A 56,821-nucleotide genomic window follows, 5' to 3' on the forward strand; every position below is an offset into this window, starting at 1 on the left:
TTGAGGTTAGGAGTTCGAGATCAGTCTGGCCAACAAGGTGAAACCCCATCTCTACTAAAAATACAAAAATTAGCCAGGTGTGGTGGCGCTCGCCTTTAATCCCAGCTACTTGGGAGGCTGAGGCAGGAGAATTGCTTGAACCCCGGAGGCGGAAGTTGCAGTGAGCCGAGATTGTGCCACTGCACTCCAGCCTGGGCAACAGAGCAAGATTCCATCTCAAAAAACAAAACAAAACCCAAAACCCACCGTTTTATAAAAACAGAATCTAGACCCCACGTCCCCACAGCAGGGGGATAGCATTTAAAGATTGAGCCAGAATTACCAGCTCTGCTTCTAAGTTGGGAAGTTGGCTTTAAAAGGAAAAATCTAAACAGAAACAAAACTATGTCTCTATTATGAATGACATATTTGGGGGAATATCAGAATTCTTAGGGTGCAAATTTTCTCAAGTGTTTAACAGATGTAGTAAGGCTTATTTAATTTCAAATTGAGTTCCATTTTCTCAACTATTTTCCATCATTCCCTAGAACCTGAAACCAACTCCTGACTTTACTACCTGTTTCTCAAAAAATTGTCTTTCCTCTCCCTCCCTGCCACTACCCTTCCCCCTCTCATCTATGCTGTCCCCAGAAAAATCCACTGGAAACACTTCTCAACATGTCCTCGACTGGCTTATAAGCCTTTCCAAGCCCCACCTTAATTAAGAGATGCTTAGCAGCAGGTATCACACAAACCAGACATAAAGTGAGGAACATGAGATCCCTGGCCTCACACTTGTACTACTTAGCTAGATCTGTCCTATCTGCCATCTCTCCTTTGGCCATTTTGCCCCTCACATTTTACTCTATTCACTTGGAGTAGCATTCAGTTCCCTCGGAACATGACTTTGTGTTCCTTCTTCCCTTTGAAAGGTTCTTCCCCACCCTTCTTTAACCAGGCTAACTCGACCCACTCTACATGATTCAACTTTGGATGTTGTCTCCTCCAAGAAACATCCCCCAAAGTCCTGCGCTGAGCTAATTGTTCTTCCTACAGTTTACCCACAGCACCCAGCAAAAACCCTTGTCATAGCACTTAGCAAACTCTAAGGAGATTAATGTGCATTTGTCTTACTCCCCAACTACGCTGTAAAGCTCCTCTAGGGCATGGACCATCTTAGCTACTTCACAGCCCCAGAACCTTGTATGGTTTTGGCTCAGGAAGCATTTAATTACACATAATTTGTTACATTCATTTAGAGAAAATGATCCTCTATGAAAATATAACTATATATTGAACATAATATACATTTTAATACCTATTTATAAATATTTATTAAAGTGTTTTAACTTAATGCTTTAAGGAATATCAAAACTTGTGAACAGCCAACCAGTCTAAAATGAAAAGGGCTGGTAACAGTGTTATGAATGGTGAACAACTAAAACTCTCATACATTGCTGAGGAGTGTAAACTGGCAGAATTTACTAAAGCTAAACAGAAATATACCCCGTGACTCAGCAATTCCATTCCTGTATATATACCCGACAGAAAAGATAAGAATGTTCTTAGCAGCATTATGCTTAACAGCCCCAAACTGGAAATAATTCAAATGCCCGTTAACATTAGAATGGATGAATAAATTCTAGTATATTCATACAAATGCAAGAGCAATGAAAATGAACTCCTGCTACACATAGGAACAAAGATACTACATTATAAAATTCAAAAATAATCTGCGATGATGGGGTGAAAACAGTGGGGACCTCTGGAGGTGGCGAGGGTCATGGGTATCAACTGGGAACAGACACCTATAGGAAGCCTTCTGTGGCAATGGAAGTGTTCTCTAACTTGATCCGGGTAGTAGTTACACAGGCGAACACTGTAGAAGTTTACCCAGCTGTGCACTTAAGATTTGTGCACCTGTATTACAACAAAGTGAAGGAAAATTGCAACAAGAAAAAAGAAAACTTGTGAACAACTGTTAGGGCTGTGCCAACAGCATGTACAGCCACAAGACAAAAAGCAAACTGATAAAAGTCTCTTTGTCCTTTCCCTATAACATGGAAAATATTTTTTTTTTAAAAAGATTACTTTAAATGCACAAATGGTATTCCTTTTATTATAATGGTTTAAACTTGGCTTAAAGTTCAAAATACTATTTCCAGATAACTTTCCACTGTTACATCAACTAGGCAACTTTGTTATGTTTATGTTATACGTATCAGTTACTTATTAGCACAGAATTTTAACCACTCTGCTAAATTTTGAGAAAACAGCTAAACTCAATATAAAATCTGGCCTACAGAATTATAGTGGCTATTTGTTACTAAAAATATTCCAAAAGAAATTTACTTATTTTACTATATTCCATATTCTTTAACTTAAAATCTGCTGCCACCGTTTAGTAAAAGTGGGACAAATAAAATTCTTTAAAATATAGAAAATACAGTGCCTGTTAAGATTTTGCAAACAAAAAAAATTAATAAATAATACAATTTGAGTACTCTAAAACAATATACTTTGTAGTCTAGATTGTGGTTTTGGTCAGTATGTCTGACACTATGAAGATTTACATCAATTCAGGGAATGAGTTCTAATACTATTAATAAAGAAATAGTCAATATAATCAAATACCTGACAGGATTCCCCATATGAGTATTTTCAGGAAAATATATAAATAAAAAGATTAACAGATTTTTAAAATCCTTAAGAGCAAGAAAGAACAAAAGTATCTAAAAATTATACATGACAGGCAGAACCTGGGTTACAGTATACCTAAGGCAAGAGTGAATGTAGCACCCTGAGACACAAAACATCTTAAAATTACAATCTTATATGTATATATATAAAATAGGACATTTTGTATTGGTTACGTGAACTGGATTATAACCTACAAATCTTAGTATTAACCAGAACTTCCTGACTGGCTGACATAGCACATTAGTGAGGTAATACAGGTGGTACTTGAGACTTTGAAAGCTTTTTCAAAGACTTCTTCAGCCTTTGACTTTGATGCTGTCACCTTCAAGGCACCAGTCCAAGTGCTCATTAATCTGAGACTCCAAAACTTCATTCTGACAAACTGGGCAATTAACCATTTTGCTCTGGCTGGATGAACTGCTGGAATTCTGAGCTGTGGTTGTACTATACTTTGGATCATTACCACTGCTTTTTATTTGCTCTTTCTTGATAAAAAAATTGTCAAAAACAGTCTTATCTTCTAGCCTAGGTCGTTTATTTTGGAATGTATCTTCAGACCCACTCACATCCTGGGATGGCATCACAGATGCTGATTCCATTACTTTTGAAGAATTTCTTAGGGATATCTTAGAAGATGAAACCCTTCTTTGAGAACTAGAAGAGACTGAGTTTTTAGGGATGTTGCCAACTGTTACACTTATCCTTGGAGATCCATTCCCACCTCTGAAAGCCTTTTGGCTGGCAACTGATACTCTAGGAAAGTAGTTGCTTAGAACACTTTGGTGACTGTTACTAACAGCAGGGGAGACCAGATGAGAATTTTTACTTGAATCATTCTGTTCAAATTTCACCTTGATTTTAGAATTAGGTCTTACAGCATTTGCTGAATGGTTTTGATTTAAAAGATCTTGGGTTTTATTAATGGCGTGTGAAGTGATCAGTTTCCCAGGTGAAGGTAAATTGCTTGTTTCTCCCAGAACATATCCTTTCCCACTAAAAGGGATTACTAGCTGGGCCTCACCTTTGTTGGGTTTATCTGCAAAAAAAGCAAAGAAGATTTTTATGTAAGTGCCTCAACTCAAAAGAAATACTGTAACAAACATTAAACTAATGTACAGTTTTCTCAAAATGAAGAAATAATATTTTATTCTATCTTACATCCATGCAATCCTATTAATGGGAGAAAGGCAATCTTCAGAATTCAGGAGTTCTGATATTGAGAGAATATAAAGGATAAAAAAAATTCTCTCATATTTAAATAAAGAATCTTATCATGCCAAAGACCAATTCACAAGGCAACATTTACCTTGAAAATTGCTTAGTGTCCTTTATGTGTAATTCCAGGAGGGAAAATCTGCTGCCTCATTCTTATCTTTCCTTCTACTTATGAAAATGAAGATATGGTCTTTCCATATCAATTCATCTATAGCTCCTTCACTCAATAATTAAAGATTTGGGAAATATAACCTATGTTCTTGAGTTCTACCACATCAAATCAACAACTTCCCAAGGGAAGAAGCATCTTCAGTAACTCTGAACTTCACAGGAAAAGGGTAAATCTTGAAGATGAAGTACTGGCAAATATATGTCATATCCTTTTCCCATTCTTTGAATGAACATACATACATCAATAGAAGTCACTTGGATAGAATCCAACTGATAGGAAGGGGTGTAGTTAGGACGTATATTCCGGGCATTGTTACTTGAATTATTGTTTTTATTTTGACAATCTTTTTGCCTTCTGTTTCCTAATAACTCAGTGAGTCAAGATAGGGAAAGGAACTTTACCTCAAATATTATCAGAGATTGAGTTTTGTTTCTTTGAATAAAAAGAAACTGAAAAAAGTTAATAAAAATAAAAATATCCGTGGAGACTATTCCTACTTTTACTTACTTCTGTACAGAGCAGTCTATTTTCCTATCATCATTTCATGGACAATAGGATTTTTTCCTTAAGTCTACACTTGAAGACTTCTACACCAGAAACGACCCTTGAGTTTATTTTAATACCAGTTCTCTGAAGGACAGTATTGTCTTTACATCGTAGCTTTGGTCACATAAAAATCAGAAGAATATACACGAAGGTACCTTTATTCTCTGCGGCCGATACTGGTTCCTTTCCTAGTTTTGTCTTTCCTTTGCCTTTTTTTGAGTAATTCTGTGGTTCCTTGATTTTTATGTAAGTGCCTCCACAGGCTTTCTGGTGCTCAGCCCACCAATAGTCATGAGCAGAGGGTTCCCTGTTAGTAGCTCGTTTGACATAGCCGTAATACGGTGGCCTGTGCTGGCACGGCCCATTGCAGCGCCACCAGTGTCGCCGATACTCATCCACCTCATCATGAAAAGTATGGTATACCTGAGTGGAGAGAGAATTTTTAGTATTCAATAAGCAAGTTAACAACTGCAAGAAAACAATGTACATAAGCAGTCCTTTTTTTTTTTTTTTTTTTTTTTTAATTTTTGAAACTTTCTGTTTCCCAGAGCTTTCTGAAAAGTTATATTTTGGGAGAGAAAGCAACTATATTTAGTTTCTGTTCTAAAGTTGATTTTAATGGGAAACAGAAGCAGTTAATACTTCATAAAACTGTGTAAAGATAGATGCACACGGGATTAGAGGACAAAAAAATCTTTTAAAAACAAAACCACAGAAAATCTTCATGAACACTAAAAGTTTCAGAAATCAAATTCGTAAATGATCAAAAATTAGGATAAAGATAAGATTTTATGTAATACCATACTAAAATAAGAATCATTCCCACCGCTAAATTGAAGTTTTCCCTATAACTAAGCAAAGGGTTCTAAAGGGTTCTAAAGGACTAAACTACTCCCTATAAATGCCTGACTCTAACAACACAAGTATCTTACCCAATGAAGCTTCTGCTAAGCTCGCTCTCCACATTCTCCAAGTTCTGTGCTTATGTCTCTGTAATAAGCCTTATGAGGTACCATTTTATCTGTTTAGAAATATTTTTATTACCAGACTGAAAAGTTCTCCAGGATCTGAATGTTTTAATTTTTGTGTCTCTAGTGGTTAATACAGTGCTTTTGGCACCAAGAAGGTGCTCAGTCAGAAAAGCATTATTCACTGAGTCAAATAAAATTCTCTCAAGTGTGCTTTTCAGGCCTTTAGTAGGATGCCTTCTTTTTCACCCTCTAGACAAAAATCCTATTTAGAACCCAAGCAGAAAACAGGTAAGGGAAAAGATCTGACTGAAAAGAGGGTCGGCCCTCCCAGCATGGTGGCACTGAGGACTATAAAGCACCATTTGAAATGACTCCTAAATGACTATGGGCACCTTATTTTCCTGCCTTCTCAGTGGAACTCTCTGTGTAAGAGTGAGAAGCATCTGTATGTAAGATTTCGGTGTTTTACCAAAGATATTTAGCTTTCTAATAAATTCCCCTTGTGGGAAAGAATGCTAAGCTTTCTATAACTCTATAGATAGTTTTAAACTCACTATCGCTCCATCCTAAGCAAAAAATTTCTACTTGGTAAGCATGCAAAGAATGCACATTATATTAAATGCAGAAGGGACTGAAGGACATAGGTTTTAAGGCAAAGAAGCATGGGAAACCACGCACTCTATTATGTTCAGAACTCTTAATTCATTACCAAAAAAGACAGGCAAATGGATCTGTTTTGTTTGTTTGTTTTGTGACATGGACTTGCTCTGTTTGCCCAGGCTGGAGTGAGGTGGCATGATCTTGGCTCACTGCAACCTCCGCCTCCCAGGCTCAAGTGATCCTTCCACCTCTGCCTCTCGAGTAACCGCGACTACAGGCGTGAGCTACCGCGCTTGGCTAATTTTTGAATTTTTTTGTGGAAACAAGGTCTCACTATATTGCCCAGGCTGATCTCAAACTCCTGGGCTCAAGTGATCCTCCCACTTCGGCCTCCCAAAGTGCTGGGATTACAGGCGTGAGCCACCACACCCGGCCTGGATCTGTTTTGCTTCCAATTCCTGTAACTCCTAAAGCTTGGGAATGTGACTTAACAATGTAGTCACTAAAATAAAATTACTCTACAACGTAGATACCCTGCAGAGTTCCTTATAACAGGATGTAACCTGTAAAAGCAAGGAGTGTTCACTCCTTACAACCTCTCCTAAATAAAAACACACAGATACCTAAGATAAAAGAACAGATACTCTTCCAGCTGAACAATGGGACGTATACAAGGGCTTTGCTTAAAGCATAAGTTCTGGTTAAGAAACTTAATATATTTTATACAAGCAACTCTATAATTCTCTTGCTAACCTGGATTTTATGTCTGATTTTTTAAAAAACTGCAAGACACTTTCCTAATGCTGAAGTAACTGTGTCTAATAATGAAATGAGGTCTTTAGAAAATTAAAACTGATGGCTAGAAAACAGTAATACATGGAGAGGCTAGGCATGGTAGCTCATGTCTATAATTCCACCACTTTGGGAGGCTGAGATGGGAGGATCACTTGAACCCACGAATTCAAGACCAGCCTGGGCAACATGGTGAGACCCTGTCTCTAAAAAAAAAATTTTTTTTTAATTAGCTTGCCATGGTGGCACATTATCTGTAGCCCCAGCTACTCAGGAGGCTGAGGTGGGAGGATCACTTAAGCCCAGGAGGTTGAATCTGCAGTGGGCTATGAATGTAGCACTGCATCCAGCCTGGGCAACAGAGCAAGACCCTATCTTAAATAAATAAACAAAACATGGCAGTTGAGCACTGTTCATTTTCTATCACACTGGATTTTGCTGCCTTTTAAAGGAAGGAAATACCCAAACATAAGAAAGAATTTAATGTATCCTATTAACATTCAATTCAGTATTTGTCAAGTCCATGTAAGGACAGTACATTATACACCATATACAGATGTATTATAAACATGGGCAAGACCTACCCTGTGTTCAAAAGTATGAAAGTAGCATAAAAAACTGTAATAGCTTAAATATCTGCTGAGGATTCAAAAGAGGGAGAAATGAGATGCCACTGGAACGATGAAAAGCATTCGGACACAAAACAGAGCAGTGGCACGCCTTAGGGAAGCTACATCTGAGGAAAGGCAGGGAGGTCAAAAGTGCAGTTAAAGAAACAGGACACAGGTAGCAGAGTTGGAGGCAGTAAAAAAGGAACAAGGTTATTTAATAAAATGAATACGATAAAACTAATATTTAATTAGTGTCAGATTGGGCTAAAATGTTTTGATGTGCTTTCTCCTTTAATCCTTTCTCCTCACAAGGATCCAGTAGATAGGTATTGTTACTACTCTCATTTGCCGTGGGTATAAAATGAGGCATAGAAAAGTTAGTAATTGGTGGAGCCAGGATTTGAATCCAAGCAGCCTGACGCCTCCAGCTTTTTGAACCTGAGGCTTTGCCATCTCCTACAATGCCATACAGAGATATGAATCAAAGAAGAATTCTGATGAGGGAATGACATCTGCAATAGTAGCAGGATATAGGATGGACTAAAGAAGACAATAATAAGGAAACAAAGTTAAGAGATCATTATGATTCCAGAAGAGAGGCACTGCAGGCCTGAATTACCTATGTGTATAATGTTGACTCAGAAGAGGTCAGAGGCCTCGGGGATATCACTGGCTCTGCTGCCATTCTGCCATGTAGTCCCAGACAAGCCAATTCGCTTCTCTAGGCCCCTCGTTCGCTGTGGAAAATCCTCAAACATATTTGTTTCTACCTATTTCTCTACTTTTAATTAAATCTCAGGAGTTATTGAATAAACAACTACTAAATATCATAAATATATATGGCTTTCTATACCGTTATATTGGCTCCAGTCAGGCTGTTGATGCGATGCATATGTTTACAAAATTCTGGACCATGCCCTTCTCGGTCTTTGTCATTATTAGTGACAAATAAATAGGCATGTATCATTTCATGAAGGAGGGTCTGGAACATAAAATAATCAAATTATTTTTAGAGTCTGTATGACACTTTGGAAAATATACATTTTCTTATTCTATCTGGAGTCTTACCTTTTCTGTATCACAGGCTTCCTTCAGAACTGATAAAACTCATTCTAGGCCTGGTGCAGTGGCTCACACCTGTAATTCCAACATTTTGGGAGGCAAAGGTGGGAGGATCGCTTGAGCCCAGGGGTTCGAGACCAACCTGGGCAACATGGCAAAACCCTGTCTCTACAAAAAAATACAAAAATTAGCCAGGTGTGGTGGTGCATGCCTGTAATCCCAGCTACACTCAGGAGGCTGAGGTGGGAGGATCCTCTGAGCCTGGGGAGGTTGAGGCTGCAGTGAGCTGTGATTGTGCCACTGCACTCCAGCCTGGGTGACAGAATGAGACACTGTCTCACAAAAACAAAACAACAACAAAAAACCCACCTCATTCTATAAAAATTATATAAGCGCACATGCACAAAACATTGCATATGAGTTGACCATCCCAACTCTGAAAATCCAAAATGCTCCAAAATCAGAAACTTTTGAGCAATGACATGACACTCAAAAGGAAATGCTCATTGGAGCATTGTGGATTTTCAGATTTGGGATGCTCCACCTGTAAGAAAAACACAAATATTCCAAAATCCAAATAAATCTGAAATCCAAGACACTTCTAGTCCCAGGCATTTCAGAGAAGGGGTACTCAAATTTGTGTAACATCTGAAGCTCTGAAAATCACCGGTTAAGAACTCCCTGTTCTAGGAAGACCTTTTTAACTATAAATCAAAATCCAGAAAAATCAATGAATTCAACTACAGAAAAACTTTAAAATTTTTTTTTTTTTTTTTTTGAGACAGGGTCTTACTCTGTCGCCCAGGCTGGAGTGCAGAGTGGCTCAATCTCTGCTCACTGCAACCTCTGCCTCCTGGGTCCAAGTGATTCTCGTGCCTCAGCCTCCTGAGTAGCTGGCACTACAGGCGCGCACCACCATGCCTGGCTGATTTTTGTATTTTAGTACAGATGGGGTTTGGCCATATTGGCCAGGATGGTCTTAAACTCCTGACCTCAAGCAATCTGCCCGCCTCAGCCTCCCGAAGTGCTGGGATTATAGGCGTCAGCCACTGCACCCAGACAAAACTTTAAAATTCTATAGGAAAAAAACACCAAGTAAAAAGATAAACTCAGAAAAATATATGTATAACTCTTATCACAGGCTATTCCTAATATACAAGGAGCTCCTAATGTCAACGGGGAAATGACAACCCAGTTTCAAAATGGGCAAAGACCATGGAGTTCACAGAAGAAGTATAAATGACCCACAAACAAATGAAAAAATGCCCAACTTCTGGATCACGAGGTCAGGAGATTGAGACCATCCTGCTCAACATGGTGAAACCGTCTCTACTAAAATACAAAAAAAAGAAAAAATGCCCAATTTATTTATAAAAAGAGAAATGCGAATTAATACTACACAAGGACGGTCAGGCGTGGTGGCTCATGCCTGTAATCCCAGCACTTTGGGAGGCTGAGGTGGGAGGATTGCTTGAGGCCAGGAGTTCAAAACCAGCCTGGTCAACATAGTGAGACCTTGTCTCTACAAAAACATAAAAATAAAAATAAAACAATTAGCTGTGCATCTGTAGTCCTAGCTACTCAGGAGGCGGAGATGGGAGGATCACTTAAGGCCACGAATTCAAGGTTGCAGTGAGCTATGGTTACCTCCAGCCTGGACAACCCAGCAAGACCCTGTCTCAAAAAACAAAAAACCCCCACAAAAACCCAACACTACACTAGGATGTTATTTATTGCTTATCAAGACTGGTAAAACTCCTAAAGTTTGACACCATTAGTAAAGCTAAGGGAAAATAAACATTCCTACATACTGCCGGTGGGAGTGCAATTCTCCTATGGAAAATTTGGTAGCATCTAACAAAATTACAAATGCATTTGTCTTCTGAGAGAGCAGTACCTAGACTAGCATGCAAGGCCATATGTACAAGGTGTATTCACTGTGACACTGCTTATAATAGCAAAAGATTAGAAATAACTCCAGTGTTTTATACATCCATATAATGGAATTCTATGCAGCCATAAAAAAGAATGAGAAGGATCTATATGAAATGGTTTGGAGAAAGCTATAGAGCGTATTAATGAAAAAGACAGGGGGCCGGGCACGGTGGCTCACGCCTGTAATCCCACACTTTGGGAGGCCGAGGCAGGTGGATCACCTGAGGTCAGGAGTTCAAGACCAGCCTGGTCAACATGGTAAAACCCCGTCTCTACTAAATACACAAAAATTAGCCAGGCATGGTGGCAGGCGCCTGTAATCCCAGCTACTTGGGAGGCTGAGGAAGAGGCAGGAAAATCACCTGAACCTGGGAGGCAGAGGTTGCAGTGAACTGAGATCATGCCATTGTAATCCAGCCTGGGCAACAAAAAAAAAAAAAAAGAAAGAAAAAGAAAAAGACAAAGTACAGAAGAGTGTACATAGTATTTTGTGTAAGAAAAATTTTGTGTGGTGGGGAGGAGGAATAAAAATGAATAGAAATATTTGCAAAACAGAAAAATGAAAAGGTAAAAAGAAACTAACAGCTCCTACAGCAAGTAAGGAGTCCAAGATAGAGGAGTACATTGAACAAGACATCTTTGTGTATAGCTTTGTACAGTTTTTGGGTTTTGATTCAGAAATCATGAAAACTTTAAAACAAACACTAAAACCTACTGCTCATTCCACACCAAAGATGCACAAGTTTCTGTGCAAAATTAACAAAAGCATTTAAGATTGCTGGGGTTTTTGCTCTAAAAAATACAAATAATTTTTTTAAGCAAAAATCATAAAGATCTTCAAAGACATACCTTTTTCATGATCCTCCATAATTTTTTTAAAAAAGAATTTCCATCAGAAGAACTAGACTGTCATTAATGAATTTTAGTCTTATAAAATTATGCTGAACAGAAAAATGAGAGAATCAAACATTTTAACTTGGTCATTCATATAGCCCTCTAAAAATTATCAACTGTATCTCTTAAAAGGAACTTTATTTATTTATCTTATTATTTCTCAGAGACAGGATCTCACTTTTTCACCCAGACTGGAGTGCAGTGGCACAATTATATTTCACTGCAGCCTCAAATTCTTGATATCAAGTGATCCCTCTATCTCAGCTTCCTGAGCAGCTGGGATTACAGGTGCATGCCACCACACCTGGCTAAGTTTTTTCAATTTTTTGTAGAGACAAGGTCTCACCATCTTACCCAGACAGGTCAACTCCTGGGCTCAAGCAATCCATCTATCTGATTACATGCATGAGCCACTGTACCCAGCCAGAACTTTATTTTTCAAGTAAATGCCACTCAACGAAAAAGCCTCAAATTCAAGAAAGGTACTGCAAAAGTTTCTCAACATTCTAAATTAGAGTAATGATAAAGAACTATTCTCATAAAGGAGAAACAAATTTAGGTTCCTGATTTTTGATTCAATTTAATTAAACATTAAAAACATCTTGAAAATGGTACTGAACATTTTTTTATATCTATCATTTTCCACATTTAGTCTTAATTCAAGGATCTATACAACACAGTCCCAAAATACCTCTGTTTTCCATGACTGTTCTATCCGGTCAAAATGAACTATCTCTAGTTCTAAATATGCCCCCAGTTGTCTGAACTCACTTTTGTTCACATTATTCCCACTCTTTCTGCCAAGAGTAGCCTCCTGTCCTATCTCTGCTTGTCAAAAGTACAATTCGTCCTTTAATGCTCACCTCTCCATGTTTTAATCAGCAGGAGTGATGAGCTGAATGGTAAAGGGGACAGAACAAGAGCCTCAGAGTCAGGGAAACTGGAACCTAAACCCACGATCATATGCATGAGACCTGGGACAGGTTCCAAGTGGCTCCTCATCCCTAAAATGGGATATCCTCATTTTGCATGGCTGTGGTAAAGACTATGTTTAGTCCAAAGTCTGACACACAATAGGTGCTCAACAGTGAGCAGAAGGAGTGGTGATGGTAGTAACAAAATGTACAGTTATAAAGCTTTTCTTGACCTCCTCAACCACATAAAGTCTGTTCCTTTTCTGAACCCCCTTCATTATGATTTAGTTAACTACAGTTGTGCCTCACTTGACAGGGGTATGTTCTGAAAAATCTATTGTTAGGCAATTTTGTCATTGTGCAAACATCTTAAGAGTGTACTTACACAAACCTAAATGGTATAGCCTATGCAATATATATATATGTGTGTATATATATACACACATACCTAGGCTATAGAGTATATATACCTAGGCTATAGAGTATAGCCTGCTGCTTATAGGCAACGAACCTGTACAGGACGTTACTGTACTGAATGCTGTAGGCAAGTGCAACACAATGGTAAGTATCTGTGCAACTAAATATAAAGAAGAAAAAAGGTACAATAAAAATATGGTCTTGGCCAGGCGTGGTGGCTCACGCCTGTAATCCTAGCACTTTGGGAGGCCGAGGTGGGCGGATCACAAGGTCAGGAGATCGAAACCATCCTGGCTAACATGATGAAACCCCGTCTCTACTAAAAAAATACAAAAAATTGGCCTGGCATGGTGGCGGGTGCCTGTAGTCCCAGCTATGAGGGAGGCTGACGCAGGAGAATGGCCTGAACCCAGGAGGCAGCGCTTTCAGTGAGTGGAGATGCGCCACTGCACTCCAGCCTGGGCACTAGAGCGAGACTCTGTCTCAAAAAAAAAAAAAATGGTCTTAGCCGGGCACGGTGGCTCATACCTGTAATCCCATTCACTTTGGGAGGCTGAGGCAGAAGGATCACCTGGGGTCAGGAGTTTGAGACCAGCCTGGCCAACATGGTGAAACTCCGCCTCTACTAAAAATACAAAAATTAGCCCGGCGTGGTGGCGCACACCTTTAATCGAAGCTACTTGGGAGGCTGAGGTAGGAGGATCCCTTGAACCAGGGAGGCGGAGGCTGCAGTGAGCCGAGATCATGTCACTGCACTCCAGCCTGGGCAACAAGAGCAAAACTCCATCTCAAAAAACAAAAAATAAAAATAAATAAAAATATGGTCTTATAATCTTATGGGACCACTGTTATATATGGGGCCTGTCATTGACGAAAATGTCATTTTGTAACTTTCTGCCAACAGGAAACGCTCACTTGATACCATTATACATTCCCCATTCTCTTCTCACCCACTACTTAAAAACATTTTTTTTCTCATGTGTTTATGTAATCATTTACCCAATACATATTCATTAAGCAACTCTACCAGTTAGGGCTCCTTGTAAGGCTGATTTGGTTAATCATGCTGTTCAACTTTTTAAAATGTGTATTTTTTTTTCTGCTTATTCATTGGGTCACTAAGAAGTCTGTGTTAACATTCTGCAAGTATGAGGCTGGGCGTCGTGGCTGACACCTGTAATCCCAGCACTTTGGGAGGCTGAGGCGGGAGGATTGCTTGGGCCCGGGAGGTTGAGGCTGTAGTGAGACAAGGTCTTGCTCTGTCACCCCAGGCTGTAGTGCCCTGGTGTTATCTCAGCTCACTGTAACCTCCGCCTCCCGAGTTCATGCGATTCTTGTGCGTCAGCCTCCTGAGTAGCTGGGACTATGGGTGTGTGTCACCACACCCAGCTAATTTTTGTATTTTTAGTAGAGATGGGGTTTCACCATGTTGGTCAGGCTGGTCTTGAACTCCTGGCCTCAAGTGATCCGCCTATCTCAGCTTCCCAAAGTGCTGGGATTATGGGCGTGAGCCACCACGCCCAGCCTGATTGTACATTCTTTTTGCTTCTGCTAATTTATGCCTCATAAAATTTAAAGTTATGTTATTACTTTTAGGGACATTATGTATTGTTGTTTAATAGATTATTTTATTATTATAAAATATCCCACTTTTCCTCTAGTAAAACTTCTTTCCTTGAAGTCTTTAGTCTGATACTAATACTGGTTGAAAATCCCTAATTTGACAATCCAAAATCTGAAATGCTCCAAAATCTAAAACTTTTTGAGCACTTACAAGATGCTTAAAGATTATGTTCTAAGGAAATACTCACTAAAGCCATTTTAGATTTGGGACTTTTGGATTAGGGAAGCTCAACCAGTAAGTATAATGCAAATATTCCAAATAAAAAAAAAAATCTGAAATCTGAAACACTTCTGGTCCCACTTTGGATAATGAGTACTCAACCTTACAGCCGCAATAGTTTTCTCCTGTTAAGTGTCTGGATGATTACTTTTCCTCATCCTTTTAAATTTAAAATAAGTGTGTCTTTACTGTAAGCATGTCTCTTTTAATCTAGCATGCCATTCCATGTATTTAATGGAGTGTTTAGTCCACTTACATTATTTATTGATAAATTGATAAATAAATAAATTGATAAATAAATACACCTACCTTTCTATCATCTGAGCTTTGTTCTTTTTCATTAACCAAGTATTTCAACTGTACCATTTTACATTTAGTAGCTATTTTTTAAACAAACTGGTAAAAAAAATTAACAAAATTCCCCATCTTACCCATTTTTACGTGTACAGTTCAGTGCTGAGTATATTCACACTGTTATGTAATCCATTGCCTTTTATTATCCTTAAAAACAGCATCTCTCATCTCCAAGCATGTTTTAACATGCTTCCCACCCCATGCTGAGAAACTACCACTGTGCTCTTTTGTACAGATAATTCTTTCTTTTTTTTTTTTTTTTTTTGAGACAGAGTTTCACTCTTGTTGCCCAGGCTGGAATGCAATGGCGCGGTCTCGGCTCACTGCAACCTCCGTCTCCCGGGTTCGAGAGATCCTCCTGCCTCAGCTCCTACTGCTCCATTCTGCTAGCAGAAGTAAGTACCAGCTCTAAATGTGAAGCGTGCCCTCACACTGGTTTCTGCTGCCAGCTCAGCTAGGTGTCCTGAGAACACAGCAGTGTTGCAGCCCAACTAAGGAGAATCAAAATTTGTGTTTCTTAACAGGAACATGTGGATCTTGTTTTCTCTGCTTCTAAATAAGTAACTTAAGCCAGTTACTTAACCTCTCTGAACCTTAATTTCTTTACTCATAAAAATGAAAACAGCAACACATAAACATAAACATGGCTGTTGTAAAATCAAAACAGATAATATACGTAGAAGAATTTTTTTTTTTGAGACAGAGTCTCGCTCTGTCACCCAGGCTGGAGTGCAGTGGCGCGATCTCGGCTCATTGCAAGCTCCGCCTCCTCGGTTCATGCCATTCTCCTGCCTCAGCCTCCCGAGTAGCTGGGACTACAGGCGCCCGCCACCACGCCCAGCTAAATTTTTGTATTTTTTTTTAGTAGAGACAGGGTTTCACCGTGTTGGCTAGGATGTTCTCGATCTTCTGACCTCGTGATCCGCCCGCCTCGGCCTCCCAAAGTGCTGGGATTACAGGCGTGAGCCACCGCGCCCGGCCCCTAGAGGCCTTTTTTATTTTTATTTTTATTTTTATTATTTTTTTTACTATGAAGCACTATAAAAAACATAAGGTGTTCATTATTGTTTGCCCCATAATTCAAGTTTGCACTGAGGGCAAAGTGACTTTTTTTAAAGATACATACAGGCGAATTCACAGCAGTCTAAATCAATGACAAGTATTTGTAAATTACTGAGTTAGGAAGCAAGTTTACATGAAAAATACCTCTACAAGATCCTTTCTTGGTCTCAACTTCAAAAGGGGTTCGCTGAGACGGATGGAACACATTCCACCCTTCCCTTCATAGCTGCATATCCCAGCACACCTAGAAAACAATCACCATAAAAATGTTACATTGACCAAATATGCCCAAGTCCTTACACGTTCTTGGGCAGTTCACACTAAGAGAACTCAGTTGGCAGATGGCTTTCATGAAAGTATACCCCCTTGGTTAGCAGATACTTGCATTTCACCTAATTAATTAGTTACAACCCCCGCGGGCGCCTCCCGCGACGGCTCTGATCCCCGCCGGGCGAGGAAGGAAAGCAGCGCGCTCTCACCACCCTGCATGAGAAGATGGAAGGCTGCAGGCACCTGCTAGAGACGCCAGGACAGTACCCAGTGTACAACGGGGACCTAATGGAATACGATGCGGCGGACCACATGGCCCAACTGCAGCTCCCCTTGCCCTAGCTAGGCTGCAACAGCTCAAAGGCAATCCTATTCTGCTACTCCCAGTCTCCTTCCGACAAATTACGGTTTGGTGTTACTAACAAGCAAGTATCTCCAGTAGCATATCTCCAAAATCATAACAGACGCCTGTATAAAGGAGATTGGTACTTTAAACACGATTTAATATCATATCTTAATTTGACTGTAGGTTGTTTTCTATCAACTCAAAAACAAGCATGCTGGGATATAACTGTATCTTAAACTTAACCCTGTTCACATGCAGGAGTAGATTATTATTTCAAATAGTGATTTCTCAAATTTAGCGTGTAGAAAAAGAATCGTTTTAAAAGCATCACTGAAGATCCCCAATGCAACACACGGGCTCACTAAAGTGGGTTCCTAACGGGAATAGAGGAGGAGAACACACATCCTTTGGAGGTTACTCTGCGTCCTCAGCACTTTCTTAGGTGCAGATTTGGTTGCTTCTGCCTTCTGGGTCCTACAGCATTATCATAAGGCAAATCAGGAACTTGTTATTTTCAAGTTTAGTGAAATTCAAATAAAAATCTCTTTTCTTGTTATGGCCCTGAGTCCAACTGTGGCGGTGTGGTCTACACAGCTTTCTTATTGTTCGAGTGGGAGAAAAGGTAAGGAAGACAGAAATACGCCAAGGCAGGAACTGCCAGGTCCAAAACCAGACCCCCCTCATTTAACGCCCCCTGGGACCGTCGGACTAGAGAAAGGAGAGAACACCAGGGCCGCGAGCTGCAGGAAAGCTGCCAGTCCCGCCTCTTTCCCCAGCGGGGCTCGGAACTCACAGGGTCATTCGCACGCTCCACTTCACCTCGACGGCCTCCAGCTGGCCCCAGAAGAATTGGTCGTTAAACTGAACAAACAGTGCCTGCAAGTCCGGTGTGGGGTCCACCAACTCCCACGACGCGTCCACTAGCGACAGGGACTCCTGGGCATGATCACGCTCCGCCTCCTGCAAGTTCCACTCCTCCTGAAGCCGCAGTGCCAACATCAGATCATCATCCATCGTTGCCAGGATCACAGGAGGGGTCCGCCGGCGTCAGGCTGGCTCCCGAGTTAGGCCGCGACCCCCAGCCGCCTAGCCGAGGACCAGGACTAGCTCCTAGGAGATGCGGGCTCTCGAGACGGCCAGTCAATCCCGCGAGAGTTCGCGGAAACGCGCTTGAGAACGAGAACGGAGCTTACCCCAAACGCCGAAGCCAAGATTCTAGGGCTTTAAAAAAGCAGTCAGCATGACACCTCCTAGTGGGCGCAGAACCTGGGCTCACAGCGCTCGGGCCCTACGAAGCTTTCAGAAAGCTAGTTCCAGCCTTTACTCTTTGCCGGTTATTTCAAACCTCAACGTCACGCCCGGTTCATGCGCAGTACCGAAATTTCGCTCGGCTTCTCCCTCCCCTCACTTCCGCAAGAGCTCATCTTGCGCATGCGCTTTAACCGATGGCATTCCTGCGCAGGCGCAATGTCTGCGCTCGGCCCACTTGCGCAGGCGCAGTGTCTGACGCTCAGACCCAGCGCAGGCGTACTCGTCTCGTTCCCATTCCTGCTTCCTCAGCCCAGGAGCTCGGCTGGCCTTGGGTGGGTCTAGACAGCCGCGGAGGCTGCGGCGCCGTTAGTGACAGTGAGTGCGTGAGACCCGAACGGAAATGGCGATGGCGATGTCGATGTCGGACAGTGGGGCGAGCCGCCTGCGTCGGCAGCTAGAGTCAGGGGGTTTTGAGGCGCGGCTGTATGTGAAGCAGCTCTCGCAGCAGTCGGATGGGGACCGGGACCTCCAGGAGCACCGGCAGCGCATCCAGGCGCTGGCGGAGGAGACGGCGCAGAACCTGAAGCGCAACGTCTACCAGAACTACCGGCAGTTCATAGAGACGGCCCGCGAGATCTCCTACCTGGAGAGCGAGATGTACCAGCTCAGCCACTTGCTGACCGAGCAGAAAAGCAGCCTGGAGAGCATCCCGCTTACGTTGCTGCCTGCCGCAGCTGCCGCCGGAGCCGCCGCCGCCTCTGGAGGGGAGGAGGGAGTCGGTGGGGCGGGGGGCCGAGACCACCTCCGAGGCCAGGCCGGCTTTTTCCCCACCCCCGGGGGTGCCTCCCGCGACGGCTGCGGTCCAGGCGAGGAAGGAAAGCAGCGCACTCTCACCACCCTGCTTGAGAAGGTGGAAGGCTGCAGGCATCTGTTGGAGACGCCGGGACAGTACCTGGTGTACAATGGGGACCTAGTGGAATACGATGCGGACCACATGGCCCAACTGCAGCGGGTGCACGGCTTTCTCATGAACGATTGTTTGTTGGTGGCTACCTGGCTGCCTCAGCGGCGGGGGATGTATCGCTACAACGCTCTCTATTCCCTAGATGGTTTGGCCGTAGTCAATGTCAAGGACAACCCGCCCATGAAGGACATGTTCAAGCTGCTTATGTTCCCCGAGAGCCGTATTTTCCAGGCCGAAAATGCTAAAATCAAACGAGAGTGGCTGGAAGTGCTGGAGGACACCAAGAGAGCCCTCAGTGAGAAAAGGCGAAGGGAGCAGGAGGAGGCAGCGGCCCCTCGAGGGCCACCCCAAGTGACTTCCAAGGCCACTAACCCATTTGAGGATGACGAAGAAGAAGAACCAGCTGTTCCTGAGGTAGAGGAAGAGAAGGTGGACCTCTCCATGGAATGGATCCAGGAGTTACCTGAAGACCTGGATGTCTGCATTGCGCAGAGAGACTTCGAAGGGGCCGTTGACCTGCTGGATAAATTGAACCATTACCTGGAAGATAAGCCTAGCCCACCTCCTGTAAAAGAACTAAGGGCCAAAGTGGAGGAGCGAGTTAGACAGCTCACTGAGGTGCTAGTTTTCGAACTCTCCCCAGATCGTTCCCTGAGAGGTGGTCCGAAGGCTACTCGCAGAGCAGTTTCACAACTGATCCGGCTGGGCCAGTGCACGAAGGCCTGTGAGCTATTTTTGAGAAACAGGGCAGCCGCTGTTCATACTGCAATTCGTCAGCTTCGCATTGAAGGTGCCACTTTACTCTATATTCATAAGCTGTGCCATGTCTTCTTTACCAGCCTTCTCGAGACTGCAAGAGAATTTGAGATCGATTTTGCAGGCACTGACAGCGGCTGCTACTCTGCCTTTGTGGTCTGGGCAAGATCAGCCATGGGCATGTTCGTGGATGCTTTTAGCAAGCAGGTGTTTGATAGTAAGGAGAGCCTCTCTACAGCAGCTGAGTGTGTAAAAGTGGCTAAGGAGCATTGCCAGCAACTGGGTGATATCGGACTGGATCTCACCTTCATCATCCATGCCCTTCTGGTGAAAGACATCCAAGGGGCCTTGCACAGTTACAAAGAAATCATCATTGAAGCCACTAAACATCGCAACTCTGAAGAGATGTGGAGGAGGATGAACTTGATGACGCCAGAAGCCCTGGGTAAGCTCAAAGAAGAGATGAAAAGTTGTGGGGTAAGTAACTTTGAGCAGTACACAGGGGATGACTGCTGGGTGAACCTAAGTTACACAGTGGTTGCTTTCACCAAACAGACCATGGGCTTCTTGGAAGAGGCCCTGAAGCTGTATTTCCCAGAGCTGCACATGGTACTTTTGGAGAGCCTGGTGGAAATCATTTTGGTTGCTGTTCAGCATGTGGATTATAGTCTTCGATGTGAGCAGGATCCAGAGAAGAAAGCTTTTATCAGACAGAATGCATCCTTTTTATATGAAACAGTCCTCCCTGTGGTGGAGAAAAGGTTTGAAGAAGGTGTGGGGAAACCTGCCAAGCAACTCCAAGATCTGAGGAATGCATCTAGACTTATTCGTGTGAATCCTGAAAGTACAACATCAGTGGTCTAATGTTTGGGTCTGTTTATATGTGTATATATATACAGAGAGAGAGCTTATATATTATTTATATTTATATTAAGTTGTATTAGCATACTCTATAGTTTCAAACACAACTTGAAAATTAAAAGTGCCCTCTTAAAAATACAAAAATCAAAAAGAGGAAGTTAAATTAAGCCCAAATAACAAAAATACTGGAATTATTAAAACATGTAGTATGCTAGCTGTCCTTTTAAATTATGCTAATTCTCTTCTTCTGAAATTATGGTCACACTATACATTATAGCATTTCAGTTTTATCCTTTGATAAAACACTTTTCTTTTTTCTTTTTTTTTTTTTTTTTTTTTTTTGAGACAGGGTCTCACCCTGTTGCGCAGGCTGGAGTGCAGTGGCAAAGTCTCGACTCACTGTAGCCTTGACCTCCCGGGCCCAGGCAATCCTCCCACCTCAGCCTCCCATGTAGCAGGAACCACAGGCAGGCACCACCACACCCAGCTAATTTTTGTATTTTTTGTAGAGATGGGGTTTTGCCATGTTGCTCAGGCTAGTCTTTTCTTTCTTTTTTTTTTTCCACAGTATATATTATACAGCAGAGTCATAATATCTATAAATACATAGAGTTTAAGTATGTTGTGAAAAGTTTCCCACTTCACTAAAATGTTAGGTTTCCTAAAGGGTACAGCGCCGTATAAAACACCCTGTCTCATATATTTCTCCTCAAAACGTTGGACAATTTGGGAAAAGGAAAAGAGTTGGGAAAATTGGTTTTAAGGTAAGTTTTAGTCAAAAGAATTTTTTCTTGAAACTAGCTGGTTTGTGGATTCAGATACTCTGATCCTTACAGAATCCAAGAGGAAGCTTTCATAAAAACAATTCAGCAAATATTTCTAATGTAATTTGAATGGCTAATTTTCAATTGCTAATTAGCAGCTTTGTAGTACTTGATTTGGGAGCATTTGCTTGGAAATCCTAAGGACTATAATAAAATTTTTCAACATATTTCTAAATTGTGTGAGTTTCCAGCTGTAGCTTTTGTCTTTGTCACATTTTAAAAAATAATAATAAGCAAGACACATTGGGGACTCTGGCAGCAGTTGCCAGGTTTTAGCTGCCACCGCTTCAGTATAAGATATAGCTGTCCCATTCTCCCTCATTCAGGGTAGGATATATAGTGACCCAGACTTCATGCAAATGGAAAAAAAGTTTTAACTGAAATATTTATTTAGATTTCAGGGTCTAGATGGATGGGAAATTAGAAAAACATATGCAAATCTCAGTGTTCTCACTATGACCACTCTGAGCAGAGATTTGATTTTGTTTCTTTTTGTAACAAAGTGAAAACAGGTGAGACAATGTGCCCAAAACAAAGGGAAGAAGAGAACCTTCTGTGCCTCCTAAACTGTTCCATGCTGCATTTTTCTTGTTTCATTTTTTATTTTTCCTTGCTTTGTTTTTAAACGTGAATATAATGCTTACTTCAAATTGTTTAGTAAAACAAAATAACTAAAGAAATGTGAGCTTCCCAAGGTTTCTAAACTATCGCTATTGTATATTCTATAACATTCCTTATACTTTGAAGGAAACTGTGCTTGCTGTGATCCATTTTGTCTCTAGCTTCTAGTTGTGATTCTTGTCCATAAGCACCAAATTTGATGCCCATGATTTCAAAAGGTCATTTCTTTTATCTGAATGAAAATGGTGGTACTAAGACTGTGAAAATTATGTGAAACCTAAAATAGTTGCCAAAGTGGCTCAGGGTTGTAAAATTCATTGCCTTAATTATTCATGTGCCAGATCAACCCCTTTATTTTCTCTTTAGCTATGCATATTTAAAATATTGGAAAGTATCAGGTTTACAGATTTTCTTTGACTAATTTTTTCACATAACTTTAGGATTTTCGAAAGTTATAACCATAACTGGATATCTTAGCTGAGCAAAGGCGGTTATAATTTGTCTTTTTAAGATCACTGGAAATTGTTAAAATTTTGTGATAATTATGATTATTCTGTGCCATTTACAGTTTCTAATACTATACTGTATGAAATATGTATAAATATGTGATACTGAGTCTGTGAAATGATACTTCTGAAATCAAAATTCCTCATAAGGCATGAAGTTGTAAAAACTTAAACATGTATAGTTAGATATTTAAATGGTTGCTTCTTCATAGAATTGTCTGCTTTTTAAAACTGGAAGTACAGGATTTTCTTCAGGTAAAATCTGTGTGTTCCAATTACAGTTGTAGCTGAAGGAAGTATGCTTTTGGTGAGTCAATTAGTATGGGAAGTTGACTAAAGACCCCCAGTGTTGTAACGTACCTTTGTACCCAGACAAAACAATTATGTTACATTCCTCAAAGTGGCGTGGGCTTTCTTCTCTAATTCTTTTGTTTTATTAGACCCAAGACAAGTTCTAAAAATTGAATGCAACGAGAGATTGTCCAGAAATATAATATATACTAAAATATACCACTTAAGCATTGATTGCCTTTTCTTGTTTGCTTCAAGAATATAAAACTTGTCACTTGAGCTTGGAATCATGGGCTTGATTGAATTAATTACTCTTGGGAAAAAAGACACCTTGTGGCATTAAGTCTTGCTTTGATTAAAGCCTTATTTCACATAATTGCTAAAAATTCGCTTTTGTTTAATATACTACCTATAGTTTAATTATCGGCACTTGTATTTTGTAACTTGATATCTTACCTAGGATTGGGAATTTGGGACATGACATGTACTATAAAAGTCAGTCTGTGTACATACTGCTTATTGATGTGCTGTGATATGAGGGAATCTGAAATGTTTCATAAAAATAAAGCTTAAAAATTGTCTTACACTGGATAAAAGTGATATTACGATATTATATCTATTGCTCTTCTTTAGTTGGTATTCAATATTTTTATATTCTTGTTACTGAAATATTCTTTGAAGACCCTAGTTTTTTGTTTTATTATGTGGGGAGGATACTTAGAAAGCTGTTTGCTAAATTAAGTAAGTGTTCTGCTTACCGTCAGAATTGTGAATAAATCAGATCTCAATTTTTTAAAATTCCCTTGAATGGAAAATTTCAGAGGTACAAAATATGAATTTATTCTAAAAAAGTAGATTTTATACCATCTGCACATCTCTAAATAAAGAAAATAAAATGTAGGCCACAAGACCTAGGAACTAAATGACAAGGCTCGGCTTTTTTTTTTTTGAGACAGAGTCTTCCCATGTCGCCCAAGCTGGAGTGCAGTGGCGCGACCTCTGCTCGCTACAATCTCTGCCTCCTGGGTTCAAGCCATTCTCCTGTCTCAGCCTCCTGAGTAGCTGGGATTACAGGGGCCCGCCACCATGCCCGGCTAATTTTTTTATTTTTAGTAGAGATGGGGTTTCACCATGTTGGCCAGGCTGGTCTCGAACTCCTGACCTCAGGTGATCCACCCGCCTCGGCCTCCCAAAGTGCTGAGATTACAGGCGTGAGCCACCGCGCCTGGCCAGGCTCGCCCTTTTGAAAGTAATATGTATATCCTGAGGAAACTATCACATATTTAAAAGTATTGAATGCTATGCTTCATACTGACTGTAATGTGGGAGTGCAGAAGAATTTTAATAATTTTAAACATACTTTGTCCTCTTAAGATGCTTAGAAATTGGAAAAGGTCAACAAATATAAGTGAGAGAATAATCAAATGCACAGCTGTGTACAGTGGAAATACCAAGAAGGAAGAGAGCAGTGTACTTTTAAGGAGTTTAGAAAGTTCTCATGGAATTGTTGGCATTTGAGCTGGTCCTTGAAGAATGGACAAGACTTAAATGTGCAAAGAAAAAGGAAGAGTAGGACCTGAGCCCAAGGCACAGAAGTGGGAATGTGGGTGTCATATGAAGAGACCTTCCTGGATGAATTGCAGAGTTTGGAAAAGCGTAAATAAGCCACATTTGCCTACAAAGTAAGCTTCAATCCATATGCAATGTGCAGAAGAGTTAAAGTAAAAAGTCAAAGTCCTCATCCCCCAACAATCCCACTCACTAGAGGTAACCACTAGTAAGAATTTCATGTACATATTTTTCCAGAAATTGGATCATACTCTGCATACAGTTCTGCATCTTGATTTTAGTCACTTAGCAATTCAGTGTTTTAAGACATCTCACATCAGTACCTCTAGCTGTACCCCACTGGATTTTTCTCCTGTGATTGGGTAGTTGTCAATCACAGTGAATGAATATATCATAATTTTGCGTTTTCCAATTACTTGGTTGGCTTCAAGTTTTGGTGATTACAAAAAAAAATTCTGAAAACCTATGCACATCCTCCTATTTGCTTATGTGAATATATCTATGGGATGTATTTTTAGAAATTGCTCTGCCAAATTACATTTTAAATTTAAGCATTACCAGTTGCTCATCAGGAGGGTTATATCATTTTTAAGTTCTCTCCAACAGTATAGGAAATTACCTGTTTACATGAATGCTTATAAACATGTATTCATTCATTGTTTAAGAGTAGTCTTGCCGGGCACAGTGGCTTAAGTCTGTAATCCCAACACTTTGGCAGGCTAAGGAGAGCGGATTGCTTAAGCCCAGGAGTTCGAGACCAGCCTGAATAGCATAGGTAGACCCCTGTCTTTACAAAAAATAGAAAAATTAGCCGGGCGTGGTGGCGCACACCTGTAAGTCCCAGCTACTCGGGAGGCTGAGGCAGGAGGATTGCTTGAGCCCAGGAGGTTGAGGCTGTAGTGAGCCATGATAGCACCACTGCACTCTAGCCTGGGGGACAGAGCGAGACCCTGTCTCAAAAAAAAGAGTCATCTTATTAGTAATAATATTCATTGTTACTAATCTCTGTGAAAAAATAGCTTCTATGTTGTTCTCATTTTTGTTTGTTGGTTGGTTTTTTGAGCCAGGATCTCGCTTTATCGCCCGGGCTGGAGTGCAATGGTGCTATCGTGCCTCATTGTAGCCTCAACCTCCCTGGCCTGGCCCAAGGGATCCTCCTGCCTGGCTAATTTTTAAATTTTTCTATAGATACAGGGCAGAGGTTGGGGGGGTGGGTGTTCACTTTGTTGCCCAGGTTGGTCTTGAACTCCTGGGCTCAAGCAATCTTCCCACCTCGGCCTCCCAAAGTGCTAGCATTATAGGCATGAGCCACCATGCCCAGCTTCTAGTTTTGTATGTAATTATGAGTGAGGTTGAACAACTTTCTTTTTCTATTAAGCTTCCTATTTATATCTTTTGCCACTTTTCCCTTAGATTATCTTGGTATTGTGATTTTGTGGGAGTTTATTGTATATTTAGGAAATTAACCCTTCATGTGTACTGCTGTAGTTTTTCTTAGTTTGTCATTTGTTTGTATAGCTGTATTTATTTTCATAGTATGGTAAATTTTAACCTGTTATGAAGCCAGATTTATGTGGGTTTTTTTCTTTATGACTTCTATGTTTTGGGTTAGGCTTAGGAAGGCCTTACCCACTCTCAGATTCTAAAAATATGTTTTTCTTCTAGTAATTTATTATATTTTAATATTTGAAGTTTGCTTCATCTATTATTCATTTTAAAGTAAGTGGTGATGGCCGGGCACAGTGGCTCACGCCAGTAATCCCAGCACTTTGGGAGGCGGAGGCGGGCGGATCACCTGAGGCCAGGCTGGCCAACATGGTGAAACCTCATCTCTACAAAAGTACAAAAATTAGCTGGGCATGATGGCGGGTGCCTGTAATCCCAGCTACTTGGGAGGCTGAGGCGGAGGCTGCAGTGAGCCAAGATCGTGCCATCGCACTCCAGCCTGGGCGAGACAGCGAGACTCCGTCTCAAAAAAAAAATGTAAGTGATGATGTCAGAATGCAATTTCACCACAAATAATTAGCAAATTTTCACAACAATTTTGAATCATCCTTTTCCCCTACTGATTTGAAATGCCACTGGTATTTCTATTTCTGTTCAGTACCAAGCTATTTTGGTTAACTGTAGTTTCGAAATTTAATAACTGGTAGGGCTGGTCTCATTCTTCTGTCTCAGGTTTTTCCAAAGTACTCTCATCCCTTGGTCTGTGGGGAACCGGTTCTAGGACCTCCCTCATATACCAAAATCCACAGACGCTCAAGTCCCTGGTATAAAATGGTATAGAATTCACATATAACCTATGCACATCCTCCTGTATGTTTTAAATCATCTCTAGATTACTTAGCTGAGAATATCTAATACTATGTAAATGCTATGTAAATAGTTATACTGTATTGTTTAGGGAATAATGACATTTTTAAAAGTCTGTACATGTTCAGTACAGACAGTCTTTTTGAAGTAGTTTTTATCCCTGCTTTGTTGAATCCATGGATGCAGAACCCATGGATATGAAGGGCTAACTATATTCTCACAGTTATATTCAAGTTGTATTTTGAATGATTTTATGACAATCTTTTACCAAAGGGCCAATTGTATTCTCATGTTTATTAAAGTTGTATGACAATTTCATATCAGCCCCCCAGAGAGTTGGCATTTGGATTGAAATCATATTGAGTCTCTAGATTAATTTAGGGAGAATTGACATCTTTATAATTTTGAATCTTCCTATCCATGTATATGCAAGTGTTTTGTATTTCAGTGGCATTTTCAAATTTTCTTCGGGTAGGTCTCTTTCTTAGTGTTTATTCCAAAGCATGTCATCTGTTAATGCTTTTGTGAATGGAATGTTTACCTCCATTATGTTTTCTGATTGTACATAGGAAACATCCTGATTTTAATTACAAATATTGTAACCAGTGCCTTATCTAATTATTTTATGAATTTTAATAGTTTTCTGGTTGTTCTTTGGAGTTTTCAAGTACACAATTATATCAATTGCAAATAAAGATCATTTTACCTCTTCTCATTTTCATACATCTTATATAGTTCTCTTAATAGTCTATGTTAAGTTAAACATCCAAAACTATGTTATATAATATTTTTTTGCTCAGTATTCCTGGTAACATTTTTCCTATTTTGCCTTGAAACATGATGCTGGCTTTTGATCATCGTGTAAAGGAAAAGGTCATCTATTCCAGTTAACTGAGATTTGTGGGTTTCATCTCTTTAGTTCGGGAATGCATATTGAATTATCAAGTGACTCTCAGCGCTTATTGAGCAAATCATTATTTTTCTCTTCCATCATATTAATGTGGTGTTTAAAACAGTTTTAACACTGAATCAGTTACACTCTATGAGTTAGTTTTATTTGGTTGTAATATATTACTAATATATTGCCCAATTCCAATGAATATTTCATTAGGATTTTTGCATTGATATTCATTATCAATATTGGTCTGTGGTTGTGTGTGCACTACCTTTGTCAGGCTTTTATCATTCACCAAAAGATTTGTTTTAAAGGTATGTGGAGCATAATAATAATGCTGAAATGGTAAGACACATTCCCATTTATTTTGATTCCTAAACAATCAGAATGAAAAAATACAGTATGGTACAGGTGACTTGTATCACTTCAAACCATAATTAGCCACTCTAAGCTTAGGGACAGTGTAAGTTCTTCCCAAAAAGAGATAAACAGGCATTCTATTGAATCTCATCCCCATTTCAGACTATATCAGAGCTTGTATGGGATGTGGAAGATGTTTTTGTATGTCACGTGTATTCTGTATTTATTGAGAAATGTGTTATACACACACAGAGAATATTTGCATTTTTTGTATTCCCAGCAGCTTCCCTAGAGCAGTGTTGGGCATAGCACAGACAATTGGTAATGCTAATTGAGTTAATACCATTAGATGTATTGCTTTAATAACTAATGACAGTTCTCATTTATTGGTGCTTAGCTTGCACCAGACACTTTACACACATTATCTCATTTAATCCTCACACTAACCATGGTGATGCTATGCCCATTTAAAGATAAGGAAAGAGGCCGGGCATGGTGGCACACGCCTGTAATCCCAGCACTCACGGAGGCCAAGGTGGGCAGATCACTTGAGGTTAGGAGTTCAAGACCAGCCTGGCCAACATGGTGAAACCCCATCTCTACTAAAAATACAAAAACTAGCCGGGTGAGGTGGCAGGTGCCTGTAATCCCAGCTACTCAGGAGGCTGAGGCATGAGAATCACTCGAACCCAGGAGACGAGGTTGCAGTGAGACAAGATCTCGCCACTGCATTCCAGCCTGGGCGACAGAGTGAGACTCTATCTCTAAATAAATAAATAAAAATAAAGATAAGGAAAGAGACTCAGAGGGATTGCTATTTGGCCACGGTATCTTGCTGCTGAGTGGCAGAGCCAGTATTCAAGACCACGACCCTGTTCAACTCCAAAGCCCATGTTCTTTTCACTCTGTCTTTAAACAATTATGTATAAGCACCGTATTTCATATCAGTGCTTCTAAGTAAATATTCTGAGGAGAACATTTTCTTGATGTTCTCAATTAGTAAGAATCAGAATCTTTGTCATGAAAAACGATGACAAAGAATCTGTGAGCCCTCACTGGAGGGATCATTTATCAATGATGATGATGCTCCTAGCAGTCTGGTGCATGTTTATCAGATTATTTTATTTAATCTTCATGTCAACGCCACCAAGGAATTGAAGTTTTGTGAAGGTAAATAAATTGCAAGCAATCCGGCTTGCAAAGGGTCACCTAAATAAGTACCCAAGCAACATCTGAACTCAGACAGCCTTCCTCTAAGGCTAGTATTGTTAGGCACTGAATTATATTATTGGATTATAATATTATAATGTTGACACCTCACTAATACAGATTGATCTTTATTTCAAAGTCATATCAATCCACAATTTTAGGTACCCTGTTAAAAGTACAGGTACTGTATTACCACATTTTAGAGAGTATTTTCTGTGGTTTTCCTTAAAAAAAAAAAAAAAGTAGCAAGTTGAAGTTTATGAGAGAATTAAAACCAAGTTATTTCCCTTAATACCAATCAGTACATCACTGAATTCTGAGCAATCGGGAATACTAAATAGATTCTCAAACATGCAGAAACTTCACTGGGCATTAAGAGAGGAATAACTTACCTCCTGCAATAGGTGGGTGAAATTCCTAAAAACGAGTGTGAGTGACATTTAAATAGGAAACCTGCAGGAAAAGAGCATTTTTTTTTCTCATGTCGTATTTGATCAGTTGGTCTAATAAGCTGGCTTAGTTTCAAATCCATTAGTTTACCTTGCTAAACACATTAAACAAAGTTGTACAAGCCAAGCCAGTCTTGGTAAGTCTCTTAAAGTTATCTGTGTACATATTCTCATTGCTGGTAGGAATTTTGTAATTCAAAATTTTGTAATTTTGAATTCTGTAAACTGGCACACCTCTTGTGGATGGCAATTGGCAATATTCATTAAAGTTACAAAATGTACAAAACTGTAGAAGTTCTTTGACCCAGAAATCCACTTCTGGAAATTTATCCTGCAAATACATTTGTGTGCTTCATAAATGAAATGTGTTCATTAAACAAATGTATATGATTTATGAACAGATGTTTTATTGCAACATTTTTTCTTTTTAATTAAATAAATTGTTCTAATTGGGAAGCCTCCTGAGCCAAAGTAGGCTCACAGACTTTATGCAGCACTTTTTGTCATAGCAAAAGATTGGAAATTACCCAAAGGTGTATCCATAGGAGATTTATTTAATAAACTTTAGTGCATGCATACAATGTAATACTATGCAGCTTAAAAATGAATGTGCCCTGTATGTACTGATGTGGCAAGATCTCTAAAATATGTTGTTAAATGGCAAGCAAGGTACACAACAATAGTATAGTATGTTACTTTAGGAGTAGAAAAGGAGAAAATGAGATTGTAAGTAATATTTGCTTATATTTACATACAAATTCTGAACAGGTATCAGTAGGTAGAACTGAGTAGATGGGGAAAGGGATGGAAAAATGTGAATTTTCATTTAGAAAATGTTTGAATATATCACCTTTTAAAAACACGAAATAATAAATACATGTGGTGTCTTAAAAATAAGACTTACTCTTTCCATTTTGTAATATGTCTTTCTGGCACTTTTTTTCTATATGTATGTGTTAATTCGGAGAATACATATTTTTAAAGATTTTTTATTTTGAAAAATTTCAACATATAAAAAGGAACAGAATAATATAATAAATCCCTATACACTCATTACCGAGCTTCAACAATTATCAGTATTCTGTCATTATTTTTTCAACTATACCTAACAACTCTCCACCCCATCCCCACTGGGGTTATTTTTTGCAATTTTGTTGGAACATAAACTTTACACACATTGAAATGAACAAATCTTAGCTCTCCAATTTTGAAAAAGGGATCTACTCCATGTAACAATACCCAGTCACTATATAGGACATTTTCATCTCTCCAAATAGTGATGGTGTTACTGTTCTTCTGTATATGTCTGTTCTAGTTATTATATAAAACTCTTTTTCCCCTGGCTTCTCTTTTGGAAAAAAGAAATCATATTTTCATTCATAATTGTGAGCTGTAACACTTAGGCAGAGACCCTGAGCTATATCAAAGGAAATGTTCGTCACATTTCTGCAATTCTAGAGTTCCAGCCCTTGCTATGTGGTGTTAAGCTGGGAAGGGTGCTATGGGAATTTAGGTGTGGTGGTGACTCTGTTCTTTCTTCAGAAGCTCCTAACTCGCATCACAAGATGAAACCTCTAAGATGGCACTGTCAAGATGGAAGCCATGTGCGATTTTAAAATTTTAAGTTAATTATCAATTAAATGGAAAGTTTAAATGCAGCTCCTCAGTTACACTAGTCCCATTTCAAGTGCCCAGTAGCCACCTGTGGCTAGTGACTACCATATTGTACAGCACAGATTTAGAACACTGCCATCGCCACAAAACATTTCACTGGATGGCTTATCTAGGTTGGGAAGGAAGATGGGACCTCAAAGAGGTGGAAAGTGAAGTTTGCAAGGTGGAGAACTGTAATCATGAAAAATGGTGAATGTTTTACCTTTGCCTCAAGTGTACTGTTCCACCACTGTCATTTTCTCTCCTTTTAAAAGAATCATTTCTCACTTCATGGTTTATTTTCTTTTTACCTACAGTTTCATTCACTTTTTTTATTGTTCAAGTCTTTCATTCCCTTATTCTCTCCTTTCTCTTGCTGTTTCTTTTTTCATTTAATATGATTTATTGATTAGCAAGAGAATTTTGCTTCCGGTTATGGTGGCCTAGGCATTTCTGACCAATCCTTTCCTGAGAACAATTAGAACAACTTTACACATTATATATGCAAGGAATATGTCTGAAGGCTGCAGTAGGATAGAAAATATATCTGGTCTTTGTTCCTGGTTTCTGGCATAGAACTTCAAAAAACCTTGGCATTTCCTGAATGATGTTTTTGTTAAGTTAATAAGGTGACTCCTATTTGGGCCCCTAGATTGGGGCCCAATCTTCTGGATTGGGGCTGGTCACCAGAAAATTGACCATATAATCATGGAACTGGAACGTTAATTTCCTGCCCAGCTTCCCCCCACCACCACAGAAGAGATGGAGAAACTGGAGGTTGAATTCAATCACTTGCCTAATGATTTAATCAAGCATGCCAATGTAATGAAACCTCAACAAGAACTGTACATCGAGGACTGGGTCGCTTCCTGGTTGGTGAACATATTGATGTACTGGGAGGATGGCACACCTGGACTCCACAGGGACTCCAACTCCCCTCCAGATCTTACCCTATGTGTGCTCCATTTGGCTGTTCCTGAGTTGTATCTTTTACAATAAAAGCTGTAGCTATAAATATAGCATTTTCCTGTGTTCTGTGAGTCATTCTAGGAAATTATCAGACCTTGGAGAGGGAATGTCATGGGAAGCCCCAAATTTATACCCTGATGGGCAAAAGTGTGTGTGGCTTTGGGACACCCCAGGACTTGTGACCTGCATCTGACGTGGGGGCAGTCTTATGGGATTGAAACCCTAAACCTGTGGGGTCTTGTTCCCCATGGCAAATCCATGAGTCTGCAGCAACCTCAATTCTTGCCTCCTCAGACAAAAAGAAGTTGACTGAGGGACATAAGGCAGGAGGAGAGGCTGAGGCCAGTTTTAGAGCAGGAGTGAACGTTTATTAAAATGCTTTAGAGCAGGAATGAAAGAAAGTAAAGTACACTTGGAAGAGGGCCAAGCACGCGACTTGAGAGATCAAGAGCATGGTTTGACCTTTTGACTTGGGGTTTTATCCATTGGCATGCTTCCTGGGTCTTGCGTCCCTTCTCCCGATTCTTCCCTTGGAGTGGGCTGCCTGCATGCGCAGTGGCCTCTAGTACTGGGGAGGTGAGCATGCACAGTGTGTTCACTGGGGCTGTACACATGCTCACTTGAGACATTCTTCCCTTACCAGTGGGATGCCCCTAGAAGGTCATATACCAGTTAAACTCTGCCATTTTGCCTTTTCGGGTGCATGCTTGAGCCAACTCGCCGTACCCCTGAGATCTGATTAGGAAGCTGCTGATCACCAGCTTCAGGTGTTTGTGTCTAGTGGGAGACACCTGTTCCCTGGAGCCAACTGCAACCAATTATTATTTTAGCGACATCAAGGGAATTTGGGATTGCTAGTGCCTCTGGTGGTCTACCTCACTACTGCACTCCAGCCTGGGTGACAAAATGAGATGCTGTCTTTAAAAATTAAATTAAATTTAAAAAAGAAAATAATAAAAACAAAAACATACAAGTCAGGAGAGAAGTACATAAAATTCAAATGATTTAAGTTCTTGCATTGTCTGTGAAGAGGTAAACTACTTATTTATACTCTAATAAGTCAAGGTTCACGTTGTAATCTCTAGGGGAATTACTAACAGAATGTTTGTTTGTTTGAAACGAAGTCTCACTCCGTCGCCCAGGCTGGAGTGCAGTGGAGTGCAGGTTGCTTGGCTCACTGCAACCTCCACCTCAGGGGTTCAAGCAATTCTCCTGCCTCAGCCTCCTGAGTAGCTGGGATTACAGGCATGCACCACCATTCCTGGCAAATTTTTGTATTTTTAGTAGAGATGGGGTTTCACCATGTTGTCCAGGTTGGTCTTGAACTCCTGACCTCAAGTAATCTGCCCACCTCAGCCTCTCAAAGTACTGGGATTACAGGCATGAGCCACCACTTTAGCCAATTTTTTTTTTAATGTTTAACTACAGATATAGCAGTGTTCATGCACCATTATTTGTAATATCCAAAAGGTAGAAACAACTGAAGTGTCCATCAACAGATGAATGGAGAAACAAAATGTAGTTTTGTTTCATAAAAACCATAAAAAGACATAAAATAAAACATGAATAAACATTAAAAACATAATACTAATAGAAGTAAACCAGGCCAGGTGTAGTGGCTCATGCCTGTAATCCCAGCACTTTGGGAGGCCGAGGTGGGAGGATCACTTGAGGTCAGGAGTTCTAGACCAGCCTGACCAACATAGCGAAACTCCATCTCTACTAAAAATATAGAAAAATTAGCTGGGCATGATGGTGGGCACCTGTAATCCCAGCTACTCAGGAGGCTGAGGCAGGAGAATCGCTTGAACCTGGGAGGCATAGGTTGCGGTGAGCAACACTGCACTCCAGCCTGGGCAGCAGAGTGAGACTCCATCTCAAAAAAAAAAAAAAAAAAAAAGAAGTAAACCAACCAAACACAAAAGGACAAATATTGTATGATTCCACTTATATGAAATTTCTAGAATAGGCAAATCCATACAGACAGAAAGTAGATTAAAAGTCAGTAGGGGATGGCTAGGCATGGTGGCTCACACCTGTAATCCCAGCACTTTGGGAGGCCGAGGCAGGCAGATCACGAGGTCAGGAGATCCAGACCATCCTGGCTGACACGGTGAAACCACGTCTCCACTAAAAATATATAAAAAATTAGCCAGGCGTGGTGCCGGGTGCCTGTAGTCCCAGCTACTCGGGAGGCTGAGGCAGGAGAATGGCGTGAAGCCGGGAAGCGGAGCTTGCAGTGAGCTGAGATTGTGCCACTGCACTCCAGCCTGGGCAACAGAGTGAGACTCCATCTCAAAAAAATAAAAATAAAAAGTTAGCAGGGGATGGGGAAAGTTAGTTGGATGGGAAGTTATTGTTTAATTGTTACAGAGTTTCTGTTGGGATGATGAAAAAGTTTTGGAAGTAGATAATGGTGATGGTTGTACAATGTTGTGAACGTAAGTAATGTCACTCAATTTAAAAATGCATAAAATGGAAAATTTTGTTATGTATATTTTACCACAATCTAAAAAATTGGGCTGAGCATGGTGGCTCATACCTGTAATCCTAGCACTTTGGGAGGCTGAGGTGGGTGGATTGCTTGAGCTCAGGAGTTCGAGACCTGCCTGGGCAACACGGTGAAACCCCGTCTCTAATTAAAAAATATATATATATTAATAGTGTAAAATAACAAAACCTGTTGATTGTATACTTTAAACAGGTTGCAGCCATTAAAAAAAGATGAAATCATGTCCTTTGCAGCAACATGGATGCAGCTGGAAGCCATTATCCTAAGCAAATTAATGCAGGAACAGAAAATCAAATACTGTATGTTCTCACTTGTAAGTGGCAGCTAAACATTGGGTACTCATGGACAAAAAGATGGCAGCAATAGACACCGGGGACTACTAGAGGGGGAAGATGGAAGGAGCCAAGCATTGAAAAACTAGCTATTGGGTACTATACTTACTACCTGGGTGACGAGATCAATCATACCCCAGACATCAGCATCATGAAATATACCCAGGCAACAAACCTACACGTGGACCCCATGAATCTAAAATAGAAGTTGAAATTATTAAAAAGGCAAAAAATAAAAAAATAAAATCCAGGTAATTGTAAGTATATAAATTATATCTTAATAAAGCTGTAAAAAATGTTTAATTAATCAGTTAATAGATGGGGGAAAATGAAACAGTAAAAATTACCCAGTCAATCCCAAAGTAAAAATGAAATGAGACAGGACGGGCGCGGTGGCTCATGCCTGTAATCCCAACACTTTGGGAGACTGAGGCAGGCAGATCACAAGGTCAGGAGTTCCAGACTAGCCTGGCCAACATGGTGAAACCCTGTCTCTACTAAAAAACACAAAAATTAGCCGGGCGGGGTGGCCGGCACCTGTAATCCCAGCTACTCGGGAGGCTGAGGCAGGAGAATTGCTTGAAACTGGAAAGTGGAGGTCACAGTGAGCCGAGATCGCGCTACTGCACTCTAGCCTGGGCAAAAGAGTGAAACTCCGTCTCAAAAAAAAAAAAAAAAAAAAAAGAAATGAGACAAAACTAAACATAGAAGGGGTAGAACAAATGAAAGTAAATAGTAAGATAGAAAATTTAAACCTGAACATATCATTAATTATGTTAAATATAAATGGATCAAGATCCCTAAATGAAATATACAGGTTTTTGAACTGGATAACAACAAAAATAACAGTCATATGCTGCTTATGAGCATAACATCTTGAACACAAAGCTATATAAAGAATAAAAGCCTACAAATGGAAAAAGATATACTACGCAAACACCAATCAAAAGAAAGCTAGTATAGCGATAATGATATCCAATAAATATGGATGTTAAGGCAAAAAGCGTAACTTGGAAATATGTGAATGAGCTGGGCATGGCAGTACACACCTGTAGTCCCAGCTACTTGGGAGGCTGAAGTGTTGAGGATTGCTTGAGGCCAGCCTGTGCAACACAGTGAGACCTCCATCTGTAAAACAAACAAAATATATTTTAACTAAAAATGGTACACAACTCTAAAAGAAACAGACAAATTCACAAGCATAATGGGACATTTTAATACTCCTTTTCAGTAATTGTTAGAACAAGCAGTCAAAAAATGAGTAGGGATATAGAATGTGCTATACAAGCCACCATGCCTGGCTAATTTTTAAAAAATTTTTATAGGGACAGGGTCTTACCATGTTGCCCAGGCTGGTCTTGAATTTCTGGGCTCAAGCAATCCTCCTGCTTCAGCCTCCCAAAGTGCTAGGATTACAGGCATGTGCCACTGTGCCCAACCTTCAAAAAGTTTTGAAATATTAAAAGATTTATAAAGTAAAACAGTTACAGTAAGCCAAGGTGAATATATTATTGAAGAAAATTTTTAAAATAAATTTAGCATAGTCTAAGCATACGGTGTCTCTAAGGTCTCCCATAGTGCACAGTAGCGTCCTAGGCCTTCCTATTCATTCACCACTCACTCGCTGACACCCAGAGCAACTTCCAGTACTGCAAGCTCCATTCATGCTAAATGCTCTATATAGGTGACGATTTTTCATTTTTTATAACGTATTTTCACTGTACCTTTTCTATGTTGAGATATGTTCAGATACACAGTTACCCTTGTGTTACAGCTGCCTGCAGTCCTCAGGACAGTCCCTAGGACTGTAGAGACTGTGCAGGATTGTAGCCTAGGAGTGACGGGCTGTACCACGTCGCCCGGGTGTGCAGTAGGCCACAGCATCTAAGTGTGCGTAAGTACGCTCTATGATGTTCCCACTACCACGAAATTGCCTAGCAATGCATTCCTCAGAATGTATCTCCATTGGTAATCAATATGTGACTGTACTTCGGGCAAATACAAATACCCCAAACTTACACTAAAAAGTAATCCTACTTCCAGGCTCAATGCCTGCAGGATATGCAGGCTTTTCTGTTGCTCCCGCCTACATCTAGAACTGGCATAAGAAGGAGAGAAAAGCCCGCCTGGCCAGGCACAGCCTGAAGCCCAAGTTTATTGGGAATAAAGTTATTTGTATTTCCATCCACTTGCCTCTTGTGTCTATTTCCCAATCAGTTCCAAATGTAAGGAAGAAGCAGGGCCTGGTTAAATATCAACCCTAGCCTTAGCTTCTGTCATGGCTGGGGACACTGCCCCAAGACCAGTACGGAGGCCGGGGGCTTCCCCCGGTCATTCGTCACAGGGACAGGTGAAAGGCTGCCGAGTTGTCCCTCTTGCCCATCCCAGCAGCACCTTCGGATTCCACGGGTCTCTGTGCTAAGCTATGGAGGCTATAGCTTCTGTGCCCATCTGTGTTTGTGGCTCATTGACCTTTTGCAAGATTGCACCCCTCCGGGGTTTTGCTCTCCCCCTGCCCTGAAGAGAACTTCCTTACTGGATTGGGAAGGCTTCACGCCCTCCTGGCTCCCTCTGCCTCCTCCTGCAAATCCTACCCTGGCTTGGGCTTCAATCATTGAAAACAAAAGCCTGAGAGGGAAACATTTTGCTGGCGATTTCTTGCTTGCTGCCCCACTGCCAACTCTTGAGACAAAAAAAACAAAGCTTATTTGTTTGAACTGTGAAAAAAGATAAAGAAAAATGTAAGGAGAAAAATAACACAAACATCAGGAAAATACTATTCATCTACACATGTAATAGGTATACATTTGACTCTTGAACAATGCTGGGGTTGTGGGCACCCACCACTCATGCACTCGAAAATCCACGTGTAACTTTCAACTTCCCCAAAATTTCCCTACGGATGATAGTGTGACTGTAATTGGTGGGTTCTTGGTCTCGCTGGCTTCAAGAATGAAGCTGCGGACCCGCGGACCCTCGTGGTGAGAGTTACTGCTCTTAAACGCGGTGCGTTGCGAGTTGTTCATCCCTCCCCGTGCGTTCGTGGTCTCGCTAACTTGAAGAGTGAAGCTGCATACCTTCGCGGTGAGTGTTGCAGCTCACAGATGCGGCACAGACCCAAACAGTGAACTGCAGCACGATTTACTGCAAAGAGCGAAAGAACAACGCCTCCACAACACGGAAGGCAACCTCCGCAGGTTACCGGGGCTGGCTTTATCTGGCCCCACCCACATCCTACTGATTGGTCCATTTTACAGAGAGCTGATTGGTCCACCTTACAGAGAGCTGATTGGTCCATTTTGACAGAGCGCTGATTGGTGCATTTACAAACCTTTAGTTAGACACAGAATGCTGATTGGTGCGTTTACAATCCTTTAGCTAGACAGAACAGTTCTCCAAGTCCCCACCTCTCCTAGAAGCCCAGCCCGCTTCACTTCTCACTGGCACTCGCGTGGGGGCGGGGGGGGACTTTGTGGCACCTAGCCAGGGCACTCTGGCAGGCCAGAGGGAGCTCATCCCCCAGTCAAGCCCAGCAGGCGCCGGCTGGCCTCGCCCAGTGCAGGGTCTGCCAAGCCCACGCCCACCCGGAACCCTCACCGGCCGGCGAGGGCAGCGGGCAAGGGCTGCTAGCACGTTGTCACCTCTCAATAGCCTGCTGTTGACTAGAAGCCTTACCAACAACATAAACAGCTAATTATCACATATTTTGTATGTTATATGTATATATGTTATAAGAATACAGTATGTATAAGAATATGAATACATATATGTATACATATGTATAAGAATACATACTGTATTATAATAAACTAGAGAAAAGAAAATATTACTAAGAAAATAATAAGAAAATAAGAAAATGCATTTCCTATTCATTAAGTGGAAGTGGATCATCTTAAAGGTCTTCATCCTCCTCATCCTCACATTGAGCAGCTGAGGAGGAGGAAGAAGAGGAGGTGGAGGAGGAGTTGGTCTTGCTGTCTCAGGGGTGGCAGAGGTGGAAGAGATGGAGGGGATGGAAAGGGAGGCAGGAGAGACTTAATGAAAAAAGTTTGAGTATAAGTGGACCCATGCAGTTCAAACCTATGTTGCTTAGTGGTCAATTGTGTATAATGGGCCTCACCAGGATTTTAAATAAAGAGAGAAACAGAAAGAAAAAAAAAGAGAAAGAGAAAAATATGTGTGAGAGAAAAGATAGACAGACAATGGACCTCAGTGAAAAACAAACAAAAATGGCTGGGCACGGTGGCTCACGCCTGTAATCCCAGCACTTTGGGTGGCCGAGGTGGGCAGATCACCAGGTCAAGAGATCGAGACCATCCTGGCCAACATGGTGAAACCCTGTCTCTACTAAAAATATATAAATTAGCCGGGCGTGGTGGCGTGTGCCTGTAATCCCAGCTACTCGGGAGGCTGAGGCAGGAGAATCGCTTGAACCCAGGAGGCGGAGGTTGCAGTGAGCCGAGATCACGCCACTGCACTCCAGCCTGGCGACAGAGTGAGACTCCGTCTCAAAAAACAAAACAAACAAAAATGTGTAGTCGCAGCTTGAACCTCTAGCAGCCTCATTAGGAGAACCTCAGAGCCGTATCCCAGGGCTGTTCCATTTCTAGTAGGTTGCAGGGCAGCTCACGTGACCCTTGGATAGCTGTTGTTGCTTTTTTTTTTTTTTTTTTTTTTTTTGGTAGAGATGGGTCTCACTATGATGCCCAGGCTGGTCCCAAACTCCTGGGCTCAAAGGATCCTCCAGCCTCAGTCTCAAAGTGCTGGGATTACAGGCTGAGCGCCTGCGCCTGCACCTAGCCACTGTTTTTGCTCTTGGTAGCCACCTCTATTTCCTGGGCCCATCGGCGGCCCATCCCCCTGTGGTTTTCTGGCTCAAGACCAGACTCCCTTCAGCCCTCCGTGGGCTCTGCTTTCTCCCTTCCCCTCTTTGCCAGTTGAGCGTCGCTGGCGCCACCCAGTGGCCCCCATGACCCCTGCTTCAGTGCCACGGAAGGCCCAGAAGGCCCCGTCTCAAGTACCAGAGTGACATGATGGACCCCTTACTGAGCTTGACCACCTACCCTGTCTCCTTTCATTCTCATTACAGCCCAAGACACAAAGAGTTTTGCATCCATTTGGCAGATAGGAACACAGAGGCGTCAAGTTGTGATAAGACTTTGCTTACAGTTGGAAGGCTAGCCAGCACTGGGGCTGGGCTTCCAGCCCGTCCTCTGACCCAGCTGCACACATGGTCCTTACGAAGAGGATGGCAGCACTTTGCTTGTTGTTTTATTTGCGTAACTCTCTGAACCCAAGCTCATAAATAACCAAGCAACACATTCTATACTATACATTTGCTATTCCCAAAGACACAGCTTAATTCCAAATAAGTGATGAACTAAGATAATTTTCTAAATGTATTACAGACTTAAATCTTAAGACATCAAACTATGAAACTACTGCAAGAAAACACTGGGGAACCCATCTAGGACATTGGTCTGAGCAAAGAATTCTTGAGTAAGCACAAGCAATCAAAGCAAAAAATGGACAAATAGAGTCACATCAAGGTAAAAAGATACTAAGGTGGGAGGATCACCTGAACTCAAGACTTCAAGGTTGCAGTGAACTATGATTGTGTCACTGTACTCCAGCCTGGGTGACAGAGGGAGACCCTGTCTCTTGTGTGCAAGTGCCACAAAGAAGTTGATGTAACCACTGATCCGGGTTCCCTTGGTAAAGGTGAACTTGAAATTTAGGTTTCCTGAAGTCAAGGCCCATGGAAATATTTTCCTATACAGGAAAAAAAAAAAAAATCAATCAAAGAAGAAAGGTGTAAAAGTAAAGTATCAGCCAAGAAGGATGGCCAGCCTTTGCCATGTCGTTGTCCTTGCAGTTTGTGGGCAGGGTGAGGAAAACCTCCCTCCACAGTAGCTGATAGGATCAGCTCTTTCAGATTCCCGGGAAGTATGCATGAGACCTAATTAATTTACTTTTAAAAATATAAAACTCATTAAACAATAGCACTTCTTCTGAATTTGTGCTAATTATACTTCAATGAGATTATTGTTATACCATGTTGAAGATGATTTTCCAACTGAAAGTATTATGTGAGTGAGATTACAGGAATCATGCTTTACCTTCTTAGGAACAAACAAAAAACTTACTATTTAAAAAATTGTTAAACTTTCATATATATTGCTAATTATAAGGATGATAACTTATCTGAAAGCACTAGAAATACTACAAACAAGAAACATTAGGAGTACTTTGAGTTACAGAATTGACACCAAACTATAATCAATTAAGAATAATTATTATAGATCTAATGCTTTTTTAAAACCAAACATTCATTTTGAATTTGAACGTGTGATTTTCAGTGACCATTCAATCTGTCTGCTTTGCTTCTTTCAGTTCACCATCCACTGCTGCAAGCATTACGATTATACTGATGACTGGTACAGGTATAAAAGGAATTTCAAAAACCCCTAGGCTGATTTACACAAACGTTTAGAAAATGTGCTCAACAGTGAAGCTTTCTTCCATATTCCGGAAAACTGGTTCCATTTTGGAATATCCAAACCATCTCCACTCAGGCCACACCGCCTTGCACAAGAGAGGTGCTTCATAAATATTTATGGTGATAAGACCCAAAATGTTGAACCCATGAGCCCTAGGTGATTTGTATCTTAAAAAACTAGTGTAAAGTGGGTTAACCTGGGAGGGCTGTCTTATTGAGGAGGTCTAAACTAAGGAGAAACCTCAAATCACTCTGTATTTGACCGAAACACCTCAAATGGCTTCCCAGTGTATTCTAGGGCACTTGCCTCTCAAATCTTCAACAGCAAAGGAGTCACTTGGGATTCCTGCCTAGTGTAGATTCTGATGCTGCAGCTCTGGGGTAGAGCTATGACTTTGCTTTTTGATAAGCTCCCAGTTGATGCTGATTCTTATGGTCTCCTAGTTTGCAGACCCTGCATTTTGAGTAGCAAGACTGCAGAAAATAAGTGGCCTAGGCTGAATGTGGGGCACCCCGTTCCATGGCCAAGCCTGCTTGCCAGGATTCACCCCACCTCTGGATAGCTCTTCCCCATCTGTTATTTTCTTTTCACATGGAGAAAAAACCCCGCTCCATGGATCTGAGGGTGTGGCACATGGGATTTTCTGTAGCAAGCTCCAAGTTAGACCCCTACAGTGGTGGCACCCACCTGCAGTCTTAGCCACTACCAGGGGAACTTAAATCTACAGGGACAAGACCCACCTCAATGAACAGGTATGTTTAACCACAAAGTCTTCAACATTTATTATTCATTTCCACTGCCGTTACCTTGTTAAGGGACTCATTATTGGTTGTTATATACACGTGAAAAGTCAAAAATGGCTCAAGGTAGATAATGTTGTACAGAATCAGGAGTCCTTGGAGGTGCAGTGTTTCTTCACCTAGACTATCCAGTCCCAGAGGAGAAAGAGGAGAAAGCTCATTTACCAGTTAATATGGGTTGCAGAGTGAACCACACTATCTTTAACTTTTCAAAATGGAAGACATTGAACATCACATTGGCAACATGGTCTGTTAAAATACGATGATAACTGGCTGGGCGTGGTGGCTCACACTTGTAATCCCAGCACTATGGGATGCCGAAGCAGGCGGGATCACTTGAGGTCAGGAGTTCAAGACCGGCCTGGGTAACATGGTGAAACCCTATCTCTACTGAAAATACAAATATTAGCAGGGCGTGGTGTTGGGCGCCTGTGGGTGCAGCTACTCAGGAGGCTGAGGCATGAGAACTGCTTGAACCCAGAAGGCAGAGGTTGCAGTGAGCCAAGATCGTGCCACTGCACTCCAGCCTGGGTGACACAGTGAGACTCCCTCTCAAAAAAGAAAAAAAATGAAGATAATTAAGTGTTACAGGCTTTGTATTGGACTGTGCAGGTGCATGTGCTCACCCACATACCCACAAATTAAACCTTAGCGGGCAAGGCGCGGTGGCATACACCTATAATCCCAGGGCTTTCAGAAGCAGAGGCTGGTGGGTTGCCTCTGGAGCTCCAGACCAGCCTGGGCAACATGGTCTCTGTCTCTACCAAAAAATACAAAAAGTAGCCAGATGTGGTTGTGCGCGCCTGTAGTCCCAGCTACCATCAGCCCTCCAGGCTCCTTATGCAGTTCAGAGACGTGTTTGGAGGTAAGAAAGGCACTGACACCTGGTTTCAGGTGAATTTAAAAGGGAGCTATTCTGAGAGTCTCCATCTTGCAGGAGCTTCTTTCAGTGTGGCCAGGGCCCTCTAGGCTCTCACTGTCTTTTCCTCCATCTCCTCCCAGCCTCCCTGCACTTGCTGTCCTCTAGCCACTCCTTGCCATTTCTCCTCGAAGGCATGCTCCTGCCTCAGGGCCTTTGCACTTACTGTCTTGCCACATAAATAGCCCTGTTGCTCACTCCCTCATATGCTCACTCCCTCATATCCTCTGGTCTCTGCTCAGATGCTGCCCTATCAGAGAGACTCTCCTGACACAGCCACTCTCCCCCTTCCTTTTCTTTCAGGGTAGGGGCCCCTCCTGGCATCCTGCACATTTTAGCATTTGTTTCCTGTCTCTCCTCACTAGAATGCAAGCTGCAAGGGAACTGTATCCCTAGCACCTGGTAAGTGCTCAGTGACCACTTTTTCAAGGACCACATTTCCATAATATTAAAATGTATTATGAAAGGGAACGGCATTGACTTTTCCTGTAATCTGCACTGGCCACGTGTTGTATGAGCATGTGCCTCTACGTGTGTAATTGAGTCTCTCCGTGCCTCACTTTCATCATCTGTTAAGTGGGAATTACAATAGTATCACCTCCACAAAGTTATGGAAATTAAATCACAGGTGGGGATTGTGCCTGGCAGGCAGCAAACACTCGGTGAGTGTTAGCTATCTGATATTAACTATTATTTTGCTATGGAGATAGGTGGGGACCACGTAAAAATGCAAAGCTTCAAAAGTAGACAACAACCCTGTCACTTGGGGGTCACACCTAATGTGTCACAAGATGGGCTTTGGACCTTCCAGATCTGAGCCACCTTTGGGAGGGTCCCCTGAGGGGAAGCTAGGCACTCCTGCTCAGCATGATTGGCAAGGTCCCTATGCCAGTGCTAGTGCCCAGAAGGTGCAGGCAGTTCTAGCTGTTGACATACATGGTGTCTAGACGACTGACCTATCAGGGCAGTGTCTGGGGTACCAGGGGTTGCAAGAGAACCAGCTTTTAAAAACAGCATTGATGATAAAATAGCAAGAAAAGACTAAAGTCTTCAGAACCCTTGTCTCAGAAGATTCTAGGCTAGATCCGAAGGTTCTGAAATAATGACTCCAGATTTGTCTTGCTTTAACTCATCCTGTTTCCATTTCCTTTACCAACTAGAAATGATTTACCATGTAAGTACTTTTTCGCTACTGTCTAAACTGATGCAGGTAACTAATATATCCTGAAACAATAAGTCACATGTGTATTATTTTAAAATAAAAGCAAAGATTCCTTTCTTATTTTTGTAATTAATAACATTCTTACGTGTCTGACCAGATTCCCCTTGAGAATTGCTCTGAGAACTACTGTCCTGTCCTAAATGAAAACACAGGACAGGAGATGCACACACTGAAAAAAAAAGGATAAAATGATCATTTACAAATCAGATGTTTTTTGTAAAACAGATCCAAACTCTCCAGATTTCTTTACATCATCAATTTTCCTTGAGTCCACAACTAGCCTATTTCACATCAAAAGAGTCTGTTCTTCTTTGGAAATGTGTAAGAGACTTAAATTGCTTGAATTTGAGCTCAATTGAAGTCTGTCTTTAATATTTACGTATGTATGTATCTATGTATGTATGAGACGGAGTCTCCCTCTGTCACCCAGGCTGGAATGCAGTGGCACGATCTTGGCTCACTACAACCTCCGCCTCCTGGCTTCAAGAGATTCTCCTGCCTCAGCCTCCCTGAGTAGCTGGGACTACAGGTGGGTGCCTCCACACCCAGCTAAATCTGTTGGTATTTTTAGTAGAGACGGGGTTTCACCATGTTGGCCAGGCTGGTTTCGAACTCTTGACCTCAGGTGATCTGCCTGCCTTGGCCTCCCAAAGTGCTGGGATTACTGGTGTGAGCCACTGTACCTGGCCTTTAATACTGATTTCATTTGGTGCCACCCAAGTCCTACCCAGGCTTGACTTGGCCCTGTTCCGCCAGTCTTAGCCCTGTGCCTGCACATCTAGAAGGTTCACATGCACAAGTTCAATGATACAACAGTGCAGAAAGCTGCAGCAGGAATGCCATTTCTCCATTTCTCCATGACGGGGTGACGGGTTGGGGTTACCCCATCCCCAACCACCCCAGGCCCCACTGCCCACTCCCAGCCTCCTTTCCACCTGAGAGCTGAGGGAGGGCATCTAACCTACTCCCCAATCTGTGAGTAGGACCTCCACTTCCAGAAGCACCCAGGATTTCTCCTAGCCAACCCCACAGATGCGCCCCTGGTATACTGCTGCCCAGCACAAGTTCATGGCCTCACTCCCACGCCTCCCAGTTTCCCTGACATGACCTCACTCTCAGCTCAGGCTCAGGATTAAGTGAGGAAATATAAGGACGATATTACCACTATTCTCAAATCTTTCCCTCCCTCTACATAACTATAAACAAACAGAACCAAAGGTCAGCAGAAGATCCATGGAAGAAAAAAAGATTTGCGAATAATGATGAAAACAGCAATATTCACAGCTAACAGTGGCTTTTAAAAAAGAGATGGGAGGGCCAATCGCAGTGACTCACGCCTGTAATCCCAGCACTTTGGGAGGCCAAGGCGGGCAGATCACCTGAGATCAGGAGCTCAAGACCAGCTTGACCAACATGGCGAAACCCTGTCTCTACTAAAAATACAAAAATTAGCTGGGCATGGTGGCACACGCCTGTAATCCCAGCCACTTGGGAGGCTGAGGCAGAGAATCGCTTGAAGGCAGAGGCTGCAGTAAGCAAAGACCATACCATTGCATTCCAGCCTGGGAGACAGAGTGAAACTGCATCTCAAAAAACAAGAACAAAAAAAAAAGATAAGGTCTCATTATGCTGCCCAGGCTGGACTCAAACACCTGGGCTCAAGCGATCCTCCCTCCTCAGCATCCCAAGTAACAGGGAATATTGGCGGAAACCACTCCATGAGGGTATAGCAGATTTTTTTGATCGCCCACTATGTGCTAGGCACTGATTATATATTTATCCCTTTACATATATTTACTGGTTTACATATAAGTAATTTCACATGTATTTGTATGTGTGTATATAGATGTATAGTTACACACACGTCACATTATCTCAATAATGTCAGTTTGGCTCACCTAACCAGTTGAAGGTTTTAAGAACAAAAACTGAGGTTTCCAGAACAAGGAATTCTGCTTTAAGACATCGGCATCAAGTTTTGAGACATGCCAGCCCCACCCAATCACATAAGACTAATTCTTTGAAACGGATCTTTCGTACATATTACGTATCTCTCACTGGCTCTGTTTCTTTGGAGAACCCGGATAGACACAGGGTACGATTAGAAGGGCAAGGCTAGTTAGGCATGGGCAGGAAGTTAACCTAAGCTGTGGAAAGCCACTTTTGTTTGTTTTTCAAGACAAGGTATCTCTCTGTTCCCCAGGCTGGAGTGCAGTGGCCTAATCAGGTCACTGCTGCCTCAAACTCTTGGGCTGAAGAAATTCTCCTGCCTCAGCCTCCCGAGTAGTTAAGACTACCATGGCGGCTGGGCGTGGTGGCTCACGCCTGTAATCCCAGCATTTTGGGAGGCCAAGGCAGGTGGATTACCTGAGGTCAGGAGTTCGAGACCAACCTAGCCAACATAGTGAAACCTCATCTCTACTAAAAATACTAAAATTAGTAGGGCATGGTGGCACACACCTGTCATCTCAGCTACTCGGGAGGCTGAGGCAGGAGAATTGCTTGAGCCCAGGAGAAGGAGGTTGCAGTGAGCCAAGATTAAAAAAAAAAAAAAAAAAAGACTACTATGGCTGCCTAATTTTTATAATTTTACCCTCTGTGGACACTGGGTCTCACTATGTTGCCCAGGCTGCTCTTCAACTGCTGGCCTCAAGTGATCCTCCTGCCTTGGCCTCCCAGAGTGCTGGAATTACAGGTGTAAGTCTCTGCTCCTGGCCTTAAGGCTGATAAGCCAGCTGGGTAAAAGCAAGTGGGCAGTAGCAGACAGACAAGGCTAGGTGGATAAGACCAGGGAGATGATGCAGGGAGGGTAAAGCCATGGGGATTAAGCCAACTAGACTGAGGCTGGGGTAAGGCCATGGGGTTACAATTAGATGGCTGAGGCCACAGGGATAAGGATAGAAAATTAAGGCCAACTGTGTAAGGCCATAAGATTATGACCAGGTGAGTAATGCCAGGAGGTTAATAAGACCAGGTGGCTTAGCCCAGGAAAGTAAGGCCAGTGGGAGGCCAGGGGTGTAGGGAAAGGGGACAAGGCCAAAGAGTTATAGCCAGATTGGTAGACAAGGTGGGTAAGGCCGTGAGGTTAAGACCAGCTGAGTAACACTAGGTAATTCACATCTGGTGAGTACGGACAAGAGGTTAGGGTCAGGTGTGCAAAGCCAGGAGGCTAAGGCAAAGGGCACAGGCCATGAGATTAATGCTGGGCGTCCAAGGCCAGGCTGTAAAGGTCTAGAGGTGGGCCAGGTGGGGTAGGGGTAAGAAGAGAAGGCAAAGGAGCTAAGGCCAAGTGGGTATGACCAAGTGGGTATGGGCAGGTGGGTAAGGCCAGTTAGATAAGGCCAGGAAAGTAAGGCTGCTGGGTGGGTAAGGATAGGCGAATGCCAGAGGCCTACACCAAGAATGATAAGCACCATGGGTTAAGGGCTACGGGGGATGGCCAGGGCGGCAGCACATGACATTATAGCCATGTAGTTATGGGCAGGGAGATGAATCCAGGTGGGTAAGACTAGAATGTTATGGCCAGGCATGAAGGCCTGGCATGAAGACAAAATACCAGGTATGTATGTCAAGAACACTACGCCCAGGTGGATAAGGCCAGGTAGGTAAGGCCAGGTGGGTAAGATTGGGTGGTTAAGGCCAGTAATTAAGGTTAGGTGAATACAAAATAGTGACTAACTCAGGTGGATATGTCAGGTGGGGAGGGCCTTTAGGTTAAGACCGGGTAAAATGAGGGAGCTCATAAGTCCAGTCATAGAGAACCGAGTGGGTAAAGCTAGAAGCTTAAGGCTAGGTGGGTACGGGCTAGAGGTAAAGAGTAGGAAAGTCGGCCAGGCACGGTGGCTCACGCCTGTAATCCCAGCACTTTGGCAGGCCGAGGCGGGCAGATCACCTGAGGTCGGGAGTTGGGGACCAGCCTGACCAACATGGAGAAACTCCGTCTCTACTAAAAATACAAAATTAGCTGGGTGTGGTGGCGCATGCCTGTAATCCCAGCTACTCAGGAGGCTGAGGCAGGAGAATTGCTTGAAACTGGGAGGTGGAGGTTGTGGTGAGCTGAGATCACACCATTGCACTCCAGTGTGGGCGACAAGAGTGAAACTCCATCACACACACACACACACACACACACACACACACACACACATACACACACACACACAAAGAGAGTAGGAAAGTAAGGCAGAAGGTGGTGGTGGGGGATTCAGGGATGTAGTCAAGGGCAGGGGCATAAGGCCTGATACATTGAGATCAAGAGGTTATGGGCAGATGGCTAAGCCCATTTACTTCAGGCCAGGAAGTTGAGACCAAGGTGGACAAGGCCATAAAATTAATAAGGGCAAATTGGCTAACTCAGGAGGTAAAGTCCAGGCATTAAGTCCGGGTTGATAAATCCAGGCTGGTAAATCCAGGTGGACATATCCATGTAGGTAAGACAAAAAAGGTAAAGCCATGAAGCTGAGGCCCTGGGGTTTAGCGCAGTATAAAGTCACAGGGGTAGACCATTACATTAAGGACAGATGGATAAAACCAGGTTAGGCCAGGACATTAGTAATACGTGAGGCCACGAGGTTGATGAAGCCAATAATTGAAAGCCAGGTGGTAAAAAACAAGAAGATAGTATCTGAGGAGTAAGGCCTGGAGATTGACAAGGCAGAAACATAAAGACCCAGTGCTAAAGCCAGAGTTCAATGCAAGGATATTAACATCAAAAGGTTAGTGCAGGAAGCAAGCCCGTGTCCCTAATGCTAGCTGTGTGAAGCTAGGTAGCTAGCACTAGGTGCGTACGTCTTCGTGGGGAAGGCTAGGAGGTCACATCCAGGACATTAACGGAAAGATGGAAAGGCCAATTTTATAAATCCAGGTAAGTAGGGACAGGTGCATAAAGACAGGAATATAAAAATAGATGGGTAAGGCCAAGGAAGTAAGGCCAGGGGGCTAAGGACTAGTAGCTAAGGCCATGTAGATAAGGCCATGTGGTAAGAACAATAGGTAAAAGCCAGTAAACTAAGGCCAAGGGTAAGTCCAGAGGATAATGATACCAGCTTGAGGCCAGTAGCACTAGAATAGAAAAGACCAGAAAGTGAGATGAATTATGAATGGCAATTGGAAGGTTTTGAAGGTAAGATCAGTTGGGTACTACTGGTTGGTTAAGACATGATCTTAACACCAGTGGGGTATGGACAGGTGGGTAAGGCAGGTGCATAAGGCCAGGGAATTCATACTGAATGCAAAAGGCCAGGAGGTTTATAAGGCAGGTGGTTAAATATAAGTTGGCAAAACCATGAGGTTAAGACTGGGTCAGGAAGCCAAGTGATCGAAAAGCCTGGGTGGGTAATGCCAGTAAGTTAAGGCCTCCCTAAATATGGGTAGGTAGATAGCTTCACCTGGGTAATAGTAAGAGGTGAAAACTAGGCAGATTAGTTCAGGAGGTTAAAGCCATGTGGGTTAGAGCAAAAGGTTAAGGCCAGGTGGGAATGCCAGGTTAGTAAGCTATATTGGTCATCTAGGTGGGTAAGGCCATAAAGTTAAGGCCAGGTGGGTAAGTCCAGGTGGCTAATGGGGGGTGTCTAAGTCTGGGGGATGGGGTGAGGGAGCAGTGGTAAATCTGGGGAATAAGGGCAAGGGGGATAAGTCCAGGGAAGTAAACCTAGGGAGGTAAATCCAGGGGTTTAAGTCCTGGTAGATAAAACCAGAAGGCTAAGGACAGTTGTGTAAACCAAGTGTGAAAGCCATGTGGGTCATGTATGGTTGTTGAGACTAGATGGGAAAGCTGGGTGGCTAATCCAGGTTGTCAGGGCCATGAGGTTAAGGCCCATAGGTTTAGGCCAGGTGAGAAAGGCTAATGGGGCATGGCTAGGGCCGTAAAATAAGGTGGGCAAGGACAAGGAGTAACAGCAATGGAGTAAGGCCTCATGGGCAAGATCATGTGGGTCTTGACCAGAGATCAAGGCCAGCAAATTGAAGCTGGATGGGTAAGAACAGGTGGATAATGGTGAGAAGTTATGGCCAGGTAGACAAGGTCAAGACCATTAGTCAGGCCAGGAAATTAAGCCTGGGTCAGTAAGGCCAGGAGTTTCATAGGGCCACATGGATGAAGGTTGTTTAATAATGCCATGAGGGTAAGGTAATTAAGGCAACGAGGTTAATACAGTCTGGTGAGTAAGGCCAGATCATTAAAGCCAGGCACTTAAATTTAGCCAAAGAAAAGACTCTTTGGGTAACCCCAGGCCGGTAAATCAATGGATAAACTCCCAGTAGGATTAATGCCAAGTTGCCAAGCCAGCTAAATAATGACAGGAAACTAATACTAGGTGGGCAAGACAGTGCGGGGAAGGTGAGGAGGTGAAGGCCAGCTGAACAAAACCATGTAGTCAACACCACATGGGTATGAGGCCAGCAGATTAAGTCATATTATGCTGGCTTAGGCCAGGCAGGTGAATATGGCAGGTGAGTCTGGCTGTCAGGTTGATCATGTCAGTTGTAGAAGGCCTACTGGGTGAGGCCAGTAGTTGAACAAGGCCAAGTGGGTAAGGCCAAGAAAATATAGCCAATAGGTGAAGGCCAGGAAAGTAAAGCCAGGGGCTGGGACAGCAGATAATGACACTAGGTTAAGACCAGTAGGGCTGGGACAGCTAAGAAAGACCAGAAGGTTGAGACTAATTGTGAAGGCCAATTGGTTAAGGCCGAGTAGGTAAGATCAGCTGGGTAACTCTGGTTGGTAAGGACATGATGTTAAAGCCAGTAGGGTAAGTCCAGGTGGGTAAGCATAAGGCCAGGGGATTAATACTGAATGAGTGAGGCCAGGAGGTTCATAAGGCAAGTGGGTAAATCTAAGTTGGCAAAACCATGAGGTTTAGGCCGGGTCACGAAGCCAAGCTATTTAAAAGGCTAGATGGGTAAGGCCAGTAAGTGAAGGCCTCCCTGAATACAACTAGGTGGCTGAGTTTAAGTGGGTAAAGCTAAGAGTTTAAAGCTAGGCACCTTACACCAGAAGGTTAAGGCCATGTGAGTGAGAATGGAACATTAAGTCCAGGTAGGAAGGCCAGGGAGGTAAGCTAAGCTGGTAATCCTGGATGGTAAGGCCATGAGGTTAAGACCAGTCTAATCCAGATGGGTAATGCAAGGTGTCTACATCCAGGGGGGTGGATATCTGAGGAGTAAGTAAAGGGGCCTAAGTCTAGGGGAGTGAACCTAGGGAGGTAAATCCAGGGGGTTAAGCCCTGGTAGATGTAACTAGAAGGTTAAGAACAGTTGTGTAAACCAAGTATGAAGTCCACGTGGGTCATGTATGCTCAGTAAGACCAGGTGGGAAAACTAGTTGCTTACTCCAGGTTGTTAAGTACACAAGGATAAGGCCAATAGGGTTAGCCCAGGAGGCTAAGAATACTGGGGTCTGGCCATTCCAGTAAAATGAGGTGGGTGAGGCCAGGGAGTATCAGCAGGGGAGTAAGGCCTCATCAGTAAGATCAGGTGGGTACTGACGGGCATTGAGGACAGCCAGGTAGTTAAAAATAGGTGGAAAATGGCGGGAAGTTATGGCCAGGTGGATAAGGATGGGTCTCTTAGGCCAGGAAATTAAGACTGGGTGAGTATGTCCATGAGTATTTAGTAAGGCCAGATGGATAAAGCCAGATTCATAATACCATGAGGATAAGATAAGGCAATGAGATTAATAAAGTCTGGTGAGTACAACCAGGTTATTAAAACCAGGTGTTAAAATCCAGGTGAATAAGAAACCATTTGGTTAACACCAGGCCAGTAAATCCACAGGGAAACACCCAGGCCTTAGGATGAAGCCCAAGTTAGTAAGCCAGGTAAATAATGACGGGAGGCTAATTTCTGGGTGGAGAAGACACTGAGGGGAAGGGAAGAAGTGATGGCCAGCTTAATACAGCTATCTGGTTAACACCTTATGGATATAAGGCCAGCAGATTAAGTCATGCTTGATGAGGCCAGGCAGGTGACTAAGGCAGGTGAGCATGGCCATAAGTTCAATTAGCCTAGGTGGTTAAGACCTAGTGAATAAAGCCAGGAGGTTAATAAGGCCAAGTGGTTAAGGCCATGTGGTAAGGCCAATAGGTGAAGGCTAGGAAAGTACAGCCAGGGGTAGCCAAAGGATAATGACACGATGTTAAAGCACGTAAGGCTAGGACAGGTGAGTAAGATCAGAAGGTTGAGACTAATTATGAAGACCAGCTGGGTCAGGCTGGGTTGATAAGACCAATTGGCTAATTCTGGTAGGCAAAGCCATGACATTAACACCAGTAGGGTAAGGCCAGATGGGTAAGCCAAGTGCGTAAGGCCTGGGAATTAACATTGAGTAAGTAAGGCCGGGAGGTTAACAAGGCAGGTGGGTAAATCTAGGTTAAGACCAAGTCCGAAAGCCAAGTAACTTAAAAGGCCAGGTCGATTAGGCCAGCAGTTTAAGGCCTACTGGATAAAGCTAGGTGGTAACTCCAATTATGTAATGCTAAGAAGTTAAAGCTAGGTAGTTCAGGCAAGGGGATGAAGGCCATGTGACTAAGAATGGAAGTTTAACACTAGGTGGCAAGTCCAGGTAGAAAATCTAAGTTGGTTATCCAGGTTGGTAAAGCCGTGAGGTTAGGACCACTTGGGTAAGTCCAAATGGGTAATGCAAGGTGTCTCAGTCACAGGAGGACAGGAGGGGAAATCTAGGGAATAAGGGTAGGGCTCAGTTTAGGGGAATACATCTAGAAAGGTAAATCCAGGGGCCTTACACCAAGCGGGTAAGACCAGGTATATAAAACCAGAAAGTTAAGGACCACCGTGTAAACCAATTGTGAAGGCCATGTGGGTTACGTATGGTCAGTAAGGCCAGATGGCAACACTCGGTGGCTACTCCAGGTTTTTAATGCCATGCGGTTAATGTAAATAGGGTTAGGCCAGGTGGGGAAGGCTAACAGGTTCTGGCCAGGGTGGTAAAATGAGGTGGGTAAGGGCAGGTATGTCAGTCCAGAAAATTAAGATTGAGTGAGTAAGGCTAGGCGATTATTTAAGTTCAAATGGATTAACCCAGATTGGTAATACCATGAGGATAAGGTGATTAAGACAGTAAGATTAATATGGTCTGGTGAGGAAGGGCAGGTTTTTGAAACCACGTTGTTTAAATCCAGATGAATAAAAAAACTATTTAGTTAACACCAGGCTGGTAAATCAATAAGGAAACCCCCAGGAGGATTAACGCCAAGTCTGCAAGCTACCTCAATTATGACAGGAGGCTAATACCACATGGGTAAGACACTGAGGGTAAGGTGAGGAGCTGAAAGCCAGCTAGATAAAGCTAGCTAGTTAACACAAGAGGAGTATAACACCAGCAAATTAAGTCATGCTCGGTGAGGCCAGGCAGGTGAATATGGGTATAAGTCTAGTAACGCCAGGTGGCTAACACCTAGCAGGTAAATCCAGGAGGCTTAAATGGCCAAGTGCATAAAGTCAGCTGGATAAGGCCACGTGGTCAGGCCAAAAGTGAAGGCTAGGAAAGTATGGCCTGGGGCAAGGACAGAGGATAATGCCACTAGATTAAGGCCAGCAGAGCCAGGACAGGTGACTAAGACCAGAAGGTTGAGACAAATTCTGAAGGCCAACAGAGTAAGGTTGAGTAGGCAAGATCAGCTCACTAATTCTGGTTGGTAAAACCATGAGGTTAATACCCATAGGGTCAGTTGTATAAGTCAGGTGCATAACGTCACAGGAGTAATACTGGATGAGTAAGGCCAGGAGGTTAACGAAGCAGGTGGGTAGATCTAGGTTAAGACCAAGGTAATGTAAGACCAAGTCAGGAAGCCAAGGAATTTAAAAGGCCAGGTGATTAGCACTACCCGATTGGAGTTATCAACCCACCTTTAATCAGTAGGCCACTGGGTTGAGGCCTACTGATTAAAGGTGGGTTGATAACTCCAATCGGGTAGTGCTAAGAGGTTAAAGCTAGGCAGTTTAGGCCAGGAGGATGTCCATGTGACTAAGAGTGGAAGGATAAGGCCAGGCAGGAAGGACAGGTTGGTAAGCTCAGTTGGTAATCCAGGTTGGTAAAGCCATGAGTTTAAGGCCAGTTGGTTAACTCCAGATGGGTTAAGAAAGGTGTCTAAGACTGCGGAGGGGAAATCTAGAGAATAATGGAAGGGGGATAAGTCCAGAGGAATCAACCTAGAGAGGTAAATCCAGTGGGGTAAGGCCCGGGGGTTAAGGCCTGTAGGTAAAACTAGAAGGTTAAGGACATTTGGGTCAACTAAGTATAAAGTCCATGTGGGTCATGTATGGTCAGTAAGACTAAGTGGGGAAACGAGGTGGCTAATCCAGGTTGTTAGGGCCATGAGGTTAAGGCCCACAGGGGAAGGCCAGGTGAGGAAGGCTAGTGGGGTCTGCCCAGTGCAGTAAAATGAGGCGGGTAAGGCCAGGGTGTAAGGCCTCATGGCTAACATCAGTTGGATACTGACCAGAGAATGAGGCCAGCAAACTAAATAGCTGGTTATAAACAGGTGGTTAAAGGCAGGAGGTTATGGCCAGGTTGGTAAGCCTGGTTCTTTTAGGCCAGAAAATTAGACTGGGTAAGGCCAGGAGTTTCATGAGGCCAGGTGGATAAAGCCAGATTAGTAATACTATGAGGACAAGATAAGGTGATTAAGGCCATCGAGTTAATAACATCTGGTGAGTAAGTCCAGGTTGTTAAAACCAGTGTTTAAATCCAGCTGAATAAAAAACGATTTGGTTAACACATCAGGCTGGTAAATCAATGGGGAAACTTCTGGGAGGATCAAGGCCAAGTCGGTAAGCCAGCTAAATGACAGGAGGCTAATTATACATGAGTGGGACACAGAGGGTGCTGTTTGGAGGTGAAGCCCCGCTGAGTAAAGGTACATGGTTAACACCAGATGGGTATAAGGCCTGAAGATTAAGTCATGCTAGGTGAGGCCAGGGGGGTGAGTATGGTCATATGTTTAAGAAGGCCACGTGGGTAAGGCGTAGTGAGTCGGGCTGGAAGGTGAATAATACCAACTGGTTAAGGCCAGGTAGATAAGGCCAGGAAGTGAAGGCCAGCTCTATAAAGTTACGTGGTGAACATCAGGTGTGTAAGTTGAAGAGGTTAAGGTAGGTGGGTAACATTCCGTTGGTAAGGACAGGGGATTAAGGCCAAAAGATTAAGGCCACATGGGTAAGGCCAGAGGTTAAGGCCAGGAATCTATAGCTGCCTGAGTAAGACTAGAATGTTAAAGGAGAGCTGTGGAGGCTCTTTGTATAAGGCTGGGAGGGTCAAACCAGATGGTTAAAATCAGGTGAATAGTATCAGCTGTTTGAGGCCGAGTGGGGATGTCTGAGAAGTTAAGGCCAGGTGTGCAATGCCAGGAAGTTAATGTCGGTGGGCATGTCCCCGAAGTTGAGTTTTGGGCCAGGTCTGAGCCATACCTGGGTTCCACATTCAATAATTGTAGTATCCCTCCCTTATCTGCAGTTTTGATTTTCATGGTTTCAGTCTCACATGCCTGAGTGTCTCCAAAAATATTCAATGGAAAATTCCAGAAGTAAGCAATTCATAACTTTGAAATTGCAGGCAATTCTGAGTAGCGTAATGAAATCTTACACCATTCCTAGCTCTCCTGCTCTGTCCTGCCAGGGACATCAATTATCCATTTGTCCAGCATTACTGGACAAAGATTGATGTGTTCGAGTAACCTTTATTTAGTTTAATAATGGCCCCGGGCCAGGGACGATGGTGCTAGCCTATATTCCCAGCACTTTAGGAGGCCAAAATGAGCCTAGGATCACTTGGAACATAGGAGTTTGAGACCATCCTGGGCAACATAATGTGAGCCCATCTCTACAAAAAATTGTTTTTAAAAATTAGCCAGGCCAGGTGCGGTGGCTTACACCTACAATCCCAGCACTGTGGGAGGCTGAGGTGGGCGGATCACAAGGTCAGGAGTTCAAGACCAGCCTGGCCAATATGGTGAAACCCCGTCTCTACTAAAAAATACAAAAATTAGCCAGGCATGGTGCTGCGTGCCTGTAGTCCCAGCTACTCAGGAGGCTGAGGCAGGAGAGTTGCTTGAAGCCGGGAGGCAGAGGTTGCGGTGAGCCGACATCGCGCCACTGCACTCCAACCTGGGAGACAGAGTGAGGCTCTGTCTCAAAAAAAATAATTAGCCAGGCATGGTGGAGCATGCCTCTGGCCCCAGCTATCTTGAGGCTCAGGTGGGAATATTGCTTGACCCTGGGAGATCAAGGCTGCAGCAGGCCATGATTATGCCACTGCATTCCAGCCTGAGAGACGGAACGAGATCCTGCCTCCTAAATCAATAAATAATGCCCCAAAGCAAATGAGTAGTGACCCTGGCGTATTGTCC

The 56,821-nt window shown here is 42.6% G+C and overlaps 2 protein-coding genes across 4 annotated transcripts; one reads left to right on the forward strand and one right to left on the reverse strand.

The window, feature by feature from the left end:
* Positions 1-1,294: 1,294 nt before the first annotated feature.
* Positions 1,295-18,160, reverse strand: SPRTN (SprT-like N-terminal domain). Of its 3 annotated transcripts, XM_054446123.2 has the most exons (5): positions 17,477-18,160; positions 16,212-16,311; positions 8,440-8,568; positions 4,768-5,035; positions 1,295-3,715 (listed from the first exon to the last, which is right to left on the reverse strand). In XM_054446123.2, exons 1-5 carry the CDS (start codon positions 17,695-17,697, stop codon positions 2,976-2,978), a joined length of 1,458 nt encoding a protein of 485 aa, XP_054302098.1. In that variant the 5' UTR covers positions 17,698-18,160; the 3' UTR covers positions 1,295-2,975. The 3 variants fall into 3 exon arrangements, with proteins under 3 accessions (XP_054302098.1, XP_054302108.1, XP_054302115.1); XM_054446133.2 differs by lacking the exon at positions 8,440-8,568 and having other exon boundaries at positions 17,477-18,111; XM_054446140.2 differs by lacking the exons at positions 1,295-3,715; positions 8,440-8,568 and having other exon boundaries at positions 4,718-5,035; positions 17,477-18,120.
* Positions 18,161-18,334: 174 nt separating this feature from the next.
* EXOC8 (exocyst complex component 8) lies at positions 18,335-23,353 on the forward strand. Its single transcript, XM_054446113.2, has one exon. It carries the CDS (start codon positions 18,335-18,337, stop codon positions 20,516-20,518), a length of 2,184 nt encoding a protein of 727 aa, XP_054302088.1. The 3' UTR covers positions 20,519-23,353.
* Positions 23,354-56,821: the final 33,468 nt, after the last annotated feature.

The sequence above is a fragment of the Pongo pygmaeus genome, chromosome 1 (genome assembly GCF_028885625.2).
Source record: "Pongo pygmaeus isolate AG05252 chromosome 1, NHGRI_mPonPyg2-v2.0_pri, whole genome shotgun sequence".
Lineage (NCBI taxonomy): Eukaryota > Metazoa > Chordata > Mammalia > Primates > Hominidae > Pongo > Pongo pygmaeus.

Bases quoted from the DNA above. Each gene is read 5' to 3' on its own strand.
- SPRTN (XM_054446123.2), bottom strand. From the start codon at position 17,697: ATGGATGATGATCTGATGTTGGCACTGCGGCTTCAGGAGGAGTGGAAC. The intron at 16,312-17,476 runs GTGAGTTCCGAG...ATTGTTTTCTAG, and splicing joins TGGAGCGTGCGAATGACCCT to GTGTGCTGGGATATGCAGCT. The intron at 3,716-4,767 runs GTACCTTCGTGT...CTTTTTTTGCAG, and splicing joins ATCGGCCGCAGAGAATAAAG to ATAAACCCAACAAAGGTGAG.
- EXOC8 (XM_054446113.2), top strand. From the start codon at position 18,335: ATGGCGATGGCGATGTCGATGTCGGACAGTGGGGCGAGCCGCCTGCGT.